The sequence below is a fragment of the Molothrus ater genome, chromosome 4 (genome assembly GCF_012460135.2).
Source record: "Molothrus ater isolate BHLD 08-10-18 breed brown headed cowbird chromosome 4, BPBGC_Mater_1.1, whole genome shotgun sequence".
In the NCBI taxonomy this organism is placed as follows: Eukaryota; Metazoa; Chordata; class Aves; order Passeriformes; family Icteridae; genus Molothrus; species Molothrus ater.
Window position 1 is genome coordinate 3,196,508 of NC_050481.2, and position 72,089 is coordinate 3,268,596.

General features: G+C 36.6%; 1 long non-coding RNA gene across 1 annotated transcript; it reads left to right on the forward strand.

The window, feature by feature from the left end:
- The first annotated feature begins 47,157 nt into the window (after positions 1 to 47,157).
- On the forward strand, positions 47,158 to 53,320 carry LOC118686345 (uncharacterized). Its single transcript, XR_004980145.1, has 3 exons — positions 47,158 to 47,245; positions 49,292 to 49,570; positions 52,105 to 53,320. It is a non-coding gene; the product is annotated as an uncharacterized LOC118686345 (long non-coding RNA).
- Positions 53,321 to 72,089: the final 18,769 nt, after the last annotated feature.

Here is a 72,089-nt window from a genome sequence, read left to right on the forward strand (position 1 = left end):
AAAAAAAAATCACCAAAAAGACAGAAAAAAAAAAAAAGCTGTTTTGCTCAAATTAGAATCCATCCCTGGATTCAGAAACAACCTAAAAGAACTATCTGAAAAGTCAACATAAAGTTAGCAATGCTGAGAATCAGAGGAATTAAATGGAGCTGATCAGGAAAGCCATGACTATATAAAACAAGCTTTGAGAGAAGGCATGGTGTCACCAATCAGCTCCTCTGGACAGCTGTCGTCTGAACTCTTGATCCCAGACACAACTTATCTTCTTTTAGCTGGGATAGGCTCTCCAGAAAAACTGAGGATTAGCTCCTTTATGCATGGACACAGCTGAGACAAGTCCATTACAAATGTTAAAAACTGTACCCAAATCATAGAATATGTTGGAAAGCTTAAAATACAGGGGGGAAGCTCAAGATGCAAACCCAGAAATTCCAGGAAATTCCTTCCAGAAAAGGAAGGAAAAGGATGCACTTCTTTAACAAGGGTTCTTGATTAACCCTATACATAACTTTATAAATAAAAAAAACTCTCTCTTCCCAGTTTGCTTTAAATTTAGGAAAAGGTAAGAAATTTAGCAAAAGAAACCCAATAAAGAGCAGTTACCTTTCCTCCTTTAATGGTGGAAACAGGATATTCAGAGACAGCTTCTGACCTCTGCCAAACTTGGAGTTCATAACCAGTAGGCTCTTTAGGCATCCAGCATAATTTCTTGGGGAAGGGATGAAACATTCTTATTCCTGGGAATGCTCTGAGGTAAAATCTGAAAAGGATAAGGTCTTTCATCAGCCACATGGCTCTCCTCAGGAGCTGCCTAGCAGCTTTCTGATCTCATGTTTTTGTCATGCCCAAACTACTTACCTTTTTCCTCCACATCCTGGTAAGAAACAGTCATGTGCTTCTGCTGCTTGCTGACAGAGATGTCAAGAATAGCAGATTTTCCTTTTGGGTACTTCTCTTTGAGCTCCTTCAAGTCTTGGGGTCATTGGCAGAAGGCTGGCCTGGCTCTGAGACTGGTGGTGCCAGCTAAGCAGAGCCTGAATACAACTCTGCCTTTATCCTTTCGGCAGAGAAAGAATTTTGTTACACCTAAAATCATATTTGAAAAAAAAAAAAAAGAATAAAAAACTGCTATTACAAACACTTGGTAGGGTGAGCAGGGGGAGGGAAGACTGAAGGCAACATAAACAAGAGCACTTTGTAAAGTCAACAAATTCTACAGGGGCCTGGAGTGGGAGACTCTGGGGGGACCATCAAATGGGCAGTAGTTGAGTGGTTGAATGTCCTCATAATATCACAAGAGGTGCAAAACTGTGCACAAAATCCTCAGCTATAGTTTTAAGAGTGAGAAAGTTGCTATAAAAAAGAGCCTCTCAGGTCATACTGTAATTTTCCAGGGGGAAAAGAAAGTGTACTGTTCCTCCCATGGGAGAAAGAGACACATTCACAGCCAAAGGAGAGGCAGGCTCTGAGCTCTGGGGTTACAAAAGCTGTAGCAGCCAAGATTTCAACCCAGTAAGAATTCTGCTTAAACAGAGAGGCAAAGCTCAGGACCTCTGTTCTGCAAACTGAGTGACTTCTACTAAACTAGCAGAGAGGAGCAAAACATCCAGATAGGGATTGGAAATATACATGGAGTGTGTGTGTGTGTAGCACTGGCCAAGAGAAAGAAAAAAAGTTTAAAAAATTAAAATAGTCACCTCTAAGATTCATGATCCTACACAGAGAAAAATATGAACACCTTGATGCACAGAATATTAGCATTTTGCACATGCAAGAATCTGAGCTTTAAAATAAAACACAGAGGGCCTCAGCAACTTGCCCAAGGTCAAAATCTAAAATGCATGTAAGGCTCTTTGATTGTGATTTGCTTTCTAATGTAGAGAAAACTCCCATGCTGAGGGATGTGCAGCATACAAGAGCTCCTTCTACCTAGTTTACTATTCATATAAAACTTAAAGAATCTGATCTCAGTGGATATTTGTTAACATCACAAAGCTACCATGTATTTTGAAGTAATCTGTTGGAGTCCAAAGACTCTGTAGAGGAAAGACCCAGAAATCCAGAACTGAAACAGAAGACATGTTACAAATCAGGATCAAAGGATATGCTGACAGATGCATTCAGGAACCTGAATTAATGTTTCCATGCTCTGTGAATAGTTTGAATCCAGGCAATGTCCTGTTAATATTCATATGTAAAGTATCTATCAAAAAGTTAATAATGGAATTATTACAGTAATAAACCTCTACTCTCTTGGGAAACTTTTACAATTGGTAAGGATTCTCTTTTTTTTGTTTCTGCCTTAGGAATCTTCTCCATTTCACCACATCTGCTTCTATTGCTAAATTTCTTAAAACCTAGTAGTTTGATAGCTACTCAAACACATTATATTATTATATAATTATATTATATATATATTATCTATATATTATGTATATATATCTGTGTATATATTATACATGATATAATTATATTATATATATTATCTATATATTATGTATATATATCTGTATATATTATACATGATATTATTATATTATTATATTGTATATATTATCTATCTTATCTGTTCTATATACAATATTAAATATTAATTATATAAGTATATATAATGTTAATAAAATAAATATTAATTATATATTATCTATTATCCATTATATCATGTATCTTAAGGTATATTAACTATATGATATAATGTATATTATATTAATAAATTACATATTAATACATATAATGTATAGAATGTGTATATATAATATATATAATATATTATATGTAAAATATATTATTATATATAATATGTAAAATATATTATATATTATATAATATTATATGTTATATATTATATAATATATTATATATTATATGCTATATGCTATGTATTATATATTATATGTTTATTGTATACAATCTACTGTGATGCACTCAGGCCAGCAAGGGCCTCACTGCTACAAAGCCTCCTGCAAATACCTGAGCCAAACCTGGAAAAGGCCTTAGACACTCTTATTTTTAGCTATATAGTTATATATAGCTAAATATATAAACTATAAAATAAAAATAAAATAAAATAATAAAATAAAAATATAAAATAAAAGCTATAAATATATAAACTATATTTTAGCTATATAGTTGATTCCAATTGTGCAGTCACTGGAACAAGATTCAAAATTACAAATATTGCGAAGTACTTTGCTGATGGTCAGCAACCTCACTGCTGAACCAGTGCCCCTCTGTAGGATGTGTCCTTAAACTTGCAGAGGGTTCATACATGTTACCTATTTCCTGAGAACATAAACCCACAGGATCTTGTCTCTGATTTGTCTGCCAGTGAAGCAAACCCTGCTTTCTGCTGCATATTTGCCACCCAAATTAACAAGCTGCCACTCAAGGTAAATAATGCTCTGGTGTGAGGAATACAAACATTTTTCCATGATACCTTAATGCTCAGCTGTCTGGTAATTGTGGTGTTCTGAGCAGTGCAGAAAGCCTTTATCTATACATACACACCTACCTACATATCCAAGTGTATTTTTATTTCCAGGAGAGAAGCATCACCCTAAATGAGCAAGCTGATCTATAACAGGCACTGATTCCACTGATTACCAATGCAAAGCCTCAGAACAAAGGATCTGTTTGGAAAGATTATGATTTGTAGACTTAAGATCTTAGCAGTGGTTTCAGTGTGTTGAAGAACCTTACAGAGTGAGAACAAAATGTCTTATGAAAGTTTAAATTATGTAAAATACTGAGATGTATTATATGAGGCATTTTAAATAAGGGCAGAATAAAGGCTAAATACTTCTGAACTGTCTCAGAAAAATTAATCCTTCTAAACTCATGCACCATTACCAGACTCCCATATTAAAATGCCTCCTGCCTTTAGGCTGATGTGGTTATAATTATTCACTTGTTTTAATTCATATTTTATGTACTGTATGTATTTTATGCAGCACCAATTGTGGCGGCGTCCAACAATTAAAAGCAGGCATAAATTAATCTCTCATTTACAGGGGAAACATCTTCAATTAATGAACTAAAGGACCTTCTACAATTTTTAATTAAAGTTCTGAATAAGCCCATACGTATATAAATCTTAGGAAATGTGAACTTTTCAGGAGGATCTTTTTAACAATGCCTTGGAGGCCATTTCATCCCTGTTGTAAAAACAAGAGCCTAAGCTTTCTGTCTCCTTAACTACTCCTGGGTGCCCCAGGACCAGGCAATATCCTCCCAGCCCCATTTCAGCAATACTGAGTGTATTGACTTCTAGCCTCAGAAGAGTTATGTGCCATTTTCAGCTCTCACTCCCTGACTGACCCTGGGAAAGAAAACTGTGTGGTTTCTTTGTGTCACAGAGGTGCCACCATGCTGAGCTGGGGAGTCAGGGGGAACTGACTGTGTGGAAACTGTAATGTTTTTTCTATAAATGTTATTACAATCACCAGGCAGCACTTTCCTTGGCAGCCCTCATTCTCTAACACAGTTCCCATCTTCGATCCAAAGCGGCTATTTTGGATACAGGTCCAAATAAAAAATGAGTATTTGGGGCAAAATCCCCAGGCTTCTTTCTGGGGTGCGATGACTGTAAGAGCACCCTTCATTTTAATTAGGTTTTTGCAGTTCCTGAATAAGAAACAGGAATAGTGTGGTGACTATTGCCAAATAACCTAAAATGTCACTACACCCAGCAGCCCAGCAGGCTTTTTGTTGTAGCCACTAACACGATGGCAGCTGAAAGGAGACTCTAGAATATATAAATCTCCCAAGCAGTCCTGCTCCCAGAAGGCACTCAAACAAGAACATGTAATGAAAATGGTGAAGTTGAAACAACAGAATTCAGAGCTCATGGCAAACATGCCCCAAAGGAGAGAGAAAAAATTAGAAATAGAGATACATTTCTAATACATACATGTGACAGAAAACTCTTTCTTTTTTTTAGACACTATCAGCCCCAAGGCATCCTTTTGATAAGAAAGCAAGAGATTGTGGCAAAGATCCAGCTCCCAAATAGTTGGGTACTAAATGGACAAGTGGTTGAAAATTAAAAATCCACATTGCTTTTAACTTGGTACTGACCACCACTTTCTCTTTCTGCCATTTAGTAAGCACCTGCTGTACAGATAGAGACATCATCCTATGAATATTTGACTGGTGAATATCAGAATTATCAATATTTAATGTGAATACTGCTCCTGAGTACGTTGCACTGCATAGGCTGTATTACAGCCTAAAGTCCGATAATGTATCCATAGCTTAGTTACAGTGGAAATCTGTGACCATAATAAAATAATATGTAATATTGTGTCTTAAGATTCAAATACACAGTAATAAAAGCATATGTATATAGTACTGATATTTTTGAAAAACATATTTTTAAATCTCCTTGTGGACTTTGGCAAAGCTGCCATGTTTCTTTAGATGCAGAATGGCATTTCTATTGTTATCTTTTGTAGGCTAGGAATATTCATGTTGAAATGATTGAGAGCACTACTCATCAATATTTGGATTTGAAAGACACATGAGAAGGCTATCTATACTAAACTCTTCCTCAAAGGATCTAAGACCACATTTAAAATTTTAGAAATAGAGCTAATGTTTGCAAACCTAAATATAGATTTAATCCTATACATCATGAAATATGTCCCTATTCTAAATCATGAGTAGGAAGTCTAATCAAAGATTAACCATCTTTCTTGGATAGCCAATTAGAATATTTTGAATAATTAATTGGTACACTGCTCCTTGATTACTCCTGCACAAATGCATATATGTGTGTATTTCTATAAAGACAGTATTTGTACATAAAGGAGAAATGTATTCTTTTAATCATAACCATCCTAAAACTTAAGGGCAAAAATAAATTGCTCAGTAAAGATCCTTGTATGTCTCTCTCCAGTGAAATTCTGTGTCTCTGCTTCATCAAAAAGGAACCACTACATGTAGGCAGAAGACTCCTGGAAATTAAATTAATTGTGCCATGCAGAGGAAATAAAACCAAGCAGCTCCATAGCACGACAAAGTGAAATGATGATAAAGGCAGATTTTACAGTGCTTCCATCTGTCATGTACTTGTCATATGTCCATTGTCATATACTTGCCATCCTGAATTATATGACATCCTATAAATCTGATTTTTAGTTTAAAAGTTACACAGTGTTCTTCTAAAATTGTCTCAAACCAAGATAGGGACGTATGTGCAAGTATTTGTACAACCAGAGCTAAAGAGAAAGGTTATATTACAAACTTAAGCACTGAGATACTGCCTAATGTCAGACATATTTCCATTTAGAATTCCTGACTATATAACAGTGTTTAATTCCATTTTCACTTTATTTTCTAGAACCTCTTAAAACCTTGCTCCCTGTTATCTTTAGCCCGTTGTCCTGATAAGCTGAGTTCCCTAGGTCCCAGACCTGGTTTATCTGATCTAAGATACCCTGCCCAATTAACTCTCATCTGTTTTGCAGGAGGATTTATTAGCTGAAGCATAATGACACACTGAATGCAATGCCTGGCCAACTTAAAAATGAGGCACAAAAAACTTGTGTCTCACTCCAAAAGCTTGTATGGACACACACTTTTTTTTCCCCAAATCCTCACCACAATATTCTCTGCCTTGGGTTCCCACTCCCCAGCTCTTCCACACATTTGAAACTCCATTATCTTTCCTAGATTCTGTCTTAATTTCATGCATAATGAACTGAATAGAAGGCTGTGATTTAATTTCAGTGGACAAGCAATCAGAGCAGAGATATCAGTAAACTTCATTGTGAATTTCAATGGGAGGAAACTTCCACAGCCCCATGTTAGACATTGCTCTGGAAATTGGTTGGGGACAAAGCTGCTCACACAGCAATGTGGTAACATGGCAGGAAAAAATGGGATATTTTCACTTAAAATAGGAACTTGGTATGTCCAGCAGCACAAGGAACAAGCAGCCCAAGGTAATGCTTCCATCTTGGTCTCCACTGTTGCTAACCTTATCAGGATTTCTAGATGGTTCTTTTTATTTTAACTTTAAATAAAATAGGCACAGATGCAGTGCTTAGTCTTGTACTTGGGACCTGATCTTGTGAAAAGCTGAAAATCCTGAACCAAAGCAGAGCCAAAGAGGTCAAAACCCATTGAAAGCTCTTACATAGCAGGCTTTTAATAACCCAAATAATTGTTTTTTCTTGTTTCTGTTCTACAGGAGTCACTGCATGAAAATTATGAAGGATGTTAAACAAAACTAGGTATTTTTTTAAGGTTTTTCATAGGGTGGTTTTCTTCACAGAAGTTACTAACTAGAGTTTGGCTGAATGTGTCAGGTTTATCAGATGTGTTGCTGTCTCCAGCAGGGAGGGTTAGATGCAATCCCTCATGAACAAGCCCTGTAGATACAGAGACAGGTTTCTCACCTCTGAAATGCTGCATATCCTATGTTCATTGAGTCTTAAACCTTTTTTCATTCTTTCCTGAAAATCTCTGTAGACAGGTTCTAAATAAAGGAAACTACACTTCACTGGAGTGTGGGTCAGGTTCCTCCCTTCTGACTGATGACTGTTCTCATGCAAGGTAAACACTGTCTAGAGCCTAAAATTGCATACCTGGACTACAGATGAGAGGCACCTTTGAGTCTTAAAGAAGCCCTACGTGTTTTTGGAGGCATGATCTCTGTGGTGATCATGCACTATTGATACTTCCACTCATCTTTAAGCTTTCTGCCAGGAAAGGAAAACTTCAGATCACAGTTTGGACTCTGCAGTATGCCCAGGAATTTAGTATGAAAAATAGCAGCTGTTTTTTTCCTATTTTAGCTTCCCAGTTGGCAGATTTTTCAGTTTAGAGGCCCTACAACCTGGGCTTATGCCAACAGAAGTACAAACAGTTGATTACAGAATAAATTCCCCACCCTACAGATAACAAAAAAAGTCTATATTTCATCAGAAGGGATATTCACAGACAGAGGATGACAGAGACAGGTTCTCACACTGAGAACTCTTTTGGAGGAGCCCACCTGGCAAACTGTGGGTTGTCAACAGAGTCCCCAGCACCAGCATCACCCTGAGCAGTAATTCTCCTCAACTCTGGGGCTCCTGCCCCAGTTCCTGATGCTCTGGGCTCTCATCACCCCAAATCTGGTCCCTACATAAATCCTACATACTCAGGGCTGCTCTTTGGTGACAGATTTTGATTTCTGGGGACATTTTCAGTCATAAACCACATTTTTTCTAGCTGCTATAAGCTCTAACACTCATTAGAGACGAGAACCAACTCCCAAGATTCTTTCAGTCGCCTTCCTTGTGGTTCAGATCAGGACCCTGAAACACAAATATTTCTATTGTTATATTTCTTTTGCTGTTTTCAGTGAGAACCTGTTTTTTTTCTATATAAAGTATTCATAAGAAAAATCTCAAACTGTATTTCTCAGTGACTCAATAAATAACTCATGTCATGTTCAGTGCTTTCGGGTGGTAATTAAAGATTAAAGACATTCAACAAAAATGCCGTTGCTTAATTAAAACCAATAAAAATTATTCCACATTAAAATACTTGCCTGTTGCCTCTCAGACTTTATTCTAGGTATATGATAGGATTTTTTGCAGCTAATCTTACCTGAAGCAAGCAGGAAGCTCTTTTTCCCTGGATGAAAGCTTTAGAAAGAAACCATATTGTCTTCATCTTCACACTGTTAAGAATTTTATTGTGTATTTATTCTTCAAACATGTGGTCCCACATGCATTATTTAATTTCATTAGAGATAAAGGACAAATGGATACAGACTCTACTTTCATACTGCTTGCACTTCTTTGTTGGAATTGTGGAGTTATAATCTGTTTATTATCCAATAGAGGATAATAAACAGCATCAGCCTCTCCAAGTGGCTTTCAGGTCCCTCTATTGCAGTTTCCTGGTGTGTAAAACACAGGTGTACTCTTAATACCCTCAAAACAGAAGAAAAAAAATTATCTCCCTCCTCCATGTCATGACACAAAAACAAAAGGCAAATTGTGCTTAAAAGCACCTTCTCAAGTAAATATTTGTAAATCTTCCTTATTTTCTGAATGAACAGTACTCAGGCCTATACTGAGGTAAGAAGCAGCAAGGAAAAATGACAATTTTATAAAACAAAGCTTTATAAAATTACCTCGGTGGACCAAAATATTTTTACATAACAGATTGTACCTAATGTGGATTTTTTTCACCACTATGATTACATCATAAAATATTCTTCTAGCAGAGCTCAAATGGATATAAATTCAATATAAATATATTAAATTAATATTAAATATATATTATATATTATATTATTTATTTAATTTATAAATTAAATAAATTATATTAAATAATACAAGATATAAATATACTAAATTTATTTAAATATATTAAATATAATAATAATATATACTATATTTATATTAAATAATTTAATTAGAAATATTTAATTTATATTAGGTATATATTATATAATATATTAAAATATATTCATATATTATATAGAATATTAAATATTCAATATAAATTCTCCAGTAAAATGCTTAATTCCACTCTGAATCCAAGTCAGATCAGAGGCTTTCTCGCTGTTTATCCTGTCCTTGTCTTCATTACTTTTATTTTCATAGTCAAGGAAGTTTAAGTAATTATAAGTTAGTCTTTTTATTCTGCATAACTATGATAGCAAATTCAATAATATCATAAATTTTCAGGTGTTATGTATATTTTAATTTCACCTAATGAAAGATGAAAGAATTATTAATACTAAATATTTTGGCTTACCATAGAACACTGTATTTAATTTTCCACTTTAAATGGTGGCATGTGCATTTACATTAACATGTCTTTGCTTCTTAGCATCTTAGTTTCCTCATAGACTTCACAATTTTGATACCTTTAAAAGCCTTTGATCTGCCTTGCACCTTAAAATATTTAAACTCTTTTTGATTTGATGTAATCATTCTTGTCGTGCTCTTTTAATGTCTTCATTGTATTCACTGCATTGCTATATCTATTTTTGCTTTCAAAGAGTCCTCTTTCAACAACAGATATTAATTTACCAATGCTATTTTTCTGGCATGACCATCTACAAAAATATGCATTCTTTATTTTTAATTTGAGTGGCTTTTAGATTATGCCAATTCCTAACACTTACCTTCATTCTATGACATCCACGATTGCTAAACACAATGAAAATGCATCCTCTTATATTTGGCACTTTTCAAGATTGCTCCAACATCAATAAAGGTTAAATAAAGGACAGCCTCATAGAGCAGTAGAGCAAAAATTTCTTGAGATATTAAGAAAATATTTTGCTGCTTTTTTACACTGTGGTGTTTTACACCATGTCTGGTTGACATGCAGATACTTGAGCCTTTTATGTTTTGCCAATTTTTTTCTGCCTCATAAAAATCAACTGAGAACTTCGCAGTGCACTTCAGCTTCTTAATAATGTGAGTGAAAATAGTGCAGAGAACTGATGGCAGCAAGGCTATCTGACCTCTATGTGTACTGCAAACTGCATGCTTAGACCTAAAAATTTCAGTGGCGTGATACTTTTCTACCAGACTGTTAATTACAGGTGGTTGTTGCAGTGAGGTAGAAAACTCATAAAGAAAATCTTGATAAAATCAAGCCTGCTCTCCTGGAATCAGGGGCTGGCCTTGTCAAAGCCAGCATTTTGCAAGTTCCCATGTGAAAGCAATCCTGTTGTGAGCAATTCATTATCATAACAAGGTAATCCTGGGTAAAAAACAACTTGCGCCTGTATAAACTGGTTTTGCACCGTTAGATAGAAAAATGAAAATTATCTTCACAAACAACTCCCTGAGAGTTTGAGTGACCAATCAGTACAGAATAACAACTTGTTACTAACCAATAAAAGTAATTGGCAAGAGACTACTAACCAATTGGAGTCACACAGGAGGTCTGTAAAACTGTATAAAAAGGAATTATGTGAAGAAAGGGGCTTTTTCCATTGTAAATGAAAATGGAGTCCTGTGTGATTTATTCCCATAGGTGGTGGTACATAGCCTTACAGGAACAGTATGATTCCCTGACTGCCTGATCCTCTGCAGCTTGTGACCATGTGGAATTTACTAGAGAACATTTCTAGGATGCTTGTTTCAAGCCTCCTGTGGGGTGATAAAAACTTCTTACCAGATGCTCAGGTGCTCAATTAGAGGAAGCATCCCCTGAGTGCCCAGAACTCTGCAATAATGAATATCTGCTTTCTACTACTCAAAACTGCCTTAGAAAGTTTCTATCTGACCAATTTTGGTATCAACATCCATCTGTGACACTGGGGTTTATCCAGAGGAAAGAAATCCCCAGCTTGTTCACTCATATAGAGTTACAGTCTATTGTTACGAGCAGAGCAAAATGGATTTAGGACAACACGGAATCTGTTCTCATCCACTGGGTCATAATAGACCAGAACTATTTTCAGTCTCACTGAAAATGCTGTAACAGAAGCAGAACATATCTGTTCTAGGGATTTGATTATTAAGTACCTCCCTGTAGTTGATCAGAGTTGCTAGAAGCAAGTGACTGGACAAGAATTTCAGCTTTCATGTGAAAGAAATTGGAAGTTTTTCTCCACCATGACTATCAACACCAGCAGGGCAAATAAAACACCCTAAGCTCATAAATAGAGGCTCAAATAAGACATAACATGAATTAATCATTTTATAGGTGTCCATTTTCAAGAACTTTGCACTTTTGGGAGACGCTGAAGAAGTGATTTGTGGCAATAAAATCTTCCAGGACACCAAAACCCCTGCACTTTCACCTCCTTTTTGAAGTGATGAAACAAGTCAAGATCAATGCATATTCCCCATGTTTTGCACTGTAGAAGTTCAGTTTCCAGTACCAGTCATTCATAATTCCCCAATGGACCACAGCACAACACAGAAACTTGGCTTTTCCCAGGCAAAGACATAATTTGCATGAGAGGGGTCACATTTAGATTTTTTTCCCCCAAAAAGAGACGACATTTCTTTTGTGACTTTTTTTTTGTGACAATAAATAAATCAAATAAATGAAAATTGAGGGCTTTCTTGAGTAAACTATTTGTGCACCTTTCAGTCATGCAACCCTTCCCTCATATCTTTTTTAATATTAGTTTTATCATAAAAGAAATATTATGAAGGACATTAGAATCCTGTGCCTTGCTAAAAGTAAATGAAATTGGTAAAAATGCTTTGATAATATGTTTACATGCTCCCTTTCCATACAAAAAATAATCTTCACATTCTGTATGCCAGCCAACCAACACTCTTTTATAATTTCAAGGTCATTATTCCCATTTTGAAAGTACTCTCTGTGAAATAAAGAATATGGTGGAAGTTGTGCTGTACTTTTGCAGCACTGGGTAAAATGGATGTTTTCAAGGTTTAATTATTTGTGTGACTGTATCTCTGCATTATCTGGTTAAATAATATTGAGAAAGGTTAACTACTGCATTAGTGCTGATTTTTAAATAAATGTCATTTTGGGAAGCTGAATAGAGGGGAGTAACGTCAAGATGAAATTACCAACAAAGAAATTGTCCTTTCACTGAAGTAAGCCCCACAGACATTGTAATGTAATTTCTTGTTAATGAAAGCATTAATAGAACTTTATCACAGAAGAACACTCTGAATTTTAAACTATCATAGATCGCTGTTCAAACAGGGTATGACAAAACCATTTTATATTGATTATATATTTCATTTGCACAGCTGGATGCACTAATGAAAGATTCTGAGTATATTTCCCAGTAACTCAGAAACAGTAATTAAAATAATTAAAATTCTTTCCACAGCATAAAAATTCGACAAGTATACATACTGTCATCTGCAGATCCATCATGAAAACCTCTGTGATGTAGCGGGGGTTTTACATGTACATGTCTGCTGAAATCAAAGGGCTGAGGCAGTGAAAATACATACAGTGAGAATATTCTTTGCCTCCTGTCTTGCTCATGCACCCAAGAGCTGAGCATGAAAGATGACCTAAAAGGCTTTTTACTAGACTTCCTGCATTATTATTAAGCAAAGAGCAGCCCAGGCTCACACTACAAGGCAGCCCTAGCTCCATGCACTCATCCAAGAGGATTTCCTGCTGCAGTCCTGAAGTTTATACAGGTTCCTTGTGAGGAACCCAAGCACCACAACCAGCTTGCATAGAAACCTTAGACATTTTTTATAATTGCACATAAACACACTTGCATTTTTCCATATTTGCATGGACAGTAGTGTATGGTGACTCAAGTTCATTAGCAGCACCAGCCAGCAGCTCTGCTCCACAGTCCCCACCCCTCAGATCCAGGGAGAGGGCAGCTGGAGGCCACATCATATGGCTCAGCAGATCCCATCTGGCCCTTGGACTGCATATTACATGGCCCCAACTCCACTTTTTGATGTGCTGAACAATCTCTGGTTTCCTACTGGCGATGCAAACTGATAATGCGATTGCTTTGGTGCTCCCAATCTCAGCAGCCTTCTCACAAAGGCTATTTTCTGGCATTTGCAGTTGCCTGAAAGAGATGTAAACACTGGAGGTGAAAACAGAACTGCTGTGTAAGTTACAAGACAAACAAAAGCTGCTGATTCAAGGGACAGTGTAAACTGGTCACAGTTGAACAGCAATTCTGTTCTCTTCTGATACATGTCATATCGAGTATTTATTTAAAATACTGTTCAGGTGGACAGGCTTAAAGAAAGTGGCATCATATTTTCACCTGAGACTTGAGAACAGCAGATAAACACTGCAAATGCCTTGCAAGCATTCAAACAGCACCCTGCACCATGTGACCTCTTTGTGTACACAGTGTGCCAAGAGATCTGCTTTACACCAGCCACAAAGCCAACGATCTGTTCAATGCACCATCAGGCAATGCAGCATCGCTTCTGCTTTCAGATGTTATGACAGTCCATACTTGCTTCTCTAATTCTCACCCAACACTTGAGCCATAGCATAATTTCTACTTGTCAGGCGTTGCGGAATTCTATTTTAAATTTTGCCAAAGTGTAGTCTTGAGAAAGTCCAAACAGCAGGGGCCAGATTTTAATGAGTGTCTCTGTTACCATCATTTCAGCAACACGATTCCCATTGCTGCAATCACAGGGGGCCTTTAACATGCCTTCAGGGACACACAGTTAAAGCCAAGAAAAATGTCACAATTATTAACTGATTACAAAGAAAGAAAAGTAAGGAAGCTGTTTTAGCATTGCTGGAAAAGTACTCTGCCAATTAGAGCATTAGAACACTGTTATATTTCTCTCTTCAGTACCAAGTGGTGGTGACATCTATATTTATAGAGGGGTTAAATGACAAGACACTGACCTTTGTTACAATTTGTAGCTGAGGATTCTCTTACAGTGTCCAAGGACTCCCAAGACTTTTTTCAGCTGTTGTGCATGCCCTGTCTTGTCTCCTTCCCCACGTCAAACATGACATGTGGGGGGAATGTCACAGCCCCCTTCCTTAAGCTGTAGGTGCACCCCTATCCAGGGACATCCAGCAAGGCACCCCCACTTTTATCCTTTTCCTCCCTTCTGTCCTAAGCAGTTTACCATCTTTGCCAGCCATACCCAGCTGAGCTTGACCACCTAATTACACACACATGCAGCACTTGTCAGGCTTTGACTGGCAGTAACCAGGGGAATCTTTTTTTCCAGAAGCCCCTAATAAACACAATAGTAAGCCACAAACCAAAAACTTGGGAAAATTAAAATAAGCTACTTTTGAGCTCAGTGGGAGCTACATCACTAATTTAGTTTGTTGTAGGGTTTCTTTTGAGAGAGAGGCTGTCTTGTGTCCATACTTGGTGTACCCCTGATATTCCTTAGCAGGAGAACTCTCATTCCAAGCCCTGGTGGATACAAAAAACATGGAGCACTCAGGTCTGTCTCCAAGGGTTCCCAGTAAATCTCAGAAAGGAAACCAGTGTGAAATTCATGCTGAGAATGTGCAGCTTGGATGCAGGTTTAAGGGACATAACAACTAAAATAAAATCTAACCAACCCCATGCCTCTTAGTAAAGCAGATGGACGCACTGAGCAAATTCCCCTTTCCCCTATCCCTTACAGAATTATTAAATTACTCCAGAAAATTGTATTGAAGTGGGAGAACTAAGTAGAAATAGGAAGTTAAACACAGTAATAGATTCTTTCTCAATTTTGTTAATAGTTCCATAAAGAACAAAACTAATAGTCATGTCATGAAGTGGGGAACAGGATGTGGCTCAGGGAGGAGGAAAACAGTCACCTGAGTGAATCAACCAAATGTGCCTCAGGTTGAGTGGCTGCCCTAATCCAATGCAAGAGCACAGAGCCCTTTGGGGAGGAAGTACTGAAAAATGGAGCTCTCTGAGCACCCGTACAATTTAATTTTCAATGATCTCTGAGTGGTGTCTAAACCCAATACTTATTACTTTACTCTAGGAATTGAATTTGGTCCTGTTACTATTAACCAAATCAATCCATTTTTCCTAACACCAAGCATAATAATAGTTTAAAGTCTTTCACTGTTTCCCCAGTGAAACAACTGTTGAGAGCACTCAACTGACTTCCAAACTCCTCTTGGAATATCAACCTGCAAATTTTGGTTATAAAACCACGGGGCTTTGCTGCAAGGCTACCCAGCATTCTGCCCACTTTCCCTCTTCATTTATTTCCCCTTCCCTGCACGCACACTGCCAGTGTACTCCTTCCCTCTGAGCTGCCAGGAGGAGCCACTCCTTTCTTTTCTTCTTCCCATTGCACCTCAGGGTGCCACCATGTGCAGAAATGGCATTTGCACTGGAGGGTGGGCAAGGTTCAGAAAGCCAGAGAGACCTCGAGGGGGATCTAACAGTGGAAACCTGCAGCCTGGAAAATTTCCTGGGAGACATGACCTGTGGATTGCAGCAAATTGTTCCAAATCTTGCCCTCAGTAATTTGGACTTTATTTTCAACATGCAAATAAAAAATTATGAATTTTTATGTATCTCTACCAATCATGATTCCAAGGGCCTCTCACATATGAAAGGAAAATTTTAAAAAAATTAAGTTCACAGCTGTTATTTTTATGTAAATAAATATGGCATTTGATAGAAACACAAGCAATTTCCATACCTTCAACTCATTATTCCATGTCAAAAGATTGTCTAGGACTTCTCTCTTAGCAATAGGTGTTAATTATTCTAAATTTTATGATTACGAAAACATTTGTGACTACCTCTAAATTTCAGTAAAAGTGTAGGAAAGTTTTATTTCAATTTGTAATTAAAATATCGCCATAATGAGCCTATGTCTTAAAAATATATGTTCACAGCAGTACAGAAATTTCTGACCTACAGGAATTTAGATAAGCATAAATAGTGGGAGTAGAGTAACCTCTTAAATCATTCGTCAGTTATCTGCCTCTAGTGTTGGTCAACCCTGCTTTGCAACTTTCAGGCAATAAAGTTCTTTGGAAGACTTTCCTAGATGAAACAGAATTAGAAAAACCAGGATTCAAAAGAAAAAAGAAATTAAAAAATTCTTAATAGTAACAGGAAAACTACCTTAGGAGCAAATAGAAAGGAAATGGAGTCCATGTGAATTTCCAGCAAGGAAGGACTCAGAGAACAGAAGTTACAGTAAGATACTGTAAAATCATAAACAGGAGTGAACTTTATGCACTCTAGGTCCTGAAGAAGAGTCGATATTGTACAATACAGTGCAAGAGAAAAGGAATTTCTGCACCATCTGGAAGGACAAGTTTTGCTCCCAGCCCCTGTGAGCGCTGTGAGACTGATGTGTATTTTGGGCAACACACTTCCATCAGTCAGTCAGGGCCAGGAGATCTGGGGGAGAGAGAGGATTTTTCACCTATTTTGCACTATGTGTGAAAGAGAAGGACAATGACGTGGCATTTACTTCAGTTCCTCACATCACAGGTCATATACAAAAATATAATTCATCAATGTCGTTCTACAAAAGGCAGCACGTTTTAGCAGAAAATGCTGTTCTATCTGATTACAGTGCTGGTTTAATTAATGTAAGATGTAGGCAGGACAGCATCAGGATAAGTAAACAAGCTGCTACACTTAACAAGAGTGTGTTTTGAAAGTGAAATATGCTTCTAGCGTGCAAATGATTTTTTGTTATTCTAAGAATAATGATGACACATTCAAAAATAGTTTTCTGTGCTCAGTTTTGCTTTGCCTTCTTTATATAATTATCCTTACAAGTTCATCTAAGTTATTATTTAAGCAATTACATGGAGCACACCTTTCTGGAAGAGAGTAGCTTACAATCTAGGGCTGTGTAGATCAAATTAGATCTCAGCTGCATACATCATCCTGGAAATTTCAGCATTTGCACAACACATTTATTCAGGTGGAATTTAATTAAAGCGAGCAAATTAAAGCTGACTACTGACTCATTTCAGAGCATTGGAGCAGAGACACAGACAGTGACACTGGAAGAAATTTGCAACCATCTAGGACATTGTCATCTCTCAGTAGCCCTCAATTAGCAATTAATAATTTTGTGAAATTTAAATTTGATTTGCACTGCGCAAAAACCAATTTGAGAAGGGAGACCAGCTAAGCTATGCATTTCAACAAGGCTTGTCACTATCATATTTTCTGAAAAATCCTCTTTGCCCAGCATTTTCTCCTCAGCTTCTCCTGTGTTTGCTACTCTGGAATGTGGTCTGGAGATTGTTTATCCAACATGTGAATTGTTTTAACTTAATGGCCAATCATGGTCCAGCTGTGTCAAGGCTCTGAGGAGTCACGAGTTTTTATTATTCATTCTTGTTAAGCCTTCTGTCTGTATCTTTTCTCTTTTTAAAGTATAGTTTTAGTATAGCATTCTTTAATATAATATAATCGATTCTTTAATATAATTATAATATCGTATCATGAAATAATAAATCAGCCTTCTGAGAACATGGAGTCAGATTCTCATCTCTCACCTCATCCTGGGGACCCCTGAAAATACCACAAAGGCTCTCAAAATGTGCTAGCACTTAAGTACACGCATTTTGAGCCCTACAAGCAAACTGTAAGCGCACTGGATACAGTGATTAAATACATGTGCACCTAATCCAAACTCCCTTGATGCAATTTCAGACAATTTTGTCTTTGTATCCCCATGGACAACAAAAATAATTAATTCCTTTAAATCTTAAAACAATTTATATATCTTGAAAACTGCCATCGTGCCTCTCTTTTATTTTCCTTTAGAAAAATCAGCTCTACTTCCAGGAGTCTTTTCTCTCAGGTGGAGCACCTCCTTGTCTTCCCTCTGGAGCTGCTCAGCTCTGCCCCAGGTCTGATTTTAGAAGCTGTGCAATTTCCACAGTGGCTCACAAATGCAAAACGATTGTCTTACAAGACTGAATGGCCAGAAGCCTTGCCATAAAAATGAAGGTTAAAAGAGCTTAGGCTCTGGCCCATGACAAGGTATCACCAAAATGCAGAAACTGCATTGATGCTGCAGTAACTGGAGAGAAGAAATAGCTTAAATATTCCACATCTTTCCTAGAGAAATAGATTATACAAAATAACCTTGCTATGTTCCCATAGCTTTAAGCATTTAAACATTTTCAAAACAAAATCTGCCTCAAAAATACACATTTTGAAAGCAGAGGGAAACATAAATCACTGTGATTGCTAAAACTAGTGAAAAATAATGGATGAAACTAAAAATAACTATCAAATAGCACAGAGAATTTCAACAGAGTAAAATGGTGCTCAGAAAATGTTCACAACATTTAAATAGCTGAGGATAATTTTTCCTTTACTTGAAAAAAAAAAAAAAAAGCCCTCTATGGAAGCAGTTGCAGAAAGAAAAACTGGTAAGTAAATTTAAAACCAAAATCACAGCAGAAGGAAAGAATCAGAGTTGGCATCACCAAGAAAACGTGAAAAAAGAAATGTTCTGATTTGCTTTTGAAGATGAGGAGCACTTAACTAAGGCAGATAATAAACAGATAAGTCCCAACATGAATTTTTTGCTACATCCCAACAGATCCATCTTCCGTGTGGTTTTATCATCTCATGTGCAAAACCACAGAGGCTGTTCATACAAACACAGAGCAAAAGCACAGACATCCTTTGTTTTACACGGTGGAGGGCTGTGGATCTGCTCTGTGAGCTTGGGAAGCTGGGGTTCAGCCTGGAGAAGAGAAAGCTCTTCTATTAGGAGACTTGTTGCAGCCTTTCAATAATCAAAGGGAGCTTACCAGAAAGTTGGGGGAGACTTTTTAGCAAGGCCTGCTCCAAAAGGACAAGGAGAAACAGTTTTAAGCTAAAAGCAGATGGATTCAGACTAGGTGTCAGAAGAAACTTTTCATTATGAGGGTGGTGAAACAGTGGCAACTCCTCATTCCCAGAGAGTTGGTGGATGCTGCATCCCTGGAAACATTTGAGGCCAGGTTGGATGGGGTTCTGAGCAACCTGGTCTGGTTGAAGATAACCCTGCTTGCTGCAGAAAGGCTGGACTAGATGGCCTTTGAAGGTCCCTTCCAGCCTAAACCATTCTGTGATTCTATTTCTATTCCTATACTTCACGAAGCCAAAATATACTCATTATATGAAGAAGAGCCTGGGGCTACCCAGACAAACTATAAACCAAATTCTTTCATTTCAGTTGTAATTTAATTGTGCAGAGACCAAATAAAGATAGAGTTGAAGAGGTGGGCAATATGCAAAATTTTCCATGTACCTTGCTGACTGGGAGGCAATAGAGCTATCACTTTCTTTTGCATGAATATTATTTGGTACCACCTTGGTCCTATTAGATTTATGAATTGCTCATAAGCAAGGTCTCATTTTCTTTAATGCATTTTCTATGTGTTAAGTTCTCCTGGAACAGTTCAGAAAACTCATTTTCAGGCTATTTTTGGTGAAATGTTTGGTTTATGCGCTCTCGGATCTGATAGTGTGTCACAGACATCTTTTATGGAAAATCCTTTCCTTAGGTTTTTTTCCTCCTGAGAAGCTGAGAGGCCTCAGGAACAAAATGTAAACATTGATTATCTGCTGCTGTGGAATGCAACAGGTGGATCTGTGATTGGCCCATGTTGGATGTTTCTAATTAATGGCCAATCACAGCCCAGCTGGCTCAGACAGAGAGCTGAGCCACAAACCTTTGTTATCATTCCTGCCTATTCTATTCCTAGCCAGCCTTCTGATGAAATCCTTTCTTCTATTCTTTTAGTATAGTTTTAGTGTAATATATATGATAAAATAATAAATCAAGCCTTCTGAAACATGGAGTCAGATCCTCGTCTCTTCCCTCATCCTAAGACCCCTGTGAACACCGTCACAATAGTGGGTGCTTGCTGGACTGTTTCAATTATTATACTGGATGACAATCCTTCTGCAAATAATAACAAATCCTCCTCCCATCACACCCCCTCACTGGCATGTCCTGGAGTAATACTTATATGCATAATTGCTCCATTTCAAACAATTGAAGCATCTGAGACTTGTGAACATTTGTGCACTTCACCAGAAGATGTCAGGAGATTCATGGCATGTGATCAGCAGCTCACTATGGAGCACAACTATTTCAAATTTGACCCCTGCCCTCAGAAACCTACTTGTGCTTATGAATTTGATTTAAAAACCTTTTCCTCTTTTTGAACCAGCTATAGAAACTAGCTTGGAAACTATTTTTACTGCTGCATCAAAGTACAAAAAGCAGTCAGGGCAGATGCAGATGCTGTAGCCATGATGTTTGGCTGGGATAAATCAACAGATTTCACACAAAGCTGGGCTCACTTTGACAACTGCAGAGATTTGGCCAGAGTTGTTGATCAGACAGATAACAGATCTGAAACTTAATTATTAGGCAGGGTCTCCGTCACTTTACTTTTAATATTAATGCCATAAGGGCATACAAAAACAAGGCTACAATTTTCTCAGATATCACTAAGCAGAAAAAGGGGCAGAATGGTGCCTGTGCTTAGCCATAAGAAGGAGAATGGAATGATATTTTGATTTGGCAACTGGATCAGAGTTAAGAGCACAAGAATACTTTGTAAATGAAACATACACATCAAATTATTTACTAAGAGATGAGTGCCTTAAGGCCATCAATAAATGTAGATTTAAGAGTTAAAACATTGGCAAATGGTCATCTCTAAAAACTGCATAGATTATGGAAACATAAGCCGTGCAAAAGCTACAAATCTAAACTACTGAACCCCTTCCTAGATTCTAGAAATGCCCCTTTTCAGCCATGTATTCTCCCCCACAAAAAAAATATAATTTATTATATAGGTGAAAGTGGATTTATTTAATATTAAATAATGTGAAAATAATAGAATTCTAAATTTACAGGGCACTATGCAACTTTTTTACTTAAATGCTTAAAATTTAAAGTCCTAATTTTAGAAACATTTCACAGAGATTGTTACCAGGTACCTTACAGCACAGTTAACTGAGCTACAAGGAATAAATGATGCCTAATCGTAATTATTTGCAAAATTATCCCTAAAAGAGACAATGTGACAGGTTAGGAATTCAGTGTTAAACATCACCTAATCAAACATTAAAAAAATGTTGTAATTAATAATTCCAAGTAATGAAGGAGTTGATGATCTTTTTTCAAGATAAATTATATTCAACTTTCAAAAAAAAAATTAACTTTAGTTATGCAGCACAGTCCAAGTGACTGAGTGTCAAAATACCAATCAAGGCAAGCATTCAGGATTCAAACTCAGAAGAATTTAAATTAAAGGACATTGACATTATTTTGATAAAGGTTTTGTTATTTGGGCTGTTCAAGATATCTACCATTTTTCCCACTACTTGCTATGTCTATGCTGTTTTATTGAGTTTTTTTTTTCCAATATCTACTCCAGTTATTATTTTTAGGGAAGGAGTACAGACACAGGTGTCTAACTGTCTAGACTTTCCATGGGTCAGATAAGGAATTTTTCCTTGTATCATACACATTAACATCCTTGAAAGATGAACAGATTTGTTAAAGAGTCCTCAAAAGGTGGTACAGTTTAATATTTAGTCAGTTATTCCCCAAAGTTTGCTCATTAGAAATGACATCATTAACACAGTGACTGGTAATCCTTTCATTTCTGTGGCCATTGACAAATTCAGATTTATCTACACATTTTTCAAAATCTACTACCATCCACATAGGATTTTTGGACAACAATACTTTTTTCAGTGGATTATCTTGGAAAAATTGAAAGTGATACAGCCAGACTATTATATTCCCTGTGTTTTGAGGTACAGCATGTAGAGATGCAGCAGGGAAACAATTTCTCCTTTCTTTGTTAAAAAGTCTACTTATTTTTTTCTATTGAAAAGCTGTGTGGTTATTTCCCTTCTTCTTCCCAGTCTAGTTCTGTCACTTTTGTGTTCTTCCCTGCAACAGTAGAAAGAAAATAGGAAAGTGTAACTGTAATTCCACAAAAACTGGCTGACAAGACCCTCTAGGAGGCCACATGCTTCTAAAATTTCTGAAAATGAGATTTCAAGTTCACGGTTTTCTCCTAATGCTTGTAAGAGATACAGCTTTGAGAGCCTGCAAAGCTCAAATCTTTTCTCATTACTTCTGTAGAACAAACTGTAGCTGCAGTACAAGACCTTCCAACTTTACAGACAAACACCTTATCCTTTTTCAAAGGATCAGTTCTATTGGAGTGAAGCAGCAGTAAATTGTGGCATTATCTCCTGGGATGGCCCTGCCAAGCTGCACTGCTAAGTGGCACTCTCCTGGCCAGCTGGAGAGACAGAATGCACACCTCAACATCTTCAGGAGCTGGAAAAATGGTTAAAGAACCCTGCAGAGATTATTTTACCTTGAAATACAACTGCCTTAGATCTTATTTCTCCAACTCTCTGAAGGCTCAATGGGGAAAAAAAGACACCCACTGAAAAGGAAAATTGATTACGTTGAATTTTCAACACTGAGCAGGTATTCCCAGCTGCTGAGAACTCCAGAAGTTGACATAGCTTGCATGCAAGAGAGAGGAATACTTTGGCAGCTCCTTATCAGGTGGCAGCAAATCTTCTGCCCTTTCACATCTGTATCTGGGAGGTAAGAGAGAGATTGATGTGGTCTACCAGAAAATATTAACTAGTAAATTATCAATGTGAGTCTGCTTTCTTTCTGCTGCTGCCAACAGCTATGAGGAGTTCTTTTCTCCCCATAGAAATTTATGAAAATTTCTTTTCTCAAATATTTTTGATGGTTTAGATAGCCATAAACATAAACAATTTCATTGTTCAATATGATCAATACAACTTTTAAGTTGTTTTAGCACTGATTAAAAAAAAAAAAAAAGGTGTTTTATTTTTAGTTTCTAGTGAGGGGAAAAATCTCTGTCTGTAGGTCCTGGGTCTTTAGCATAACATGGCTACCATTTTTATTAACAGCAAATCTAGAACAGGAAATTTGGCTGAACATTTCCATCACCAAGTATTGCATGATCTCAGGACGGTATCAGGTTAAAAGATGCAATAGCATTTACATTAAAAAGAAGCTGCTGTGCATTGATTTCATTGACATGTCAGTCATTGATTCTATTTTGTGACCCCAGACAATTAATTTACTCTCTGTTTTACTCATTGTCTCTGTTGTGAAATGAGTCCTTAATAACATTCAGGTGCTGGTTATTGTAAGACTCTGAAAAGGGGGACAGAAACTGATTTGTTTTCATCAAATAAATAAATAAGATAGGCTGATATTGTTATACATTTAAATACATAGCTATTCTCAGGGCTCTGTACAAACAATCAAGGGGCAGGGGGGAAAAGTCTTCTAATGTTCTGTCCTTCCAAAAGTATACTCAGCAGAGTCCATAGTATATTTAATTGAATAAATCACCAATCAGGAATATATTAAAAAGGCACATAATTGCACTAGAAATATTTCATTGTATGTTTTGCCATTTTTGCAGCAAACCTCTGAATTTATTCACCTTCTGTAATCATTGCTCCTCTGTTTATTCAGTCCATTACATTTTCAGACTTAGCAACTTTTTCACTCATTGTTAAAGCTGTGATGAGATATCAGGTTTGTTTGCTTTAATTTCATGCCTCACAAAGCAAAATTTCACTGGCCTTTCTAACTAACATTTAGACAGAAAAGAAGAAAAAAAAAGAGGGAAACACAAGAATGTTTACTTGAAATTTGAAATTTGTAACCTCCAATCTTTGGCTATCTGATCTGAGCCCAAAGTCCACACTGTGGGGGGAGATCTGAAGTCCTGGTCAACAATCAAACACTCCTCATTTATGTCTAAAGGAATGTACAGCATAAAATATGAAAAATAGTCTAAAACTTTACTTGGCATGGACACAGACAGGGCCTGCATTTATTGCTTGGAGATAGGTAGCTCAAAGACAGATATAGAATGATTTTCCTGCTCTCTGATCCAAAAGAATTTGGAATATAATAAATGTAACTTAATTAAATGTTCACAAGACCTGTGTCCTCTTGTCCCCTTGAAGGGTTTCTGGCCCTCTGACTTAGATCCTTGGGGATCCCAAACAATCTGTTCATTTTCAGGCAGCACAGTAATACCACTGTGGAAAAACATTCAAACAAGGGACAAGTGCACACTCTAAAGAGGAAAAGGTCTGTTAAGATTTTTTTCTGGATTCCTTTGCCCAGTGTGCCTACAAAGAAAGCCCTATAAAGTGCATTCCAAACCCAGCTCTTCCTCTGATGTTCATCTCTTTTGGCTATGTCAGTGCAGACACTTCAAGGGACACAACTGAGCAAGAGCAAGCCACGGTAAGGACACAAGGCAGGCCCAGCCTGTGGCTCCAGACACAGCTTCACAAAAATGCAGAAACACCACCAGGTTGTTTTCTGCAGCAGACTGCATCCTTGTCCCTGTAGATATGGCTAAAATAGGATAGGACAATTCCCAAACAGGAATTTATCTCATAGATTGCAAGGAGTCATAAAGTGATGCTGCCATACACTGTATTGTCCAGAAGGCAGATTATAAAGCACGGGTTTCAGAAAGTACAGGTGCAGTGTGCTGTAAAAGCTGACAGTGACCCAGCTACACATAAGCAACATTAAAATCAACAGCAGTTTCAACACCATTTGGGATTACAGCTTTCAGTCAAACAGCTGAGGTCCCTCATATTGTGACAAACCTGTAGCTAAATTAAACTTCCAATTTATCCACAATAATTTGTAACATTACATATCTACAACATAACATATCCACCATCTACAACAAATGCTGATTTTACCTTATATTCACCATAGTCCTGCTTCCAGATTCACTGCCTTCCATACTTTCAGGTTCTTTGGAGTAAATGTATAGCAGGCTTAATTCTGCAGTTTCTCAATGAATATATTAATTTTGATCTCTTCCTTCTCTGGGAATCTATCAGTGAGGCATGGCAGTGTAAAAAAAATGTACATCCATTAATACCAAATTGTTGGTGAATACAACCTCAAAATGTTAAAAAAAGTAGTGGCTTGATCAACAAGCAAATGCCAGTTGAGAATTTTACAAGGAAAAATTCCAGTTCATTAACAAATAATATAGAGAAGTAACCAGCACCTTTTACTGAATGTAAAGGAGTGAATTCCAAATATCTGTTATTTATGTATTTATCTGGATTTTCACATTACCACATATAATGCAACATTATACCAGAACCCAGATATTTAAGGTCTATACAGACAAAAGATGGAGAACATAGGAACAACAAATGAACATTTTCCTTGCTTGTCCTGCCAGCCTTGGAGACACAAGTGGAGTCTAACACCCAGTGACTCCCAGGCTGCTGTTTAAGCCCAGAATATGGAATGATGGATCCAAATTTTCCTGTGGTAAGCCAGCAGGAGCCCACATCTTGTGTATATCACCAGCCTGCAGTCAAAATTACATTTCCTACTGGTCTGCAGAAGTGTGGATATTATTGCCATGTCTCTCAGAAATTGTGCAAACAATCCTTTGCACCCCACAGATGTGAGAGGGGTTCAACATTGCTTTGATTGTATCTTTGAAAAAAATTTTCTGATTACCAAAAATGCAAACTGACAGCACAGGAAGCTTTGCATTCACACTGATTCTAGCACCCCTACACAACAGCGTGCTCAAATAGTACAGCAAGAGCTTCCTTTGAGCAAATTCAATCTTTGCTGAACTCTCCTTCCTCTTCCTTTCAGAAGCCCATAAAATTAACAATGAATGGAGACAACTAAACAAAATAAAAATATTATTTCAGTCTTATTAAAGGACAGGAAAACGCTTGCTCCACAAATACATCTCCTTATGGAGACAGACATATCCACCACAGACACCTACCTTCTGAAGCTGGCTCTGCATCTTTTGCCTTTTAGGTCTATGCAAAACTGATAATGCAGGGAAAGAAGTGGATGTCAGAGAGGAGTTTCATCTACATCTGTTCTTGCCCAGCACTGAGTCCAACAGAGACAATATGTCACCAATGTAGATTTGACAAGCTCTCTGGCTTTTCCATTTCTGCCTGCAAGTGATTTGGACTATTATACAGGGTTAGAAAGCTGTAACTCAGTTTCCTCCAGCCACAGGATGAAAGGTTGCTTTGGATGGTGATTTACATTGAGATTAATCACAATCATGGCCATGGCAAATGCTTATCCTTCTGCGTTCCAGTAATTTAATTTTACTGCACTGAACAAATCGAAGACAACTGAGTTTGTACTCTTGGTGCACTTTGGAACTGTCCTTATTGCTGCAATTGCACATTGGCTGCCTGAGTCAAATGATTATTTGATTATTTTTTATGGTTTTGGGTTTTTTTGGTTAATTTTTTTAACATAGCTGGGTGCTAAGCCTTGTGTCATCATAATGAGTCAATTGTTCAAGTAAATTGTGAAATAAAAGCAGACAGTTTGGAGCAGGAGCCTGAACATCTGATGGGCCATGGGGTGCCTGGATCCAAAGCTGTGTTTTAACACGGGATGCACACGTGGGCAGCTGCACCATTTAGCTGTGGGTCCAGGTTCAGGCTGAACCACCCCAGGCTGGTTTGAATGCTTCCTTCCAAAGTCCAGTGGGTTTCAGCCTGCTGGTTTTCACTTGGGCCCATTTTTTAACAAAAGCAAATGCAAATGAGAAGCTACCCAGAAATAGCACTGCATAGCAATTTCCTATATAAATTTATAATGCAATGGAAACAGATGGTACATTCAGCACTGTCAGAGAAAGCCATTTGGGTTTTGGTGACTATTTCTTTTTTTTTTAATTTTTGATGGTATATTTACTCTGTCTATTTTCATTGCTGAGTTGTTTCAACACCTGGATAAAGTAGAAATCCACCCTAAGTGAGAGCTGTGTAAACTAATCTTGGTAACAGATGCAGCTTTGTCAGTCCTGATGTGATTTTCTGACCAGTGGTGTAAATTGTACAGCACACCACTTTTTGAAGGCAATAAACAATGTCCACGTGGTTTCTACTTCCAGAAAGAGGGATTAATTTATGAGGGATCATTAGAAACCATTTCCAAAAGCATGAAAGCCTCCTTCAATTTTTATGAGGAAAGTTTTGTGTTAAAGATCAGGCAACAGATCGTTTATTTTGGTGCTGTATTTCACACGGTATTTGTATTCTACATTTTCTACAATATTTACAGGAAAGGCCAGTATGGTGATCTAAATTCAGGACACACAGCTCAGAGAAGATTAATTTAGACCAGGCTTGGGGCAACACATAGCTTATGCAATTTACTGTCACCATTTCCACTGAATCTTTGCTGATTAATTCAGCTGCAGAAAAATAAATAAATAAAATTGACCACAGTTTTTTTTTTAAGGGAGGAGCATGATGTTGTACAGCTCTCAAGTAACCCCCTCTAGTGTCTTCAGCCAGTAAGAAACTCTCCAGTTAAATGTTCTCATCAGAAATTGTTCATTCACGGAGAAACTCAACCACCAAAAGCCACCAAAAATCTCATGCCCAGAAGAAAATTTATGGCCATGATGGAAAAAAGCAATGCAAAAGCCCAGCTGTCTATTGTTGGCACACAAAGAAGCTGATTTCATTTTGAAGAAGGAACCTCAGTTTTCCATTTTCCAGTGTCCCCCACTCACTGTTTTCTCTCACATGCTGCAAGTCTTAGTCTACCTTGCTAGAATAAGAGTTGCAGAATGTGGGAAGTGATTCCCTCCCAGAACAAACTACTACTTGAATTCCAGTCTCAGGAAAATAACAAAATTGCCAAGCTAGAAAGTATTTAATCTGCTTGGTCTTCTTTTCCCTACCCTCAAGTCCCACTGTATTGAATCTTTTGGAGAGAAAACTCACTCAGAATATTAGAACCATTTTCCTTCAAGCAGAGTTTCTCTTCGGAAAAAATGGGTAAATAAATATGCATCTTCTCTGAGAGAGCACTGAACACCAGTTTTTACAGTATTTCTCAGTGTTCACTGTACTGCAAATATCTACACTGGATAGATGGATACCAGATTTTTTATCATGAAACAGTTCCCCTGTATCTATCAAAGGTAAATTAAGACTAATGGGAAGTACTGAAACAGTTCTCACACCAGCTCAGACAAATAATAACTTTGGCAACTCAAAGAAAGGGTCATTGGCTTGTGAATGACATCCTGAAAGGCAAATACTGAAAACTAGGAGTGGTGGGGGAAAAAAAGAGGAAAAGAAGAGAAAGAGAACAAGAGCTCATGTTCTGTGTTCCTTAAAGATGAGAGGAAAATGACTGAGTTCAATGCAGGGCATGAAGGAGGGAAAATATCTGAATTAACAGTGTAGTTAAAAATCAACAAGTGTTCTTCTCTGGGATGTAAAACAAGTTATTTAAATTTTATAGTACTCACATAAAATGAGAAGCAGACATTCTTGTTTTGTTTGATCTACTTGTAATGAGATGTCTCCACAGCAGGACCTGGGGGACCTGGCCCAGTCTGATCAGATCACAACTTCAGTCTTTCCATTCTAACAATAATTATCAATGAACTTTTTTTTCCCCTGTACTTATGATAGCACAGTCTTCTGGACTGCTGCTGTTAGTAATAACAGTGAAATTAAAAGCAATGCATTTCAGCTGGGTTGCTGTTGAGCGTCAGTATGGAGAGCTCCATAGCAGCCATGGGAAGACAGGAAATCCCACTGCAAATTGATTGCACAACCACTGTTTGAGACAAAAATAGAAAGCTAAGAAGTATTCACTTGCCAGTGCAGGATGTGCTTGCAATGAGATTTTCATTGAGAAACAAATTAGTACATTATTTTATTTTCGTGCATGAAAAAAATGGATGACTGTAAAAAGACTTTGTTTACATACTGAAATCTGTTTATCTGATATTTACAGATAAAATAGACAAGAATCTGGAATTTGTCACAGCAAATCATATGTTTTTCTTCATCCATTGAACATTGTTTTCTGTGAATTTGTTGATAGCCTATTATTTCAATAATGAAAAAGAAGTAAAAACTTCCCTCAAATAAGCAAATTCCTTTCCTACTTACTATGCAAATAGAAACAAACTATATTTTCCATTTCTAATTAAACCTCTACCTGTTCCTCAATCAGGTAAATTGCTAATAGCTTCTTGCTATATTATTTTTGGGACTGAGCAGAACTATTCTGGTTGCCATAATTAAGACTTCTAAAATTAATATTTAAATTTTTATAAATGCTGGACTACGACATCCTGAGAAATAATAAATACAGGTCTGATTGCAGAGCTGAAGGGAGCTGTAATGTGCATTTGACTTTCCTTTATCCTGCAGTCTGCACCCCTGTTCACCTGAATGCTATTAAGTTCTGAAGCTGATTACATGGGTTGGTTTGTGACTCAGCCAACCCTTTAGGCACCTAAAAATAATGTTCTGTTGCTTTTGTTAAGAGAAAAAAAAAAAAAATGCCTGTACCACTTCAAGCAACCTGAGCCAGACCTGAGAGTGAAAGCCCAGCCTAGTCCAACCAATTCAAAACACTCACATCAAAACTAAAGCACTACTTTTTTCAGTGCTAAAGGCAGGGAACAGAAAATTTGTGATCTCACCAGCTGAACATTGAGCTGAGATGGATGTCAGTATCTTGTCGAGTCTGTCTGCAGTTCTGGTCTTCAGGTCTAAGACTCTCCAGGCTTTGATACCTGCAGGGAATCTGAAGTAGGGAACATAAGAAATGAGCAAAGTAATTGCTCAAAAATAGCAAATTAATCCCTCACAGGTCATTGTCTGCAGTGACGTTGTGTTTGGGAATGGGAGAGAGAATTCAGCGTCCATATAAAAACCAGAATGACAAAATTCATAGAAAATCAAGGAGAAATACAAATTACTTTAAGGAACGTTATGAAAGAGTTCAGTTCAAGGCAGAGAGCAGCTATCCATTACCTTTCATGCCACTGTTTAAAGATCTTCAAGAACAGACTGGACTTCTTCAGATGTTTTAAAGGACCAATGTTGTAACATTTCTTGGAAATCATGTTCTGAATCAGAGATTTGATTCCTGTACGTTCACCCAAACATTAAGAGCTGGTCAATATAAAGACTGGTAGAAAAGGGAGACAGAGGAAATAAAAAATTCTGCCATGGCATGAAAATGAAAAATGAACCAATTTAAGAGTCTGGTTTTTAAAACTTTGAACCTCACCCCTATAATGTGAAGCAACATAACCACCATCTGTTAGTAAAAATATGATTAAGACTTAGTGGAGAAAGGCTGCTTGTCCTGCAGTGACAAAGTTAATGGAAGGCCTGAATTGCCCTCCAGAAGCTCCTCTCTATTGATTTATACAAGAATCCAGGACAACTACACTGCTAATTAGGATTTTCAATTAAGTGCTCAAAATTTGGTGGGATTGGCGCCAACCAAAGCAATTACTCTCACTCTTTTGTACAAATAGAATGCTACATCATGTCTAGAAGATTCATCAGGGAAGGTACAGATCTTAAACTGAGAAAAAATGGGTGTTTACACCTTTCTGTGTTGTCTTCATTTAAAGACCTCTTGGGGAGCTAAAATGGTATTTGCAGTACCAAAATCAATACAACCAGGCAAGGACACTTGCAAATAGTCCCCAAACGAATCTGCCCTTTCCTTCATTAAAGAACTGTAGTCTCCTCCGGTATGAAAGCTCTTCTGTTGCTCTACCATTGCAACTCCTTAGCAGTAATTTTGCCACAGCTTTCCTAGAAGATGGGCCACAGAAGATGGATGATCATTAGGTCCCCTACCATATATTTGTAAAATTTCACAAATCCTAATTTCATCTTCCTTCCAATTGCCCTTTCCATTTCCTATGCTTATATTCAAAAGGTAAAAATATAACATATAACAGCTATTAGTTTACATGTTGCTACAATCATTGCACAGCAGTTCCACACACAACTAATTAGGCATCAAGCATCAGTCTGAACTATAGCTCACCAATTTTTTTAGAGAGCATTTCAAAAGAACAGAGAATTCAGCCAGCTCTTACTTTATGTGATTTAGCTTGTCAATAAGAGAGGAGGTTATCAGATTTTCACCTTAATTATCCTAATTTTAAAATTCCTCTTTCAAATAAGAACAGTATTGCAGAATGGATTTCACGGTTTTAATTATTCCAAAATCATGCACTGCTTATAAAAATTAACAACTGCCTGTAATTATGGGTGCATAGGGGTTCCTCTGCTTAATGCAAAGTGCCCTGTTCAAAGTCAAGGTATTTTAGTGGGGGAAGGACATAAAATGTCACAGGATATGCTGGACAGAAGGCTTTGCTCTTCTGATAGGGAGTTACATAACTTTCTTTTCAAATTGCAGTTTAATTTATTTTACCGTCTTTAAAAAAAAAGCCAATTTATTCTAAAAACCATAAAGAAACATGTAAAGATATACAGCGCATTTTCCAGAAGTGCAAACAGGATTGTTTTAATGACAGTCTACCTCAAGATGTCCTGTTATTGCTGAGACAATAATAACAGACTATGTGTGTGGTGAGGTGATTCTGGTGACCACATTCTGTTATTTTCAGAATCAGGAATTACAAGCACCCATAATATTTACATCTGGTAAATAGGCATCTAATGAATTAATTACATTTTCAAACTGAGAAAGAGAAGATTATTCTGGAAGTGTTCAGCAACCTTTTTTTTTTTTTTACTTCCCAACCAGGAACCTTTTTTGCTCTGAATATGACAGTGCTGGCATACAGAATGATCAATGAGTTTGAAGTATTTTCTTAAAACAAAATGTGAAAATCAGTCACCTGACTTTCAGTTTTCCACTAAATTAGGCAACAATTGTTGTCAAATATATGAATTATTTGTGAATTGAATTGTATTTGATCTTGACATGTCCATGTTTTTAGTGTTCATCTTTGTCTACGCAGATTCATCTTTCCTAGCTTCCATATACAGACCTATTCATCTTTCTTTCTTAAATAATAGCTATGGAACAACAGCATGTTTAAAATGTTTTGTCCTACAAGTTTTTTTTTCTTTTTTCTGTCAATTGACAGCTTGAAGACTGCCTGCTTGTGTGTGTGCACACCCATGTATATTCACATGCACGTGCACTGTTTGCAGACATATTCCTGTATTTCTCATAATGGGATGGAGATTTCCTCTTGCAGCTTTTGTTCAATAAAGAGAAACAAGGTATTTTGCAGTCAGGAATCAATGACTATTTGGAACCATTCAACCTGTACTCTGTCTTCTTGATTAGTGTGAATAGCAGCACTTCCAGTGAATGAAATTTTGGTTGCATTAAGTAGAACTGACAAAAGTCCATTAGAAAAAATACACTTTGCTATGTTTTTCCTTTAATGCTACTTCTTAAAGAAAAAGTACCATATTTCTTTTGTCAATTGGCAGGCAGAAGCTGAAATTCATCCCAAACGTCTCTGTACTTGCTAAAAGAGTATTTCATTATAAAGATGCTGCTGCCATCTATTGGGTGACGTTACTAAAGAATTATGTCTTTTCTGGATTCAGCAAGGACAAATAAATTGTGTCATTCACCTTTTTTCCTGTGGACTTTTATTAGAAAGTAGGTTATAGCAACCTATATTTGGTTTGTAACATGTCTTATGTAAGGAGCTTGGTCCCGTCTTTGTCACCATTGCTGAATTTCATGAAGAGAGACATTTTGGAATAGCAGTGAACTTAAGTTCAATAATGCGGCACTGGAACAATGGAAAAATTAAAAAATCAACAAAAAACCCAGCATTTAATACTGCCTCACATCTCAGAAAGATCTTATACAGATGTTTCCATGCTCAGCATCACTAGTGGAACTGCATCACTTGCTGTGTTTGAACAAAAACCTAATTTCCATGTAACTGGCAATCTTTTGCAATACAGATATTACTGTGATATACAGAGACTTCAGAGCTGTTTGGGGTTTTTTTTCTAAGCAACTTAGTGAGGCTTCAAAGAAGTACTTTGCCCCTCTAAGACTGATTTTATTTTTCCCATATAATCTTAATTGAAGATCTGAATCCTTCTGTGACATCCCTGCATGTATATCTTTGGTACATAAAACTCATTTTAATGAAGGATACAGGAATCAGAAGGATAAATACTAAAAACACATATTTGAGCTTTGAAAGCTGTAGTTCAGTCCATAGTGGGACCACATGGAGGTGAGCACCTATGGTAGAATAAATGCAATACATGGGTGAAGTGTCCCCCTGTGCTCTGCCAGTTCTGGCAGGACAGAGGCCTTGGAAGCATTGCTACAGAAAACAGACAAATAATATTGACAAGAGAAAACAACAGCAAAAGAATGAACAAGTCTCCTTCTCTGATTTCATCTATTGCCACATCTTTCTGACGATGAATAATTGTGTTTCTCCTCTCTGTTAGCTTTCAGAAGAGCAAGGGGGCATTTTACCTTTTGTGGCCCTGAAGAAATTAGCTGACTGCAGAAAGTATCACACACATTGTTGCTGCATACACCCCCAGTAACCTGCTTGACTTCTTATCCCTAAAATGGACTGATAAAAGGCCAGCAGCCAAAAACAGCAGGAAAAAAAAATTCCTCTCTATTTCTAAACAGAATATACATCACTTACAACACTGCAGCAACAGCAAGCTGGAACCTCACAATGCTGTGTACAGGCCCTGCTGAATTGCACTTTGCAACCCCTTGGATTTTTTTATTACCGAGTTTAAGCCCAGAAAAATTTCGCTAACTGTGTGCTGAGGTCGAGAAAAGCCATCACAGACAGTACAAAAATCCTTGTCTGCCATTCTTGGAAAAGAACCATTTCTTCAGGCTAGTGTTCTCCTAGGTAGGTATAAATGCCTCCCATTACCATTAAGAGCACAGAAAGGACAACAGCTATTAAATATTAGACTAGAACTCAGGAGATCTTGCATCTAATTATACTTCTGCTAAAGCATTTCTACATGACCTTGGGCCAGACACACAAAAATCTCTCTCTGCTTCAGGCTACCACTGGTAAAGGGAGATAATGATATATTTGCCCCTTACAGCAGCGTTCTGAGGTTAAACTCAGGTTACTGTAATATTAACATTTGTTTTCCAGTATTGAAATATAAAAGCACTTAGAGGCTATTGCAGTAAGATTCGAGGGGATTCTTGCTTTTTTTGTTTGCTTACCTTTCCATTACCACATCATTTAAAGAAACAAAAAAACCAAAAACAAAAAAAACCAAAAAACCAAAACAAAAAGCAGGTGTTATTTTGGAAACAGTCACTGTTAAGCAGCAGCAGGGAGATTTGTGTGTGGAAGAGCACCCACAGAAAAAGAATGTGCAGCAGAAAGGGAAGAAAGATCCACTCCTGTGGAAGTAATCTTCTGTGGAATATTGCAGAACCTTCCAAAAGAAGGGCTGCTAATGTGAGCTCAGTGTATTCTAACAACCAGAATTTCTCCATAATTAAAGGGGAAACGTCTGCAGACAGCAACAGTGTGAAATTACAACCTCTGCTCTTCCAGCTCCAATTGCAAAGGAGACGTGAAAAACTGGCACCAGCATAATATCAATGCTGTGAGGTTGGAATTTTTTTGTGGTTTTTTGGTTTTTATAATTTTTATTTTGGGGTGGGTTTTCTTTTTGTTTTGGGTTTATTTGCTTGGGTTTTTTTTGAGTTTTTGGCTTTTCTTTTTTTTTGGATGGACAGAAAGTGAATTTACAGAAAATACAATTTAGATTTGCTTTGAATACTAATTTATACCAGCAGTAGAATTTGAGTTATATTGTACTGTGCTTTTGATATTTCTACTGCCCCAACCAAACGACCTTGATGTTTTCCATAAGGATTCTTATCCTTTCTGCATTATCTATAGCTCAGTAATACTTTGCAGTTCCCTGGAGAGGTACTAGCCAAGTTCTTACTTTAATAACCTCTTGGTCTTTGGTTTCACAGAACCTTATTTTTTCAATCCTAATCCTAACTTGGCAAAGTATCCACTGGTTATACAGAAAATATGCCATAAGAACATGTTAAAAAGAAAGGAAAAGCCAGCATTTTACTTTATCCAAGCTGGTTTTCCAACTAAACCAATGCCAAATATCTAGCAGCCATGGAATGTTTCTCTAGCAGCAAAAAAAAAAAAGTAAAGAAGAGGTCAAACATTTTCTTCCCTTTAAACCCAAGGGCTGCAAAAGCAAGGAATGCTGTATGCTGAGATGGCCTTTTAGCTGCTCTAAAAAATGCTGCTTGCAGCTTAATGTCAAAAAAGCAAATTCTAGCTGTAAAAATGGTATTTTGAATGCTTTCTTTAGTGCTGTAGAGGCTGTATAGACACAGGGTCAAAGATGAGGTTGCAGATACCTCTTCAGTCTCATTTCTGCAGCAGTTAAATCTGGCTATGGATACCAAGTGACTTTGAAACGCTTTTTTTACTGGATTGGAATCTTGGTTTTATTTGTCTTGGAATGTGTCTATTAATTTAACACATTCAATTAAAATTACTAGAAATGTAAACAACTCCTTATCTGTTAAGCTGGCATCATGCTACCATTCACCCCAGGAACTGAATGACAGCTTGTCAGGGCAATGAAAAACAGGTTTTTTTTCCATCTCTGACCTGAATGGAGCACATGAAGAAATAGGACACAGGAGTGTGATGAGCTGGAGGAATATGGTGTCGGGACAGTATTTTTGGCTTGGTTATCAAGAAAGGGAAAGGATTCACTTCTGGTTAGATAGCAATAATGAAAAATATGTGTGTGTGAATGTGTGAAATTCCTTCTCTCTGTTGTACAGTTATTCTTTGGTTCAGGGAATTAATTTAAATCACACTTTTCCTCTAGTGGCTACTTCAAATGTCTCCTTTTACATTACTCTGCTTCAGAGGTTTGAAGTCTGGTTTTCTAAAGATCTAAAGGCCAATAGCTAAAACTAAGTCAAAAACACTTGTATCCTGAATACATGAAAGCCAAAATACTGACTTAGCTAAAACAGTGAGTGCCAGGCTTGGTAGGCAGCTGTTTAGATCTGAAGACCTGACATCAACCACTTCCCTCCTTGGAGAAGCAGAGAACTTCTCATGAAAGGAGATTAAAAAGGGAGGATTCCTCCACAGCCTTATGTACAGTAGCTTATTTCTGACTGCTGGGACAAGCATCAGGGAGGAAATATGGAGCCAAAGTTATGCTTTCCCATGGATCACAGGGTGAAGGGCTGGATTTTGAATTGGGAACTCTAATGGCTCAGCAGGTGGACCATGATCCGATGTGGAAGGAGGCTGCTATATTGCATTTTGTACTCAAAGAAATGCAGCCTGTACCTCAAACAGAAAAGTGTCCTACCTGCCCAGAAAACCAGATGTAGCTGAAAGCTCATTAGCAGGACATGGAATGCCAAAAAAAATCAGATCTTGTTTGTCTCAGGTCAGATATTTAAAATTATTGGAATCATCACAGTTCCAGCCTCAATCACTTTGAGCCTCCTAGAAGGAAAAGAAAGCAATATAATAATGGATAAAAAAGAATTGTGCATGTATAATAACGGAACTCAGGATGACGAACCTTAACAATCCTGTCATCTCTGTCTTATGCAATGCACTACACAACCTAACAAATTTGTGCAAAAACTGGCAAAGATTTAGTGGAACTAAGGAGCATACCACGTAGCTTTGACATCAGGAATGCTGCAGCTGGAGATCAGCCTTAATTCTTCACTATGATCATTCATAAATTTCAGTGGTTGAATGTATTCATGTAACAGAAAGTTTGGGAATAATTCTGAGAAGCGAGAGAAGGCTTTTAATAATTCACACTGACATAGATGCACTCGTGACATTTTTTTATCTTACCTTCTTAGTGTATTCCTCTTTATTTCACTTCATTTCTTCTCTCTTTCTTGCCTGTATTTTTCCAGGCCCCTCCTTTTCTTTCCAGGTTTCCAAACTTTTAAGTCTCAGTAATCTGTACTGAACACAAATAAAACAAAGGTTTAATAACTTCTAAAATAAACAACAATGACCTTCTTCCCTCAGTTCCTTTTCCCCAGGAAAAAAAGAGATTGAGAGGGTTCATCTAATGGTACTAACTCTTTTTATCTACTTTTTATTTCAGCCTGTAAAGCAGTACTATGGATGGAAGGAGATAACTTATATGACAGAGGGCTTCTGGTATAAAGGGTTTTTGCTGCCTTTTGTAGCAACCCCTCAGAGAAACAATAAGTGAAGCAAAGAGATAGATATTCTACAGCATTAAGTCTCTAAAGTGCAACCTAAAAAATTTACTTGTACAGTTGAATAGTACAGCCTCCTCCAAAAAAAGCAGAAACACAAGGCAGATTCTAGTTTATAATGTCACTGAAAATAGAAATTTTTTTGCAGCTTTTACATTTATGGGTTTTTATCCAAATGTCTCTGACTCCCAATTTCATTTTAGATGTGCACTGCATTTCTCACCTTTCTCCTTTTCCCTCCTTGACAAGCACTAATTATTTGTATGCCACACACTCCTGAAGGGCAGGCACTTTTTCACAGGCGAACAGAGACAAATATTTAAAGCCGGGGTGAAAACAGGAAAACATTTATTAGCCCCCAAAGTCAAGGCTTTGCAGGGCAGAGTCAGTAGTGCAATCATGCCTATAATAGGCAGAGATCATGGCAAAAGGAGGAGCAGAGGACAGCAAGCTTCTTTCAACATCCCCAGCTCCACTCATCGAGCAGCTGCTTGGGAAACCCAGGAGAACAAATCTATAGCCATTCCTGTAGGTGCCAAATGCTCCCTAATAAACAGAAATAAGTCTAATGAAGGAGAAGCTTAGCTATAAACATTGGAAGATTTTCAGTCATATTTTCTGTCAGCTCAGTCCTGATGTCACTTCAGAAAATTCTCTGATTCCACTGCATAGAGTAGTCCTCTCCACAATTTAAGCTTCAGTTATCCTTTACAGAAACAGCTTGAGGCAGTGGAATTAACTAAACTAAGAATTAAACCACAAGAAATATAAAATAAAGTTAGAATAATAGTATTGAAATATAGATAATTGAAATAATTCATTTCATTTCAGATTAAAATGAAAAATCATTTTTCCTGTCTGCTTGTTGTGTTGGCACCTGAGACCCTGGTTTAACAACAAAGAAAGAAGTGGTAAATCGTGATTGGATTGCAAGAAAACCCAAACATGTTTTATATTTGAGTCCTTATGAGTTAGTGAATTCAAGCAAAAGCTTCCCATCAATCAGGCCCTGATCCTGAAGGACTCATAATATTTGGGAACAAGCAGATGATCAGTGTGCTCCCAATTTGGTGGTTTGCTCTCCTCCTTTGGGTCCAGGTGTCCCTAAATCCAGGTGAGGCACCCAGCTGAAGATGCACAGTACCAAGATTGCCCACAGCTGATTCAAAAGCCACATTCCCTGAATGAGCTGAACCTCCACTAGAATAATAGCAAATATCTGCTGTTTCTCTTATGTCTGTGTTCAGTTCATTTTTCCACATCAGCTCTCTAAACAAGTCCTGTATGGCCTACAAGAAAGAAAGCTTTAGATAGCAATGCAACTGGATCTATAGATTTGCAGATTGTTTGAACCACAGCAACAGCTCCTTATGTTCACTACAATAACATTCAATTAGCTCTAATAAGTGTAAGTTTTAATGTTTAACCCAATGCCTCTCTAAGGATATGCTTGCAAGGAGGTGTAGCCATTAGCTGGTAAAACATAACACCATCTGATCAGGACAAATAATTTTCAAAACATAACTGCCATAAAAAGCTAGAATGAAAGATAAATTGACAGCACAACTGCTGCTATATTCTATTTCTAGCATTGTTAATGGGATATTATACCATAATTTATTTTAATGAGTAACAATTTAGAAACGGTTTCTCAAGTTGCATGTAATTTCTTTCAGTTATTAGTTATTAGTTGTTCATGCATAAATGTGTTTTAATATTGGCTTATCTGAGCTCTAATAGGTGATTAAAGCCTTTCAGTATATCAATTTTTTTTGAGTTGAGCATTGCAGAGACAATTCTAACACAAGGCACTCATAAGAAAGAGATGAGAGATAGTCCTTAAGTATTACAAAAAATTATGCAGAGCAATATGAGAAAGGTGTCAGAGAGAATCCTGATATGCTTAACACTGAGTTTTGCTTTATCTAACTGCAGGTACAGTTTAATGGCCTCTGTCTTAATGAAATATTTAAGTTAACCTGGCTGTAGAGTGACTAACTATACTAGATACTCTTTCACTCTGTTAGAATAAAGAAATATTATCATGAGAGGCTATGCTAACAAGCCTAGACATTGCTTGTATTGTTGAAGAATAAGTTCACCTCTCAGAGGAGCATAAAGACCTGGAGAAACTGGCACCTCTTTAACTGAAAAGGCATTCTACTTATCTCACAGAAAGCAGCCTATTTTGTGCTAAGAATGGCTCAGAACAGCCTCTCTGCTATCAGCCACTCTGACACAACCCAGCATTTGTTGTGCCTGCTCTTACCCCAGCTGTGGGGGTCACAGGGGGGAAGGAAGCAAATGCTGAACAATTCTCTTCAGAAGGCAAACACCAACCTGACCTGACCTAGTGCATTGTAACCCCATCTCTGTGAATCTCGTGGGAATCAATGCCTCTTCTTACAAAGTCACCCATGGAAATGGCTTTAACCAGGAGATAATGATTTATCTCAGTGCAGAGAATTTTCTTTCTTGAAACTTACAGTATCCTGTCAGGTTATATTTATGTTCTTTAGGACTCTATGCATCCAGAAACTTAAGAATAATGAATAAACCTTTGAGGATTATTTTGGTGGTTAAACTGTAGGTCATGAAATTTAGATTAAATTGCTTCAATAAATGTGGATACTTCTAACCACTGTGCCTATGTTGCTTGTGCTATATTTTAAAACATATTTCTTATTCCAGTTACGTTTGGCTGTCTCAAAAGAACATCTCACTATAATTATTAATTTCCTACTGCAACAGTAGGCTTGTAAGTAATGCACCATGATTTACAAACCACTCTTAATTACAAAGGGTCTTTGTGGCAGCTGGAAATAAATAAATGTCAATTAGGATCCCATTTCAGTGTCCTATAGACCTGAATTTCAGTAGAAACCAACAACTTTGCTTGCTTCAGCTATGCAGAGTAGCTTGGTACTTAGGTAATTTTTAACTATTAAAAGAATTGAAGAAAAAATAGGAAGCTATTTAATTTTACTGTTTCTAAACAAATTAAGTTTTGTCTGGGTACAACTGCTGTGATCAGCACAAAGGTTTCCTGCATGCCATTTCTCAGGATGTCAGGGATGCTCTTGTGAGGATTCTTCACTTGTTTTTCCATTGCAATGAAGCAATGCCTGTTTTGTGGAGATACAAGGTTGACTAAATCCTCTTAGGGCAGCAGCACAGAGTACATGAGCAATGCAACAGAAGGAGCATTAGAGTCTGCATAACAAATGTATTGAAGCCCTTATTTTCCTGTACATTTAAAATCTTTTCTTTTCCTGATGAAGATTATATTCATCCTGAAACATTACCCTTCAAGTGTTAAAATGACAAGTGCTGATGAAGGTAAAGCTGATCAGCTGCTAGACTCCCACTGCTGAACATTATAAAGTTTCTGTTGTTCAAACAGCTCAGTTAATTATCCAAATGTGAAGGAGATCAGAAGGGGACCTGCTGAGCTTTACAGCTGAATTCCAGGGATTTATCCATAATAGAGCTGTTATAAGAAAATTATGACAGACACAACGTGCAGGGACCTCTGCTTACCTCCCTTGAGGATTTGTGCAGGACCTTATAATCAAACAGAGTTAGGACTTTACTCAGAATCAAAGGGAAGCTCCACTTTGCTAGGAAAAAGCAGTCCAATCAACTTCATGGTGTTTTATCTCACAAACCCAGAGAGGATTCTAGACTCATGCATTTTAATTGCCCACTGCAAATGAAAAAAAAAAAAAAAAGACTGGCATTCCTCTGGTGCCAGGGGCTACTTGCTCAAATTTAGGGTCTCAAAATTATTATGCCTTGCCCACAGTTAAAAATGTAGTCCTTGCTGCTTCTGTGTGAGTTTTTCAGAAGCCATAATGTTCCTTTACAACAAACACTCATAGTGGGTCTTCATGTGACAAGAGTTTTGGCTTTTTAAGCTGTTGCAGTCAACATTCTGTGAACCTGGGACATCTCACAGCAAAATAATTCAAAATAATTGAGGGGGTTTCAGTGGTTACTAAGGAGTGCAAAAGCATGAGCACTACTGAGGTGAAGTGAGTAAAACATGGAATCTCTTCAAATCAGAAAAGGCAGAACTTGAACAAATCTGCAAAGCACTGGCTGGTATTGCAGCAGCTAAAGCTCTGTGGCATCTTTATTTGATGGTCGCAGTCACTTGGGCTAAACCAAAAGACATCAAACTCTTTCTTGCCCTCCCAGAAACCATAATTTGTGCACACACCACAGTGCTGCACCAGCACAATGCTACTTAGCAGTTTTTATTTTCTGCTGTTTGCAGTATTCACTCTCCAGTACAACTGCAAAGAATTTAATTCACCTGTGTGGGTGTGCCCTGGCTGGGGAAAACTGCATGGACTTGTGTTCAAGCTCTGAAAGAGAAAACTGAAGGCACTCAAGAAGGTTTTACTGAGGAGTTAATCTTTGAAAATGAACTGAATTAGTTTAGCCAAATTAAATACTTAATTTTCTATGACAAACAGTGGGAAACATTAATACTATCATATCTTACACCAAAGTTCACCATTATAATGTGAGAAGTCAATCACCATTGCATCTAGACACTACCAATTAATAATCTCTAGACATTCTTAATTTTTCATCTCTCTTTGAAACATTCTTAAACTTTGCAGTATACCTTAGCACCTAACAGCTTCTATGAAATAATGTGCAGCAAAATGAGCACTTTGGGGTGTGATAATATCAGTGAAAATTATGCCCTGCAATTATTACCATAAAGTCATAAATAGGATGGTATAATAATGGAATGGTAATGGAAATCACATTGCCATAATTAAGAAAATCCACATTCTGTAGTGCCACAGGTTAATTTGCAAAATTAATTTGATCTGATAAATGGTCATCAAATTTTCATTATATTAACCAAAACCAGTGAAACATTTCCCGGATAGAACCATTTCCTTCCTTCCTCCATCCCTCCCTCCCTGTGTTTGCAGACTTAGACACTGAAAACTACATAATTTTTTTTTTCTACCAAGTACTTCAGCATCAAGATTGGAAAATCCAAGAAGCTTTACAGATTTTACACTACAAGCCCCAGAAAAAAGATTTTAAGTGTTGTCCACAATTTGTGAATTGTCAACTAAAATGTCCTGTTATTGGGAATATCTCAGTTATTTTGTCAGTGTCTTATTGTAATTTATGTCTCTTTAAGCATCAGGTTACCTTAGGGAAACATGATTAGCTGTTTGTTCCCTGAGCCCTATACCTGAGCTGCCCCTCCTCTCATTTAGAATTGCCTTATCAAACTTCTTCAAGCTGCAAAAACATACATCTTGAGATATTTGTACAATTACGTCCTGCCAAACACCGAACAGGAAGCTGATGTAATTTTCAATGTGAAACTCCTCAGATGTCACTGTAGGCTGAGGCCAAAGTTCCAGGCAGCATTCTGAAAAAGGAAAATGGCTCACAGCAGGAAGCTTTTGGTTTATGAAAGCAACAATTACACTCTATTGTTACTGGGAAACCATCTAGCTAAATAAAAATTAAATTTGTCTTAAATGCAAAGAACATGCTTTAAATATTTGGACTATAAAGTCACAGATGAAACCTCTCCAGATCAGTGTCTTGGCAGCCTATTAGATTTAGAGGATTAATTGCTTCTTCTATTCAACACTTAAATAAAAATCCCAAACCAAAGTACACCCACCCCCAAGTCTACTCTTGGTATGAAGGGGGATGTGTATGCATAGATGTCAGGACAATTGATTTTAATAAAATGCCATGTATTGTTCCCTAAACATGTTGTCTTATATATCAAGAGTTCTATTATCGTTATAATGCAAGGGTTCCATATTCTCAGGGCTTTGTAACTCCTCCATGTTTCTCACAGGCATCTCCTCTAAGCACTGACTGTCCCTGGTCCTCACAGCAGCCAACTGACTCCTAATCCTACCAATCCACTCTTTTATAGCACTGCTCTTATTGGCTACAGGTGTGGCTCCAGCTCCCACCAATCCACTCTTTTATAGCACTGCTCTTATTGGCTACAGGTGTGGCCTGTTAACATCAGGCCTGCTCCTGATCTTTAGTAATTAGCTCAGCTGCAACTCCTTAAGGGGTAAGATTACTTTCTATACAACCTTATATTGTATCTCCCTACAATTCCCCCTTTTTTCTCTTAATTACAGAGTTGCAGCATTTCCAGAAGTACATATTCAGATAAATTAACATTATGACACATTTATACATTTCACATAGAACTACAAGTCATACAAGTGCTCAAAGAGCATATTATAGTTCAGATATATCCAGATCTATTTCTAAATGTTAGTTCAGTTCTATAGCTTTTCCCAGTTTACAAAGCACTTATCTTCAAAGTCTTTTACACTCATATTTAACAAACACCAATAGCTGTAATTGATATATTTTGCCAATAGTTTAGTACTCAAATCCCGTTTCCCCGAATCCACAGGGCAATATAGTTTAGTCCCAAATCACATCAGGGTCACCATTAGTTCTCTTATATACCAAGAGTTCTACTATCATTATAGTGCAGGGATTTCATACCCTCAGAGTTCCATACCTCCTCCATGTTTCTCACAGGCAGCTCCTCTAAGCACTGACTGCTCCGGGTCCTTGCAGCAGCCAACTGACTCCAGCTGCCACCAATCCACTCTTTTATAGCACTGCTCTTATTGGCTATAGGTGTGGCTCCAGAGCCCACCAATCCACTCTTTTATAGCACTGCTCTTATTGGCTACAGGTGTGGCTCCAGAGCCCACCAATCCACTCTTTTATAGCACTGCTCTTATTGGCTACAGGTGTGGCCTGTTAACATCAGGCCTGCTCCTGATCTTTAGTAATTGGACCAGCTGCAACTCCTTAAGGGGTAAGATTACTTTCTATACAACCTTATATCTCCCTACATAAGCCATTAACAGAAAAAATACATGTTACAGAAAATACTCATATTACTTTAAATTTTTTTTTCACTTCAAACACTTTGCAAGGAGGAAAAAGCCGCTTCCATAGAATTTCTTGATTTTCTGGAAATAAATCCTTGGTATTTGTAATGAATAGCCCAGCAATACAAGTGTTCATTCACTCAGAACAAGAGGCCCTAATTTCTATCATCACTACTGAAATAGAGCAGAATTTTCCATGAAAATGTTTTAACCACTGAGCTATTGGTTACACACAGATCAGAACACTAGGAAGTATTGTCTTAAAAGGTGGAACACAGGATATCTCTGCATAATAAGGCTGCTTTGTAGTTCTGAGAGAAAAAAGAAAATTTTGATTCCGCTACCTGCAGTCTGGCAGATTGCACATTCCCTAAGCAATGTCTCTTACTAAGATCACTGAAGACCACAGAGACAAAGCTAAAGAAAAAAAAAAATCACAGCAAATACTGCTTTTAATCTAGACAAGCCCTGACAAACATCAGCCTTCCCTGTCCTATGAAATTATGATACCATTTTATTTTAAGAGAACCCCCTCTTTACTTCAGTGTGATATGCATACCTTACTGCTTTACTCTTCTCAACCTGCTGATTTTACATGGCTCAAGATGAGTTTATTTCTGGGAGGACAAAATTAATCCTATTCTAACAGGGAGATCTGCAAAGTCATTAACATTTTCAGTGAATGCACCATTTTTCCCCTGTTTCTCTAGAAGTATCATTCTTTATTGTAATCTCTCCACTTCACGCTGCAATGTCTCATTTAAAGAATCAGTGTAAGTAAACAATGTCTCCTGAAGCAACAGACAAGGCTTTCATGAGAAATAATTGTTTGACTGGTATATTTCCCAAGAGAATTATCATTACAAAATTTATTTCCAAACTACACCATCCAGGAGAATAAAAAATCCAGCCATTTCTCATTAAACAAGGTCTCTTGAGGGCCAGCTCCCAGGGATGCTTCTGTGCTATCTAGATACTTTTTTACACTAAATTCCCAAACCCCAAATTGATTTTAATCAACTTTGTTTTTTTCCTCAACTCATTCCACATGCATTCACTCTCTATTTTTATTTATTTATATTTTAAAGTCCAGTGATTTTGAGATATTGTCTTTCATATTTATACCCTCAAGGGCATTTGAAGTTCTGATGACATTGAGATCACTAGATTCTAGCTAACTCTCAACTTTTATCTTATTTATCATCCTTGTCTTGTTTTCCAGCAATATAAGGAGCAAGAACAAAATAGCCTTGTGCTTTTACTGAGTAGCCTGCAAAATCTTTCAGAATGGAGTCCTGTCCTCCAGGAAGAGGTACCCCTTATCAAGTCCATAATTTCCAGCCAGTCAATATAAACTAATTGAATTTCCAATGATTAATGATCTATCCTTTTCATAGGCTTTCCTTATCTTTCTTTCCTTTTTAAATCTTGCCTGGGAGGTCCATACCAATTTTCAGTGATTTTAAGGTTTTAATTTGCCTATCTTTCTTCTTCATCTAAACTGTCCCTACTCAGGTGTTCAAACTACACATGCCATTTATTTCTTTGGTCCAGAAAGCTCCTTTGTCCATATTGCCATATGTCTTTGTGTCCTGCTCTGTCTGTGCCTTTTATTATATGTATTTATCAAAGTGTTTCAACCTTTATTCTTGGGACATATTTACAAAATGGGTATTAAGAAAAATATATATTTTTGTACCGAATTAAAATCCTACTGGCAGATTTGTTTTATAAGAAAGCTGGCAGCTCTGCCTGCATGGCATAAGAAGTACTCTGAAAATTCATGCAGTCCTGAGGAAATGAGGCGGTTTTCCTGGATAGTTCCAGTCAAATCAGACATTTTGCTGTTCAGCAGAAGCTGCAGATATTCACCTCACCTGAAAAAAATGACCCTTAATTGCTTAATATTAGGCAGTCATATCTGAAAATCATCATTTCAAAGAGTCTGTGCTACAGTATCCACGTGTGCTTGACGGGATTAAGAATGTTTATGAGTCACCTGTAAAGTTATGTTTACAATTTTTACAGAACATTGAAGACTCTCTCTACCAGACAGAAATGCTATTTATTGAGCCAAACACCTACACAAATGCAGAAGTAGCTATTGCAACCAGGAATGATGAAACTGTAATCAGACATAGACTAAGCTGGGAAGCTCTGACCCTTCTGTGTTTACACTGTTTGATGCTAACTCTACTTTAGTGTTATGAAGCAGGATTAGGTCAAAGATAAAGATTTCTCACTGTCAAAACTCCATTTCATTCAGAAGGTCAAAAGATAATGGAAAACAGAAAACAAGTCTGTGCTGCTGTACGTGCATCAAGCAGCCTGGGGCAGTCAGGGCTGCTCAGCACTGTGATTTCTGCTTTGGTGCAGTATCTATGCTACCCTCAGTGATTTTAACTTGTAGAGCTCAAGCAGAGCAGAAACCTGAATTTCTGAGACTACAGACTTACCCCTTACAGAATTTTTCTGAATGTCATGAAAAGGTTTAGGGTTACTTACCTAAACCACTTATGTAGGCTGGCACAAGAATACCTTGATTTGCTTAGTGGAAGGCTTTGATTCTTTCTACATCCATCACCTTGGAAACAAAATGTGAATACGTGGTTGTTCCCTTTACAACTTGAGGAGTGCTGGATTTACAGCCTTGGCAGCTGATGTGCTGCTCACAGCCACTGACATGCACAGTTCAGCAGTAAAAGGTTGGAGCTTCTTTTACTTCCTGCCAGGATGCCTCAGTCCTGATTGGGAAAGAAACTGCAGGTAAGGACACATACATAGCTCCCACCTTCCCACAATTTCTTCCTAATTAGAATAAACTAAACAAATTAAATAAATTAAATAAATTAAATAAATTAAATAAATTAAATAAATAAAATAAATCTGTCATTCTTCTTGTCGTTTTTGTGACTCAGGGAAAAGACTCCTAGTCCATACTTATTAAAATGGCTGAAACACAAGTTTAAAGAGTTTCAGTATAAAGATCTTTTTTTTTTTAATTAATATATTTTCTATATATTAAATGAATATAAAAAGAAAAGAAAAGAAAAGAAAAGAAAAGAAAAGAAAAGAAAAGAAAAGAAAAGAAAAGAAAAGAAAAGAAAAGAAAAGAAAAGAAAAGAAAAGAAAAGAAAAGAAAAGAAAAGAAAAGAAAAGAAATCTTCTCATGCTGGCTAGTTATAGTGTCATTCATGGTCCTGCTTTCACCAGGCAATATGATGCTAATGGAGAACAACACCTACTAATTTTGCAGACCATCAAATTATATTATATTCAAACTGGCAACTAAAATTTAAGAAATGTTTAGCCTCAAAGTCAAAACTTACTTTCTTTTTAAGTAATAGCCTTAATTGCAGATAAGATTCAAAGGGAAGGTGTCTTCAGTGTTTGCTACTTTATATGCTGTGCAATAGACAGTGGAGAGATAAACACATCCATGGAGAAAGGGAAGGAGTCACCTCAATAATTATGTTGTGCTGTGTGGTTATTCTTGCTAAATCTCTTGAGATGCCTCACCTTAGAGCTTTTCCTGGAGGTTTGTCACTTCTTCCTTCTGTTGCTGTAGTAAGGCACACAAGGCACAGCCACATTCCTCCTTTGCCAGCCATGGATACACTTTCAATTTCAATTACTTTTGATTGCTAGATAAAATTTTAACTCTGACTTGACTTTTAGGAGCAGTTGCAAAAGAGTGCAGAATAATAATCAGGATCCCCTTGAGCATAAACACAGACTTATTTGGGCACATGTACTCACTCAACTGCAGAACACTTGTTGCCAGCTTGGATTCTTTTTACTGATGCATATGTGAGGCTGGTTTAGTAACGGAAGAGGTTCTGATAATCCAAAAAAAATGGAATAGACTAGATTTGAGTGACTTTAAAATATCTTCAGTTCCCTTAGCAGAACAAAAATCTGTTATATGTGAAAAATTACTCCAATATTACTCATGTAAGTACTCACTGAAGTACCCCAACCAACAGCCCCTTTGTCCAGAGTTCAGATATGGTTTTACTTCCCTTAAACCCATCAGAAAAATAAAATTAATCTAAAACTACTTGTTACTAAATGGGTTATATTTGCAGACATCAATCCATGCAGTTCTGGAGGCCTGGCAACAAGTTAATGAGGTTTGAGTATTCAGCAAGTGAGATAAAACTGACCCAGAGAAACAACAGAGCTGTCAGGCTGTCATTTCTAGCTGGCAGCATAATGAAACCTACAACAGAGGGCAGTTAAGAATAAATGCATAATAGTAATCTGGTTGGAAATAACACTCTAACAATCATTTTCCTTATTTAGGGATAACCCTTCTTAACTCAGTAAATTGTTTGTGTATTTATTTATTTGACAGATATGCAGCAAAGGCAGTAACCACATGGAATAAATGTGTACTTATTTAGCAATTTTCTTTTTCTTTTTGGCTAGGCACAGACACTATTTAATTTTAAAAACAATTCTCCAGGAGAATAATTAAATCCATGTAATTCAAGTATTACTGCAAAAATACCTCTCACAGGGTCGAGCAGCATTTAAATATATGGTGCTTGAATTCTGATGTCAGTGCTCCCAATTGTAAGATGACAAAAACTGAAAACATTACAGCTGAATTTTAAATACACTGTTTGGATATACTCAGGACACACAAAAATGTGGATGTTCATTATAAACACCTCCATTAGCAATTAATTTCTCCTCCACAATCTGAGTCAAGGAGAAGAACTGAACCTAATTTCTCCTATTCCCCAAAAAGAAAATTTGCCTCTGTTTCCTCAGATGTGCTCAGCACTCACTCTCTGTATGCTCTAGGGTTTCTGATGCACCCAGCCTGTCTGCAACAGAGGAAAACAAATGGAAGCTGTTCCAGCATTCATCCAATAGTTTCTTGCTGTAAGCAGATATTACTGATTGCAGTTGCTCACCATGGAGTGTGAGTTACTCACACCCCTGACATCCCTGCCTCTGTGCCTTATACTGGATCACAAAGGCACTGATAGAGAGAACTTTGCATCAACTACTTCAACAGCAATCGTGTCAGATACCAGAAACAAAAATAACTGCAATATGGAGGCTAGGACATACCACCAGGTAGGTGGAACATGATAAGTAAAAGCTCCTGAAAAGAGAACTCATAGATACCCTAACCTATAGGATACTGAGGGAAATGAGGAAAAAATACCATTTTCATTCTATGGCAGTTTTTTGAATGTAGTGCTTCATTTCTCGGTCTTTTTTTGCAATCATTGAAACACTTCCATGTTTCAGAACTATTATTTCAGCATTTCATTCTCATTCCAGCACTCCTGAAAGTGCATTTTTGAGGAACAAGTAATGTAAAAGGAAAATATAATTCAGCTCTAACTTTGGAGTGATCTGATTGCCTTGTATCTCTCCATCATCTGGTCAGCACCTACAAAATATTTCCCAAGTTATATAGTTTGGTGTGCATTACAAACAGATAGAAAATGTATTCCTTCTCAAATTTAAAACAGAAGTGAAACTGAAAAAAATAACCTGAAATATTGTGGAAATGGCCTCCTTCTCCAAAGGTTATTAAAATCAACCAACAAAAAAAACCTTCCACTGTTTTCCAACTTGAAAAGGGTTTACATAATAAGGCAACATAAAACTGACATGTGTTCTCTTTTCTGTCTTAGAAATCTATTGTTTAAGAATTGTTTGTCAATTGGAAATTTAAGTTTAACCTTGCTGAAGCTATATCTACACTATAAATGTTTAGAAATATAGGGAACTCCTTAAAATTCTTGAAACAAACAGCTGGTGTAAATTTTGGGTAGCGGTTGAAGTTTCACACCATGGGTTAGTTTTGTTCGCTACATTGACCAATTGAAATGTGTGCAAACTGCATTTCATTTAATTCATTATTGAAGTGATCACTGTCAAGTGGGTTAGATCTTTGAGTAACACTTTAAAGTGACAGCAGTAGGTGGTAGCTTTCACCAAGTTTTTTCTAACCAATTAGTTTTTGGGGAAAATCAAAAAAGAAAAACTCTTAGGAGCAATGTCACACAATTTTGTTGAAGCTTTCCTGTTGCTTTGTTGCTCTTATCTTTCTTTTTTCCTCTGGGTTTTGCTGCTTGTGAAACCGAATTTTAGGGACAGAGTATGTGCTGATATGGTGTATTCTTGTTTCTGATAGTGACTTATGCTTCACCTCTATACATGTTTAGAAATATAGGGAACTCCTTAATTCTAGGCCAGAACATGAGGGTGATACTCCAATACAAATTCTAGGAACATAAGCATTTTAATTGGCTTTTCCTTGTTATTGCCTCCTCTTTTGCATATTCTGTGTGTGACTGTTTTCCTCTGTCATCTATTAACTTAATTTTTTCAAGTTTTATTACGTCTTTTCTATGCTGTATTATGTGTTATATTCTCCTTTTAAATAAATTTGGAATTACATTTTCGCTAAAGATCAGGAAATAGTAAATTTTCATGTCTGGAACTAGGCAATAAAAGCTGTACATCACTCTCATAAATACGGCATGTCTAAGAGAATAGAAAATGTTCCAGGATGTATTTATTTTTTCCTTTCTGTTGAACAATATTGGTAATCCAACATGAAAAATCATGCCATTTAGGATTTCCACAGCAGATGATGATACAATTTCAGGGTGGAATAAAGATACTTTTTAAGTCTATAACTATTTCCTCCTCATTGACCCAAATATGTTAATGTCACTTAACACTCTGGGTCAGTGATCTTCAGGAGGCATCATGGAAGGAGTTAAAAAAGTGAGGAACTGTTCTTCTGCTATAATCTTGGTACAAAAAGGAGAACTCATTTTCCTTTAAAGGCCTTTTACCCTGTTTTGACAAAATCATTCTCGGAACACTATTGTCAATTCTATTTTAAAAATATCTTACTGCTGGAAAGGTAAAGGAAAAAAAAGTAATTGCATTGATCTGAGCGCTGGAAATTTGCATGAGTTATGAATGACAGCCTGAGAAATCCCAATCAATTAGAAAAGGGAACTTTGGAGATCATTTAATTGAAGTAGAGAAAGTGGAAACTTCAATAACGTCAACGGGAAAGTTACCGCTTTCAGCTCAGTACACATGATAAGACTTTGAGAGTCCTAAGTACCTAATACCATTTCAGGAATTTAGTAGAGGGTAAAGATTAAAGCTTACTGTCTCCACAGGGTGCTGAGCTCTTGATTCATGTTTTTTATAACATCAAGTCTGGATTATTGTAATACCCTGTTTGTATGCCTCTTTGATACAGTGGTTTGTCGCTCACAAGCTTCAACATGCACAGCTTAAAACAACTCAGATCCTCAGTGGAATTGAACTGTATCAACATCCTACCAGACTTGATTGCCTCTTTTTCAGATTTAAAATGATTTTTAAATGTGTGTGTTACACACTTTTTTCACCTTTTTTTTTTTCAGACTAACCTAATGATTTCTCATTTTCTCTGCTTGCTGCATATTATGGTGACAACTGCACTATTGGCTACAGACTCTGAGAGCAGCTGTGCCCTCAACATAACAAGAAATACAGTGAGATAAAGCATTCAGACTAGGATAGTTATTAGAAACTCTGCAGAACAGATTTCTTAATGCATGTTTTTGTTGTTCTCTTTCATTTTTCAGAGTCTGTCTGGCTGTGGAGAAGCAACACTGAAAACTTGAGAAGTAGAAGACAATTCAGTCTTTTTTAAATATACTTTTCACATGTGAAAAGTGTCATTGGAAAATGGGAGATAATATTTTATCAAGCTATACTAATTAGCTATTCCAGTTATATATTCTAATGAATCAAGGCAGTAATACAAATGATTTCTGAGAAGTCATGGAAATGGGAAAAGGCAGTAAGTGATTGGAGAAAAATAGTACCAGTGGATAATAGTGATAGCCTAAAGGCAAAAGAAGAGGGTGTCATGAATGGTGCACCACCATGGAGAGTAAATATTTTAAATTGTCATTCACTGTATCTATTTGAATAAAGAAATATTTAAAGTAGAAAAACTAATAATCAAATATTTAGGCTTAATTTCAAGAGAATTCAGCACTCCAAAGACAACTGTAAATTCCATTGCAGCCTTCTAGTCAAGTAAATTAGACGTTACTTGAATATGCAGGGAGTACCAATACAAAACCTACTGCAACTCCAGCTCTGGAAAGAAATGTGCACAACACACACGTGTACAAGAACTGAGTGAAATATTACATGAAATTTTCACTCTTTTAAACAATTAATTACAATATTCCAAGGGATTGAAAGATTTAAAATTGAACCCTAGGAGACCATCGTGTAAGGGATTTTTAGCTCTCTTCTAGGTAGGTAAGAGAAATACGTAGATAAGAAAAACTGCCCTGTCACAGAATGCAATGTCAATTATCTGTAAGTATCTGAAGGTATAAACAACACTTGCACACAGAAATTATTCAGGCTGGTATACAGGAATGTAGTTATGATTTTGCAGAAAACGGAGGGAAAGGAATTACTCTAAGCATTACAAAAGTCTCACAAAATGACAAAAGTCTTGCCTGTTGCAACAGGCAAAACACCAGAAGCTGCAATGTCTCAAACCACCTTGTAGTTATTGTAAGAATCCATTGGATTAATGGATAATCCAATTTGGCTAAATAGAAATAAACACAAATCTTTCTTACCCTGATGTCACCCCAAGTAATTACAGGTGCAGGGATATGGCCCAATATTATGTTCATAATTTCAAAGCCTTTTCAAGTATGAGTGTTTAGCTTTCTTTTTGCCTCAGACAGTTTTGCATTTTCTATGCCTTTATCCTGATTGCATAATTCCTTAGTTACACTGATAAAGCATATTCATAATAAACAAAATGCATTTTAGGAATTCAGCCTTGGGTTCTTTCTTCCCAGATTAGTTTCTCCTCTAAAGCACTATTTCAGTATAACAATCTCAGATTTACATCAGGTTTGCTGAATTTTCAGATTCACTGACTACAGTGTGTAGACAAGAATCTTCCCCATTCTGATTTTCTTGGACACTCCCTTTTTTCTACTCATTATTCCTTGTTTTTATAAAATCACAGATTTCCTCAGAAGTTTTTGGGTTTTTTTTTTCCTTTTCTCTCTCTTATTTGTTTGTTTTATTTATTTATTTACTTAATTGTTTGTCTAGGTCAACTGCTTTCTTTGCTATGGCACTGAATACATTTCAAAGTGGGTTTCATTGGTGTGTCTGCTGGATCTGCTGCTTACACCATTTATTACCTGCCTGCACTGCACTGGAGAACTCTCTGAGTTATGGTGATAAGGACAGCAGAACAGAGCAGCCTTTTGCTCTGATAAGGACAGGAGAACAGAACAGCCTCGGAGAAGTAGATAAAGGGTGTAGTTTAGGCAAACTGAAGTCATGAAAAATGCAAGCAGGGCGCCAGCTCAGCTCTGCAAGGCTGACAAAGCAGAAGTCAGGCAAAGCACTGATACTGCACCAACCCAAAAGCAGGGGTCAAGGAATAGCCACCTGAAAAGGACACTGGACTATAACAAACACAAAAGAACGATGAGACTTGTATCAATTAAAAACAAAATGAAAGCATAAACTAGGTATTTCACAGAATTATTTAGGAATTTGTTTTTTTATTTTTCACATAACATGACTTCTCAAAGTGAAGAAAGGGGTGAAAGCATCATGAGCTCTGCCTTCCTGCTTTCTCTTTTTGAATCCCTTCTAAAGAAAACAGGAGGCTTAGTATTGAAAATCCCAAGAAAGGAAGGAATTTCCAGGAAAAATTGTGTAAGATGCCCAAAGCCCAGAGAGAGGCACACATGTCCCTGCCCTCACCATTTCCTACTGGATGCTTACACTGTTTTTCAGCTGATTTTCTGCCTTGCATGGTTCTATCGCTCATCTTCCTCACAGTGCTCAGCATGACAGGGTCTGCTCACAGAACAGATGCCTAAACAAGGGAGATGAAACACTTGCACTAAAGATCCTTTGGGGTTCTGGGTGTTCCATTCAGTGTTACTCTATGCCACTGAGTTCAGGATTTACTTGTGACAGCAGGATAATTTACTAATCTCTGACTTTGAAGTCAGTTCCCTGTTTTTGTATCATTTCAGCTGCCAGCACTCTAAATGATGCAAATATTAGAATGAACTGTTATAGTAAAAGAAATCCAGGAAGACAAAACATTCCTCAGGCTTCTGGTAATTTATTTTTGCACTTGTGAGGGGGCATGGAATGAAAAGAGAGGAGCTAAGCCTGCCATTCACAATCCATTGCTTACTCAACCAGCAAACCCAGAGAGGTGAACAGCTAAGCTATTGGACAGATGTGAGGCCAGCTAGATCCTTATAGCAGATATTCAAGCATATTTTCTTACAGCATATCTTATTTCCTTTCTTCAAATAGTCACTGTTCCACACTAACTGCTGTAATCAACCTGAGAGCCTGGAAATCCACAGACATAAACAAAACCCCCCAGGCTAGGTAACACCACCACATCCCTCTTAAATTCACCATGGTCATGAAATTGAGCTCCTTAATTATCCTCTTTTTTACACTCCAACTGATCATTTCCATCTGCATGTAAAGTGTAGAGATTTGTCCACAAGTGTTTCTACTTTTGTAGAACTCAGATTAATTTTTCCTCCCTAATTTAAAAAGAACAGAAGCAGATGGAGTCCAAGGTAATTTTCCCTTTGGGAATGGCAGATATGTAAAATGGGATCTCTGGCATTTGATCCTGTAAATGCTCCCAGATGGAAAATGCCTTCCTAACATTTTTTTAAACTTAAATGTCATGATGAAAAAGAGAGAATGCAAAGACTGTAATAATATTACAGAGAGAGCTGAAACTGATTGACACCAACCATAATAATATTTAGAAAATGAGAGAAAAAACTGTATTTATGCATATGAATTGAAAAAAAAAATCATTAAGTATTAAGCCAATTTACTTAAATTATAATATTCAACAGTTACCAGTCACTTATAATAAAGATAAATCAGACTATAAATTACTTACCTTTAAAGTGGGTAGAGTCTTACTCTCATTCAGAACTTCCCTTAGATATAATAATTGTTCACTGAGGTCAGGTTTAGAAATGAGTGTTGTCTGATAAGGTAGTAAACATTTTAATGCTAAAGAACAAATTTTAAAACTTTTATTTTATTTCAATTTAGAGATTTTTTTTTTAATTTTATTTTAGTTAAGGTAACATTCTGATAGAGACCTTTGGTCTAGTTTAGTATTCATTCCATAGAAAACCCAAATATTTTTGCTCTAATGCACAATTGCTATTTACAGAGAAAGAATTCAAGCTATGATGCATTAAGGACATTTTTTTCTCTTGCATTTTGTTGCCAGAAATCACACCTGAAGCACGCCATCAAAATTATGTGATATTGATGCTACTCAAGGAACAGATAACAAAACACCCTAATGTCAAAAGTAATTTCATTTTTCCACCAAGAAGAATGAGGCCATCTCTAAACATATTAAAATATTATTCACTTTGACAATCAAACTAGTTCTGAGACATGAACTATTGCTATATTAGAGAAGGGAAGCAATCAGTATTTTTCATCTTCTAAGAATCTCTATAATACAAAAAATCCATCATTGTCTAATGGAATCATTAAGTACCTGGAAGGCAAATGTCTTTTCTTACTTCCAGTGTGAAATCTAGTTTGAAACAAGCACTTACAGTTAACTCACTTCTCTAACATCCAGGAAAATTTGACCAGTAACGAATGAATATTATCTGTATCTTTTTTTGAAATCACATAAATTCTTCATTACTATTCCATGGTGTACCATTAAAGAGCCCTAAAGGGATATATATATATATATGTGGGGCTGTACTAATACTCAACAGTTCTACAAATGATAATATTTCCAAAGATTTTAACTTAAAGCAGTTAGTTTTTCAAAGTTTTACTCACTTGCTATAATATTTTTTCTGCTAATCTATTAAACTTATCAGAGTTTGTTACACTAATGGCAACATTTGTGCTGTGTATGCCAGCTGCATTCTATAGAGGCATTTTTACATGTTCTTAATGTCAGTTTTAAATCAAGCAATATGGCTGTTATGGATAGAATATCATGCATTTCATTATGAAAAGCTTATTTTAACTGCATGGTAATCATACCTTGTGGATTTAATGAAACACATGCTAATAAAAAAAAAAAAGAAAAAAAAAAGGAATGTTGAGTAAACCTTTAAAATTAATTTCATGTGTACAAATCAAGAGTTTGAATACTCCAGCTGGGACTGGCCAACCTTTCCCTGACAATTTATAAATTGCTGCTGCTCTGGATCAGCTTTAGCAGTCCAGGGACCATCACAGAGACCATTCCAGTTTCATGTCTCATGTAGAGTGTCTAATCCCTCCAACTTTATGAATCAAGAAGCTGCATCATTGTGATGGAATTCCTCTTTGCTTGAGAAAGAGAATTGCTCCTGATGCAGGGACAGGTACTTATTCTTTACTTACTTAAGACTCAATCAGCACAGCCATTCCATACTGTTTGCTTCCTTCTCCATTCTACACTGGGCTCACCCATATTGTGCCTCCTAAAATCCACTGCTGTGCCACACTCCTAGTGGAGCCAAGCTGCCAAAGGGACAAGCAAGCCTCAAAAATGCAAAATGAGAAATTTTATCACACTATTTTCACAAGGAGCAAAATGAGACTAAAAACCCTTAGTCCTCTCCCGCTGTAGTTCTCTGAACCTGCATAGGATGGGGGAAACTACTATCCTAATTAAAATTATAGTAATTGTTACCATTGAAGTCTACTGTCAGTTTTACCAACAATATTAATTACTTAAGCCAGTGTGACTATCTCAATCATAATTGTAGGCACGTGATTAGCAGGGTTTGGAAGACGAAATATATTGGGATTAGCTGACAGTTGGCTTTACTGTGATGCTGGAGATAAAATACAGAAACCATAGCACACATACATCTCCAGACTTGTCCACCACAGAGAAATATCTTACTTCAAGGTCTCTTAGCTGTACATTTTATCTCCATGGCATCATCTTCCCATCACCATTACTAAAGCAGCCAATTCATTGCCATTAGAAATATATTTCATAGTACATAAAGAGCTCTCTGAGCATCACAAATCCATCTGACTATCAAATCACAGTCTTGAAACAGCTTTCTTTTCCTGCCAACTCAAGCTGGTTTGGAAAGGACATAGAGATGTGCTTCAACATCTTACTAAAAGCCACTGAGCTATCTAGACACCTTTTTCTTTAGGTAGACTTTTGAAGGCTTTATTACATCAGTATATTTTAAAACATATTTAAATAAACCATTTAAATGGTATGTTGAATCATAGTTTTCTGTAATTTTAAATTGCTATGTTCTTTGTTTGATGCCTATCTTTTTGCAAATGTGCTCTGGTTAGTGGGACTTTACAAAATGCAAAATTAATGATCAGTTTTCTTATCTAAGACTAGTAGCTAACATCCCTTTTCTGTGTGAAAATACAAATATGAAAGCAAAGCATTCAGACAAAACTCAGTTTCTATGGTAATATCATGAAGCGTGGTAGCAAATGTTATTTTAGAGCATTCTTCTATTTCCTATTCAAATGGTTAGTACAAAGTATTTTCCAGTATATTTAGTCAATAGCAGATCAATGTTTTGTTTCTCTCCTGCCAGGCATACTACAGACAAGGAGGAGTCATCCTGCTGAACTGTATTGCTGTGAGAGATGGGATTAAAATAATCAATATGACTTTTAACACATGTTTTTCATTTTGAAGGAAACTGTAAAATTCCAATTCTTGGATTGTCTCCTGCACTAGCAGGATGTTGTAATTATTATTTCCCACAGCAACTAACTGTAGCAACGCAGGGATTAGCACACTAAATCAGATGTGGGGTTGATCCTGTCTGACAACCTTTTTCAGACTGCCTGATCATACAAACCCTACCAAAACACACAAGAAAAGTCCTATTCTTCAGCAGAAAGAGGCTGGTTAGAGAGCCTCTAACTTTCATGCTGCTAGTGGAAAAGCTGAGTATGGTTGAAATGCCAGAACTACGCTGGGTGACCCACCATGAGGCTGCAACTCCTGCTTGTAGTTACTGACTTCAGAGATTTCAATTCCCAGATGGAATCAAGTGTTCAAACCACATGGGTTCTTCTGGAGCTGTAACTTAAACAGCAAACATTGCCATGGAGGTCTTCCTTGCTCATCAGATCACTTTGGTTTCCATGAAACATTATACCTTATATCTCAGCAAAGGCTCAGAGAGTCCTAGACCTCCCAAATTAATCAACTCATGCTGTTTTATGGGTGTGTGCCACAAGAAATTTGGCACTACAGTTTTGCACTAGCTCTCTTTAATGGAGTGCATGCCCACAGTCCCACTGGCTAAATTATCCCACAAGGCTAAATTATCATCGTTTCATCTGTGGAAAAAAACACCTAGTGTGTATTTCCTAAGGCAGAATCTATTCCTTCTAGTTCTCCCACTGTCTACAAAGGCAGTATATTGGAGTTGGGTGGAGACAGTATTGCTTCATCCAGTATTATCCCACCTCACTGGCAGCACTGCTGCACAAGCCAGTGTCTAACTGCCCATCTGCTCTTAACTCTTTCAAAGAAAGGGGCTCCCATTTATGAGGGCAAACAGGCATTAATTCTCACACTGCTAAAATATGCATGAGTGTCACTGTCATATTTTGTGAAAAATCCCTTCACCAGGATTTCTTCTCCTGGGAGGCTGAGAAGCCTCAGAGAAAAAGGAAAACAATAATTATCTCATTTGCTTCTCCTGTGTTTCGCTGCTTTGGAATGTGGTTTGGACATTGTTTACCAACTGGTCACTGTTTGATTGGTTTCATGTGAATTGTTTTGACTTAATGACCAATCACAGCCAAACTTTGTTGAGACTCTGGCAGGAGTCACAAGTTTTTCATTATTATTCTCTTTTTGCCTTCTGTCTGTATCCTTTCTCTATTCTTTAATATAGTTTTTAGTATTCTTTTATATAGCATATTATCATAAAATAATAAATTAGGCTTCTAAGAACATGGAGTCAGATTCCTTCATTCCTCCTCTCTCTGGGGAACCCTAAAAATACCACATATGAGTAATATATTCAATCATATACTCAGAGAAAGAGATTAGGAAAGCAGCAAGGAGGAATTTAAAATAATACATATCTATATAGTATCACCTTGATTACCAAGTACTCATTATATTTTAACATCTTAATTACTAAGTACAAAAGCAAATTTTCAAAGCAGGTCTCATGAGTCCAGAGCAAGACTAGAAAACTTCCTGCTCAGAAACCTAGAACAAATTATTCTTGCCAAAATAGGACAAATAAATAAAAAAAAAATCCCAAAACAGTTTAATTTTTCAATAATGTTCTGTTGTGCATGGCTGTTCTTATATTACTAATCCATTCTCCTCTCTCCCAAATTTTGAATTTCAGCTACTACTACAGGTGTCACTTAGAGGGAGCCTGAATAAAATCTTACTGAACAAGAAGCATGCTCATTCAGCAATATGTCCTCTTGCTTTTTATATAGGCCTCTAAAGTTTAAATTTCTTCTTAAGTCATTGGTGATTTGGGGTTTTCTGAATTTGAAATTCAAAAACTTGCTGTAGTTTTAAAGTATTTTGCGTATAATTGGGCATCTCTTCAGAGAAAGAAAGCAGTCAAGGATGATTTACTGAAATTATTTGTGTCAGGGGCCAAACAGCATGAAATTTCAATCAAACTGTTTCTGCCAAGGAAAAAAAAAAAGAGGAAAAAATAAAACATGCTTATCCTGGCTTTTCTGATACTCTTCACATTACAGAGAAATGCAATAAATTTAAATTTATATAAACACATAGGAATTTATTTGCACACAAATTAGTAGTTGGATACAGACTCACTCATGGGAATGGAGAGATCAAAGTTAATGTTCTTAATTTGAACATTAAGAATTTCAAAAATTTGAACATTAAGAAATTCTTAATTTGAACATTAAGAATTTCAAGAATTTGGGAGAGGCTGGGAGAGGTCAGTGTTCCACCGTGAGTGATCACATGCCCCTGAACCACATGATGAGCAACAGCAGCACCTCTGTCTCCTTTGGCTACCCAAGACTTCCAAATTTCCTCTGTATAGCTAAAAATGACTGGAATAGAAATGTAATCATCTTTTCAGGATTTGTGAACCTTTTTTTCTCTGCTTACTTTCTAGGAAGACACTACTAAATCTATTTTGCATCCAATTTCAGTCTTGGCAAGGTAAATTTGGAGCTTCTGGCATGTTTGGAAGAGTGTCACCATCATATTTTCTGAAAAATCCCCTTGCCCAGGATTTCTTCTCCTGGGAAGCTGAGAAGCTTCAGAGAAAAAGGAAAACAATATTATCTGATTTGCTTCTCCAGTGTTTTGATGCTTTGGAATGTGGTTTGGAGATTGTTTATCCAACAGGTGGTTGTTTGACTGGTTTCATGAGAATTGTTTTGATTTAATGACCAACCACCATCTAGCTGTGTCAGGGCTCTGGAAAGAGTCACGAGTTTTCATTATCATTCTTTGTAGCCTTCTATCTGCATCCTTTCTCTATTCTTTAGTGTAGTTTAGTATAGCATTCTTTTATATAATATAATATCATAAAATGATAAATTTGCCTTCTAAGAACATGGAGTCAGATTCATTCTTTCCTCCTCCTGCCGGGGGGGACCTCAGAAAATACCTCAGGAAGAGAGCAAAAATAATTTAATAATGCTCCATGTGATCCATAAGTAAGGTTGGTAATATCTATCAGAAAAAATGGTAAAGTGCCTCTTGTTTTCAAGTTATTCTTCAGCAATTGATCTAAAAATGTCTAAAAATAATGTCCCAGGTTTCAGACTGGCCCTGTAACTGTTATCCATATAAAGCTTGATTTTACAAATTACAGAGGACTCAAGGCTTCAAAAAAAGTCACATGCTGAATTTACATCATAGAGTTAGCATTCATGCAGTCACAGAATATCCTGAGTTTGAAGGGGCCCACAGGGATCATCAAAGTCAGTCCCTGGCCCTGCACAGAACAGCCCCAAAATCCCACCATGTGCCTGAGAGCATTGCCTAAATGCTTCTTGAACTCTGGCAGGTAAGAATAACTGAATAAAATTATACTACTGACAAATACAAGTTTGTTTCTTCTCTGATCTCAGGCCAAAAAAAAATCCAGCAACTCTTAGAGCTAAAAAAAATCCCATGGAATTAAAGCAATTGGATTAAACAATTCATGCTGGGATGAGATGTTTAATTTGCAAAAAAAAATAGTGTAATTGCTTTCCCTCAAGTATGCTACCAACTCACTTCATTTTCATCTTGTTGTAGAAATCCACCAGTAATTATTCCTGAAAGACTTACAGAATCACAGTTAGGGAAAAGACAAAAAAAAGAGATATCCAGATAAAATTCGACAGCATTTCAGACTGTCAACTTCTCCGGTGAAGGGACCAACATTCAAAAATTACGAGACAACCTTTTATTTTCTGTAAGAATATTTTCATTGCTCTGCTGGCCCATGTCAGTGTCTTATGGTGTCCTTAAAAACACAGGAGTCAGCTGTTCATCACAGCTTTTTTATCTATTTAATCCTCCTAGGTTTCTTAGTAACTGAAATGATTTGAAGGTTTTCTCTAAATTTCTAAAATTTAAGGGATGAAACTTGCATGTGATTAAAAATCTGTTGTTTTACTTGTGAGGAAAATCCGTCACAGGGACAGACAGTCCATAAAAAATGCAAAGTATCAAAGTGTTTCATTCTACAACATTTTTTTTTCTTAGCCTCCTATTTACATTCTCTAAATTGTTTCTGCTTTTATTTGTAATATGGAGGGGAGCTCTGTCAGCTCTTGGCACTGTCAGAACAAGTCTCAGACTTTAGCAATCCAGAATAGCAAGTTTCATTTTCTCATTCTCTTCAGAAAAGTTACTATACACACAATCAGTCACATAGTTCTTTCTTTTATTGAAAGCTGACATTCTACTCAAACCATTTAACTTTGTAAAATGAGATATTAGCACCAGTTCTGAGGAGATCTCTTTTTTTTTTTTCCATTTATATATGTACATATATACACAGATGGAACTAAGAATAGGAAACTAGCTTTACTTAAATATTCAGTGTATACTATAGGATAGAAATGGGAATTGTGGGATAGAAAGGCATCAAAAAATGACAATATTCTTTTATAGAGATTTTGAGAAGCTTACCATAAAGAAATTGAATTTTTGTTTTAAGTTGTACCTGATCTTTACTTAGCTCCCATGTGGTTTTCCCATGAACATGGCTGGAGAATGTCAACAAAGTTGATTTGTCTTTTTCTAGAATGCATGACAAAAGAGACATATACCTAGTTTGGGCAGCTATATCCTATATTCTATTGGACAGGATGCTATTTAGTAGTGCTGTATAATACATAGAACTGCAGAAATTACACTGAATTAAGTGACAGTTTGAATAAAAAAGAATAGATTAGCTCATCTCCTAGGATGTGACCACGTACTTCTTTTAATGGGCCTCACAAATACAGAAGTTCAGCTCTCAGGAGGAAAAGCTGAAACATTCCACCAGCCAAGCAATTTAAATTCTAACCATTTAGCAGAAGACACAAAGGTCAGATATGCACCAGTATCTCTAGGCACACAGATACCTTATCTCCATCTCTGAAGGAAAAAAAAATATTAAAGGCAGATGGTACATGAGACTCAGAATATAGATGCAGGCACTTCTGCTGGAAATAGCATCAGGTGAAATCTCACCCATGGGATGAAAAATCCTCCCAAACTCAAGTTCTAAAAGATTCTGTGGATTAAAGGAGAATACTCAACATCAGTCCCAAGGCATGATTATTCTTATTGAAGGTTCTTTTTATTCTTACTTACCCACTGTGTGAACTGTTATTCTCACATGGATATTTTGGGATAACACAACCAATGGAAGTATGACTAAAAACAAGTCAATAGTGGGGGAGTAAAGATGCTGAGAATTCATGAGAAAGAGTGACTCTGACTGTGGATGCCTGGATGATTGGGATTCCAGTGTCTTTTCCTTTAAAAAAGTCCACAGTGTTATCTTACTTTGAATAATGGAAACCAAATGAAGGCTGCACAGTTAATTTGTTTTATTTTAGCCTCCCTCCAAAGCTTTGTTTCTCCAATTTGTTCAGTTCACACTACTGGCTAGAGCTGATCTGCCTCATAAATGAACCTCTTTGGAGATATAACTCTATTTATAAATAGAAAACAAATCAAGCAGGCAGGCAGACAGAGCAGTCTCTGTGAACACTGAGCTGAAACAAAGTTTTTTATCTAGGAAAGAAAAAATAACTCTTATAAATTCTTTGTTAAGATGCCTGGAGTTCAAAATGCAATTGCTAAATTAGGGGTGTGTGGCTACCAACCCTGGCAGGGATTTAGCTTAGCAATGACTGGGAAATCAGCAGGGGCAGAACACAAAGTCAGGAGAATGAGGTAGCACATAACAAGCTATGTTGAACAGCAAAGCCATTTGCATAAACAAAATAAAAATCAGGATTCTGTTGCTCATTCATACCCTGCTAGATTCAAACATGCAGTTGAAAGACAATAGTTTCATTCTCAGTCCCATGAGAGATTCTTTCAGCCCCAAATTATTCCCAATCAGTGCAATATTTCTAAAATAGATGGAAAGATGGTTAGGGTTTTTTTTTTTTCCTCTATTCTTCTCTTTTAACATAAGTTTTAGCAGCAATTGATTGATTGCCCAGTTAAATCAACTCTAGGTACATCAGAATCTCTTCATGAATATTCACAGAGCTTAATAGAAAAGCTGCCCAAAAATCAGATTTGAATGAAAAAACCAGGACATCTGTCACACAGACAGGTAACCCTGAAGAAGTGTTTTGTTGGAAGAAAATGAAAGAGAAAAGTTAGCCGCAAAAATGATACTTGCCTGGATTTTTAGTCTAAGCAGCAGGGAAAGTGAGTCAAAATATCTCTCAAAAATGATATATATTGTTGAATTTTCCCATGTCAATACTGTCATCCTTTCAGCAAAAAATTTGTGATGTCTGCTGCTTATTGAGGGAAGGAAGTATTCTTTGCAAAATATGGTGGCCTTTCAAACCCTTTTAGAAAGTCTAAGGGATGTTTCGCAAATTTTAGTAAGAATTCTTACCTATTTGCATCAACTCCTGCTGTTGACAAGTCTTCTTCTCTATGAAAAGGCAGTGGGAGAGGATTTCCTGAGAGCTGGGACAGGCTGCAGATTGTGCTGCTCTCCTGTGTGCATTGAGCAACTCAATGGGAGAGGGAGAGCTCCTGCTGAAAGCTGTAATCACTCCAAGGACCCAGACACCTCTTTTTGTTTCATTTGCACTCCATTGCCATGCTGTAGCACTGGGAAATGAAGAGATAAATTATTCTTTACAGAAACAGGCAACTACATCTTCTCCTACACACATGAAAACTTATGGAAACTCCAGCACTGAAAAATCCAGTGGGATGTCCATGCCTTGCATGTGCTCTTCAAGACCTGGTAGAAATGCACAGATTATTGCCCACACACCCATCAGGGCACTACAGGGTTTTTCCTGATTTCCAGATTCTATACTGGACCAGAGCCCACCATTTTGCTTATATGGACAATACCAGGATTTTCCAAATAGAGAAAAAAAAAATAAAAATCTGTCTTTTCTTCTTGTTGATGTGTCAATAGTACCAAAGCACTGAGTTTCTCAGTTCCCTTCTCCCTGCACAGCTCAGTGTGAGCATGCTTTATAAAGATATGCACTCTTTAATAAGCCATATGAGAAATCTGGGGTTGAACAGGCTACTGCAATTTTGGGTTTGCTCAAGTTTGGAATAGTTGTGGGTCTACAGTACTTATGGCATGTCAAAGTAATTAATGTGACTTTAAAATTGATTAAGATCTTTTAGAATTAGAGAAATAATACCAATTTTCAAAGAGCCAGATTTTGAGCATTTGGTGAAAATGGATCAAAACTTTGGACAGAAAATATTTTGTACTTTTAAATGCTCACTTTCCATTTAACTATTAATTAATCTCTTTAAATTAATCTATTAAAAAGAAAACAAAACAAGTTCAAAGAAGACACTTCAGTTGTTCTTTCATGATCTGTATTAGTACATATCTTCCTTGAACCTGAGCTATCATGTCTGGCTCCTACCCAGTGGAGCTTATAACTTTTTTGATCTGTAACTATTTGGTTTTATGCCTTCTGGACCAAGTCCCCTCTGGACAAATCTGACCTTAAAAGAATTGCTATTGACTCAGACATCATTAATTCAGCTGTCAACTTTAGTAGTAGTTTGACTGAAGTTAAAGTTAAATCATCCTTTCCCTAACCTAGTTTGCTGGAATCCACTCATTCTAAATGAGTTATCCATTTAATAAGAGACCTTTCACCAAGTTTTTCTTAATACAGAAAGAATATATCAAACATTAAAATCCTTATGTGTTATAACATAAATTTATACCTACAGTTTAAAAACACTAAGACTTTTCTTTTTCATACTTGGCTTCATTGTGAAGGCTCAATACAATCAGATTTGACATTTTCAAGTAGGTATTTCTCACTTATTTAATGGCAAAACTCTGAACAGAATGTATATGAGAAGATACACTCTGTCATGTTCACAGAACTCCCAAAAATCTGCTTCAGCTCCTCATAAAGACACCCTGGCAGTGATTTGCTAGGGAATCAAGGATATTTTCTTCTCCCCCTGTTTTAGAACTAGCTAGTATTAAGGAAACCACCAGTCATCTTTCACTGTGGTAATTAATACAGGTTGAACTTGCAACTCTCCCAATTCAGCTTGAACGCATAAAATGATAAACTGAAAAAAAAAATGTGCTGAAAGGCTCATTGACAAATTCTTTAAAGGGTATAGGGAGAAGAGGGACTTTTATTCTGCCTGTAAGATATCCTGATTATGCTTGAAAAACACTGTGCAGATTGGCACAGTAGACAACCACCAGGTACCATGTCATGGTCCCATCCAAACAACAACCTGGGCAGCAACATTTCTCCTGCCAGAAGCAGGAGAATTCATTATCTCTGCCAGTCATTTTTGAAAAGCATGGAAAATTGCTAATATTTTCAAATTAAACGCTCTACGGTAAATATTTTAAAAAATATTTTAGAAGTTATTTCTATTGCTGTTTCAGTTAGGCAGTGAACTGCTATTATATCAGAACAATGGCATTCATGAAGATTATTATATTTTATAATGTATTATAAATTATTATAATTTTATACTTATAAAATCAGAAATTTTTGTTATACTATTATTATATTTAATATATATTATGATATTATAATATATATTATATACTATATATTATATATAATGATAATATGTAATAATAATGTATATAATATTATAATATTATGTCAGAAATCATTAAACACCACATATTGAAAGTTTTTCTGATCTTAATGCCATGCTTCTGAAACAAAGGTTACAGTTCATATTTATGGTCCTATTCTAGCAGTGATTCTGGGGTGGGGGAAAAAATCTTTATAAATGTCCATTTCAGATTGACTTCTTAGAAGAATGTCCAGCTGAAAGGATTCATAGGGTCTTTATCAGTGTTTAACATGTGGATATCTGGAAAAAAAATAAAGTGAAGATATTATTGAAGATGTTTACTGAAAAAGTATATCCAAATCTATTCTGCACATGATTAAAACCATGCTGCGAAACAGCAAGGATAATTTAAAGACTGGAAAATCTGCCTTATAGAAAGAGATTTAATAGTTTCAATCTATTTAGCTCATCAAAGTCAAGCTTAAGGGATCTGTGAGAACAGACAGGGGGAGAGTGTATCTTTCACCAGAGGGTGTTTCCACATAGCAGGCTAAGATGCAACTATATTCCTTGACTGAGAGTTAAAGCTCACAAAATGGAAATTAGAAATAAGGTCTGTTTTAAACAGCAAGAATTATTAACCAGTGAGGAAACTTAACTAGGGATGCTCTGGATTCCCTGATATTTGAAATGTTTAAAACAAAATTGAGTATTCCGTTTTATTTCTTAAGAGACATGATGTGCAGGCTTAAGAGACATGTTGTGCCAAAAGGTTATGAGCCAGTCTTTCTTGCACACAGCTCCACATTTGAGTTCTTCCCTTTCTGGAATGGTCAGTAACAAAACTTTGTGTCTGAGTTCTTCAGCACAGGCCAAGAAAGCTCTGATTCATCTGCAAAATCCCACTATGGTCATACGCATTAAATGCCCCCACGGGGCCAACCAAGGGGTTGACTCATTTTCTGGTCAATAATAACAATTAAAAAGGCACTTTTATGGTGATGTTATCTGATCTACTCAATGAGATGAATCTCCAGAAAATACCCTATTTTTTTGTTGTCAGTTATTGCTATATTGCTATATTTTGTTGCTACAGCTATAATCCTGTTGAGAAAAAAGGAAAAACAGCATGTATGTGGAGCAAAGGATTTATTATTTGCTCATTTAATGTTTTAACAGGCTATAATTGAAAATTATGTAACTGAGATCTTAAAGAGTTGAACTTTTAGGTGTTTTTAGGACTCATACCATTAGTTTTAGTTCTGAATTAAATTAAAATTAAATTAATTAAAACAAGAAAGTTGCCAGTTTTCCTTGTGTAATTTTCTTATAGGTCTTGGTTATTTAGTTAAATACAAAAAAAAAACCAAAAAAAAAACCTTCTCTCTCTATTTTTAAGGCAAACATACCATCTAAGCAAGAAATCACATAACATTCCACCTGATTTCCCCTAACAGAGATTATTACAAATCAGCAAACTGCTGCTGGCTCTTAGAGCACAAGGCATCAACCCCTTATCCAGAAAGCTGCTCACTTCTCAGTGCTACAGCTTTTGATAAAACTTATTCTTGAACCCAATTAGTACTCACTATGTGTCCTGGACCCCGAGGATTCATTAACCTCATCGTTTTCATCACAGTTGTTATAATGTAAATGCTATAATTCATATGGAAAAATCAGCCTTTAAAGTGCCATGGCTGCATTATTGCCTTTTGAAGCTTCATCAGCACTTCAGTGCAAAGCTGGTGTCATTACTCTGAATGACAGGGAACTTCCTATCTGGTTGAGGAATCTGAATGGAATGGAGCTGCCTGGGACTTCTACCAAAGGAAAATGTTAATTGACATTTATGTTCAAATATGGATTACTTTAAACATTTCCCAGAGTATAGCCTACATGTAAATCAAGGGGCTAAATATGTTCTCTAAAACTTTTGGTTGTTATCTAAGCTTTTTCTCTCTACAAGTAACTATGATGAACCTTCAAGAGTTGTTTTCAGAGCCCTCCTTCCTGTTCAAGTGAAGTAACTTCAATGTCTCTGACCAGCTGCTTCATATAAGCCCTGTATTTAGTCACACTTTAATCTTATGCTTCTTTAGAGCACATTTAACAAAATAGCAAAGTGTAGGAAATAGTTTTCTTGGAAATGCTTTCTTTTGATGTTATACAGAAAGAAATTGTGGGGTAGTTTTCAAGTGCACATTATAATATTTACACAATTCAGACAATATTTAGACATGCAATTTGGCCTGTTGGTGAATGAAGGCCTTCAGAATTTTGGATTTTATTCTGTAAAAAACTCAATGGGGAAAAAAAAAAAGCATTGGGAAATCTTAAAATGAATACAACAAACACTGAAATTTTTTCTAATGCTTCATCAAAGGCTTATGTAGCTGAAAGGCCACCCAGCACAAGAGTTGCAGTTCACATTAGTGAATAAGATAAATGGGGGGGGGGAAATGAACACAGGCAGAAAATCAAGAGCACAGGGGGTAGGTAAACTCAGAAGTAAATCTTTCATCAACACAGTGTGTGGGAAACAACTGTGGGGAAAGAATGGGCAGGGAGTCTGGGGAAAGCAGTGACAAAACCAGTATTTTCTGTGTTCTAGCTGCTCTGCCACTAATCACCTGTTTTGTTTGTACCCAAACCCCCACCATTCACCAATTCCCCAAAGTTGTTTTCTCCTGTTATTTTACTGGACACTTTACAAGCAAGAAGCAGCTTTAAGTTTGTACCTTCAGGTAGGACACGTGTGGAATACATTTTGTATCCCTCGTTTGTCATCCCACTTGCATTTACAAAACAGGGTTTAGCAGGGAGTATCCTTTTGAGGGTAGATTTTATCCTCAAGCAAGAAAAGCAAATTTATGCACATCTTCTGTTAAAAGCAGGGATTAGGATTGCCAGCTGCTATGGACAGGCATAGAGCATCCTAACACCTGGATACAAACACCGTGGTAGTGGTCTGGATGTAGAGAAAAAATGAAAGGATGCTTCTGCTGCAGCTCACCAGAACACATCTCTAGATGTAAAATTACCTTCAACTCAATAATACAATTAATGAAACAAAAGTTGGACACACACACACACACATATATATATAGAGACAATAAATCAGCTGCTGCTTTTTTTCCTTTTGAATTGTTTTCTAGTATTTTTCTAGCTATCAGTCCTGAATCTGCAGAGCCTGGCAAGTTTAACTTTCTTAAGTTTTTCTTATTTAATCCTGATATCAATGTTTTTGTGTAATATTTAGACTGTTCCTCAGAAAAAAATCGGTAGTCAGGTTTTTTTCATGAATATCATTGTTCAAAGACATATATATGTGTGCAGACCATTTAGCATTTCTTTATTTCTTTATATGATATAGTGATTTTTCCTACAGAGGTGGTGTGAGGGACTGAAATGTTATGGTTAATGGATTAAACATTGTTATGAAGGACTTTTTGCCTGTTATGACCAATTTTGTTCTTATTAGGTTTTTTAAATCTCAAAGTAAAATGCTGAGAAATCACTTACTTAAAATTTCTGCAAAGAGTAGTAGACTCCTTCAGTTTCCCTGAGATTAATTTCCATCTGAATTGGGGGAGACATGATTTTATTTTGGACCAGCCACACAGAGCAGAGATAATAACTGATGTGTGTAGGATCAAAGGGACTTAATCTCAAAGTGCAATTTCTTGGTAAACTCTTGTAGAGAAACCACAGGACCACTAAAACAGTACAAAGAAGAACAATGATACATATAAAAATCTAGGGAAAGGTCTTAAATATAACCCTGAAACCCAGCATTCAAAACTCATTGATTCTTTTTTGAAGACAATGGAATGGCAGACCTTGCACAATGGCAGGCATTGGGCAGCATTTAACACTAATATTTCACAATATGTGAAATATTTATTGACAAACTATTCTACTCAATGATGGAAATGCACTAACAAGATTGTAAGAAATGATCTTTCCAAAATTATAATATAATATAATATAATATAATATAATATAATATAATATAATATAATATAATATAATATAATATAATATAATATAATATAATATAATATAATATAATATAATAATATAATATAATATAAATATAATAATTATAATTTTTTCAATAGTTTTCATAGGGACTTTTTTCCTCTCTCCTACATCCAGTGCCAGAACCATAACTAAAGAATTGGTACACTGAAAGTATATAATTAAAACCTCTATTATGTACCAGAATTTTACTTCCAAGTTATAGGATTATTGCAATTTTTCTCATAATTAAGCATTATATGTTAATTCTGCTTTCTTCCTTTGAGTCATTAGGATATAAATATAGACACTGACTCAATCTGCAATTCTCTGTGAAAGATTAAGTTTTTAAATTTCAATGGACAAAACATTTATTAAAAAATAAATATGCTTCATGAAATTACCATTAATAAATGAAATTACCATTATTTCCATGAATAAATGCACATACATCTAAAGTAGAAGCGATTTTAAGACTAAACTGGACAAGATGGAAAAATGAAATTTTAGATTATTAAAAGCATTTTTACTGATATAAATGTTATATTTTTCTTTAAAACATATGCCTTTAGTTTAGAGGTTATTTTCTTCTTCATTTTGAATCATTTTTAAAAATGGTTAACCATTTCCTGGCTGACATTTCTTATGTTTTGCACCAATCCAAAAGATTGGGTGACATAATCTCAATATTGATTAATACAGAGTGGCAGTATTCTCAAGAAGTCTGCTGAATTGGTAGAAATTTGTTTTTCTACAAAGTAAAAGTATTCAAATTTTCAACTGCCAAAAAAAAAAACCAAAACCAAAAGCACAGGAATCTCACTTCTTCATCTCCTATCCATTCTTTGTGCTGTTACTGACTGAAATTAGATATATAGATAGATACAGATATAGATGATATAGATATATATATATATAGATGATATAGATATAGATTATATATATATAGATTATATATATAGATAGATATAGATGATAAAGATATAGATAGATATAGATATAGATATAAATATCCATTTTTCTAATCCTAAAACAGGCAAAGACCACACATTCTAACCAGTGATGTAGGTAATTCTCACAACCTCACAGGTGCAAATGAAAGGCTGCTGGGTGAGAGATGGCATGTTTGTTTTCCCTTTTGTACAGTATTCCTCTACAAGGGGGGACAAAGAAGCCCCTGGCAGGAGGGGGATGTTGTCCCCACCTCTTGAATTCTCACCCAGTCTTTAGGATTTGACAGCCACACCAAAGAGCGGCATTCACCTCTCAGGCAGGGAG